This window comes from Pongo abelii, chromosome 16, assembly GCF_028885655.2.
Source record: "Pongo abelii isolate AG06213 chromosome 16, NHGRI_mPonAbe1-v2.0_pri, whole genome shotgun sequence".
In the NCBI taxonomy this organism is placed as follows: Eukaryota; Metazoa; Chordata; class Mammalia; order Primates; family Hominidae; genus Pongo; species Pongo abelii.
The window spans coordinates 33,311,663-33,383,751 of NC_072001.2; the positions used below are offsets into that span (position 1 = coordinate 33,311,663).

Genomic DNA, 72,089 nt, shown 5'->3' on the forward strand with positions numbered 1-72,089 from the left:
ATCACAAGGTCAGGAGTCAGAGACCAGCCTGGCCAACATGGTGAAACCCTGTCTCTACTAAAAATACAAAACTTAGCTGGGCACAGTAGTTGGCACCTGTAATTCCAGCTACTTGGGAGGCTGAGGCAGAAGAATTCCTTGAACCTGGGAAGCGGAGGTTGCAGTGAGCTGAGATCATGCCACTGCCCTCCAGCCTGGGTGACAGAGCAAGACTCCATCTTGAAAAAAGAAAAAAACAGAAAAGAAAGAAATGCGCAAGTCTATATTTGTAGCTAGAGATTTTAACACCTGCCTGTCAGCAACCAAAAGAACTACTATACACAAACTAAGCAAGAATACAGAAGGTCTGAACAAAATGATTTGCCAACAGGATCTAATGAACAAATATAGAATACTCTACCCCAAAACAGTACAATATAATTTTTTCTCAAGCACCCATGAAACATTCAACAGGAGTGACTGTATCCTGGGCCGTAAAACAGATACCAACCAAAAAAATTTTTTTTGAGACAGAGTCCCTCTGTTGTCCAGGCTGAACTGTAACCTCAAACTCCCAGACTCAAGCATTCTTCCCACCTCAGCCTCCCAAATAGTTAGGACTTTAGGTGTGTACCACCATGTCTGGCTAATTTATAAAATTGTTATATAGAGACAGGTCTTGCTATACCATCCAGACTGATCTTGAACTCCTGGCCTTGAGCAGTCCTCCTACCTCTGCCTCCCAAAGTGCTGGGATGACAGGCATGAACCAATGCATCAGAACAACAAATTTTTAAAAATTGAAATAATGCAAAGTGTGTTCTCTGACTATAATTGAAATAGACTAAAAATTACAGTAACATAACAAGAAAATTTCTAAACACTTGGGAATTAAACAACAAACATTTAAGTAATCTATGAATCAAAGGAAGTCTCAAAGGAAGAAATACATAGAACTTAATAAAAATAAAAACACAACATAGAAGATTTATGGACTGCAGATAAAGCAATGTTGAGAAGGAAATTTAAACCACTAAATGCTTACAGTAGAAAACAGAAAAACTTTCAATATAATACTCTGAGATCTTGTTTCAAAAATGTACAGAGAAAAGAGCAAGATAAAACCAAAGCAAGCAGAAGAAAGAAACTAACAAGTGCAGAAATCCATTCATTGAAAACAAAAAAAATCAATAAAACAAAAAACTTGTTCTTAAAAAAATCAATAGAATTGATAAACGTCTAGCAAAACCAATAAATATAAAAAGAATGAAGACACAAATCACCAATAACAGGAATGAAATAGAAAATATCACTATATCATGCACACTTTTTTCAGCTAAATAAATAAATAAGAAAATATTGCTACACATACTTGGCCCATTAAAATGATAATAAGGAAATATTATAAACAACTTCATGTTCACAAATTCAACAACTTAGAAAAGATAGACTAATTCCTTGAAATTCACAAACACCACACTCACTATGATGGAATAGATAATCTGAATAGACCTATAACCATTAAATAAATTGAATTTGTAATTCAAAAACACTCAGAAAATAAATCTCTAGGTCCAACAGTCTTATTGGAGTATCCTACCAAACATTTAAAAATAATTAACACAAATACAGAAATTTTACTCTCTCTCTCTCTCTCTATATATATATATATACATGCATACACATATACATACACACACACACACATACGTGTGTGTGTGTGTGTGTGTATATATATATATATATATATATATATGTTAGAGAGTGAGAATATATATATTTGGTAGAGGTGGAGACTCACTGTGTTGCCCAGGCTGATCTCAAACTCCTGCCCTCAAGTATTCCTTGGCCTTGGCCTCCCAAAGTTCTGGAATTACAGAAATGAGCCACCATGCCAGAATTACCTGATGGCAAAGCTACACAAAGACAATACAAAGATAGAAAATTGTATTAATCCGCTTTCACATGATATAAAGACATACCTGAGACTTTGTAAATTATAAAAAAAAGATGTTTAATTGGCTCACAGTTCTGTGGGCTGTACAGGCTTCTACTTCTGGGGAGGCCTTAGAAAACTTATAATCATGGTGGAAGGTGAAGTGGAAAAAGGCTTATCTTCACATGGCCAGCAGGAGAGACAGCAAGTGAAGGGGAATTGCTACACACTTTCAATCAGATCTCATGATAACTCTATCAAGAGACAGCACTAGGGATATGGTGTTAAACCATTAGAAACCACCCTTATGATTTAATCACCTCCCACCAGGCCCTTCTTTTAACACTGGGGATTACAATTCAACATGAGATTTGGGTAGGGACACAGAGCCAAACAATATCAAAGATGATAGACCAATATCTCTCATGAGCTTAGATGCAAAAATCTTAGAAAATTAACTCCAACAAAGTATAAAAAGAATTATATACCATCACCAAGTGGGATTTAATCCAGAGTTGCAAGCCTGATTCGACATTTGAAATCAATCAATATAATCTACAAAAACCCTACAGCTAACATCATACTTAATGGTGATAAACTGAATGCTTTCCCCCCAAGATTGGGAAGAAGGCATGTAGGCTGTTCTCACCACTCTTATTCAGTATGGTACTGGAAGCTCTAGCTGCTTCAGTAAGGCAACAGGCAAGAAAATGCAATACAATGCATATGTAGGTAAAGGAAGAAATAAAAAACACTCCTATTTGCAAATGACATGATTGTCTATGTAAAATCTCAGGTAATTAAAAAAAAATCCCCAGAACTAAGAAGTGAGTTCAGCTGGTTTTCAGGATACAAGATCAAAACACAAAAAGCAATCCCATTTATATATGCTAACATGTAGAAACCGAAATGAGAAGCACAATACCATTTACAACAAAAGTGAAATACACGGGCATGAATTTAACAAAATACATGCAGAATCTCTAGGCTGAAATTTATAAAATGCTGATGAAATAAATCAAAGGAGCCCTAAGTCAGTAAAGAGACATCATGTTTATGGATTGGAGGACTCAACATAGTAAAGATGATCTATTGATCTATTAGGTTGATCTATTAGGTTGGTGCAAACATAATTGCGGTTTTTACCATTAAAAGTAATGGCAAAACTGCAATTACATTTGCACCAACCAAGTTTAATGCAATTTCTATAAAAATTCCAAAAAATATTTTTTTGTAGACATAGACAAATTTATTCGAAAAGTTATATGAAAAAACACAGGCCTGCCAAATGTGGTGGATCATGCCAGTAATCCTAGTGCTTTGGGAGGCCGAGATGGAGGATCGCTTGAGGCCAGGAGTACAAGACCAGCCTGGGCAACATAGTGAGACCTTGACTCTACAAAATTATATATATATATAAAATTAGTGGTGGTACATGCCTGTAGTCCTAGCAACCCAAAAGGCTGAGGTGGGAGGATTTCTTGAGCCCAGAAGTTTAGTTTGAGGCTGCAGTGAGCTATGATCACATCACTGCCCTACAGCCTGGAAAACAGAGCAAGACCCTGCCTCTTAATACACACACACACACACACACACACACACACACGTATAAAACAACGAATATTACATAGCTAAAGCAATCAAGAGAGTGTGGTATTGTTGGAGGAATAGACACATAGATAAGTGGAAAAGACTAGAGAACCCAGAAGTAGACCTACACAAATATGCCTAGCTGATATTTTTAAAGGTGCAAAAGTAACTCAATGGAAGGAAAGCCTTTTCAACAAATACTGTTGCCTGGGCATAGTGGCTTATGCCTATAATCCCAGTCCTCTGAGAGGCCAGGGCAGGAGGCTCACTTGAGGCCAGGAGTTCCAGACCAGCCTAGGCAATATAGCAAGACTTCATCTCTACAAAAAATAAAAATAAAAATTAGCCAGGCATGTTGGTGCATACCTGTTGTCCTAGCTACTTGGGAGGCTGAGGCAGGAGGATCCCTTGAGCCCAGGAGTTTGAGGTTGCAGTGAGCTATGATTGCACCACTGAACTCCAGCCAGGGTAACAGAGTGAGACTATGTCTGTCAAAATCAAACAAAAATAAAACAAAGAAACACCTTAACCTAAACCTCACAATTTGTTAAAAAATTATCTCAAAATGGATTATGGGCTAGGGCTATGGATAGAGTTACAGATTTTAAACCAAAAACACAATTGACAAAAGGAAAAACTGAAAAATTAGACCTCATGAAAAGAAAAACCTTTTGTTTGACAAAATACACAGTTCAGATAAAAAGGCAATTTATAGACTTGGAGTAAATCTTTGCTAACTATGTATTTGACCCAAAAAATTGTATTTAGAATACATAAAGAAATATTATATTTGACAGTATAAAACAAAACCAAGCAAAAATCCAATTAGATAATGGGCAAAAGACATGAACAGACAATTCACTGAAAGAGAGCAAAGGGATGGCAGATAAGCATATGAAAACATCATTCAACATCAGTAACCATTTGAGAAATGCAAATTAAATCAACTTTGAGATAGCACTATACAGCTAACAGAATATTTAAAATAAAAACTAATGACAAGCAGGATGGCAGTTTAGGAAGCTCCAGGATCCCGCAAGGAAACACTGAATAAATAACAACACCTGCACAAAAATAACTTTGTGAGAACTCTAGAAACCAGTTAAGAAACTGCAGCAACCAACTAAAAAAAATTTTTGAAGGGGTTTATTCTACTTGCGACGCAGATCCAAACATTTGTATGAAGTCCTATGCGAATACTATAGGCATGAAAGATGTACGTTTACCTGCACTTGCACACATCACTGATCATATTGTACACAAGGACAGATTTTAAAATTTTTTTTAAATTTTGGGGTTGAGGAACAGGTACAGGTTTGTTACATCAGTATATTGCATGATGCTCAGGTTTGGGCTTCTAATGATTCCATCACTCAAGTGGTGAACATAGTACTCAACAGGTAGTTTTTCAACCCTTTCCCGTCTCCTTCCCTCTCTCCCCCTTTTGGAATCCCCAGTGTTTGTTGTTCCTATCTTTGTGTCCATGTGTACCCAATGTTTAGTTCCCACTTACAAGTGAGAACATGAGGTATTTGGTTTTCTGCTTCTATGTTAATGTGCTTAGATTACTGGCCTCCAGCTGCACCCGTGTTGCTGCAAAGGGCATAATTTTGTTATTTTTTATGGCTGCATAGTATTCTGTGATGTATATGTACCACATTTTCTTTATTCAATCCACTATTGATGGGTACCTGGATTAATTCCATGTCTTTGCTATTGTGAATAGTACTGTGATAAACATATGAGTGTGGGTGTCTTTTTGGTAGAATGATTTCTTTTCCTTTGGATATATATCTGGGTAATGGGATTGCTGGGTTGAATGGTAATTCTACTTTTAGTTCTTTGGGAAATCTACAAACTGCTTTCCACTGGCACTGAACTGATTTGCATTTCCACCAACAGTGTATAAGCATTCGCTTTTCTCCAATATCTCACCAACATCTGTTATTTTTTGACTTTTTAGTAATAGCCATTCTGACTGGTATGGGATGATACCTCATTGTGATTTTGACTTGCGTCTCTCTCATAATTAGTGATGTTGAGCACCTTTTCCATATGTTTCTCGGATGCTTCTCTGTCTTTTTTTGAAACTGTCTTTCATGTTTTTGCCCACTTTTAAATGGTGTTATTTATTTATTTTTGTTAATTTGTTTAACTTCCTTGCAGATTCTGGATATCAGTCTTTTGTTGGGTACATAGTTTGCAAATACTTTCTCTCATTCTGTAAGTTGTCTATTCACTCTGTTGATAGTTTATTTTGATGTGCAGAAGTTTTTTAGTTTAACTAGGTCCCAATTGTCAATTTTTGTTTTTGTTGTATTTGCTTTTGAGGACTTAGTAATAAAGTCTTTGCCTAGGCCAATGTCTAGAAGGATATTTCCTAGAGTCTCTTCTGGGATATTTATAGTTTAAGGTCTAAGGACATTGTATAATGATAAAAAGATCAATTCTTCAAGAAGATGTAACAATTATGAACATATATGCACCAAATATCAGATCTCCTAAATCTATGAAGGAAATATTGACAGAATTGAAGGGAGAAATAGACAGCTCTACAATAATAGTTGGATATTTTAGTACTAATTTTCACTTATGGATTGCTATGGTTTGGATCTGTGTCCCCACCCAAATTTCATGTTGAATTGCAATTCTCAGTGTTGTGGGTGGGTCCTGGTGGGAAGTGATTGGATCATGAAGGTGACTTCTCATGGTTTAACACCACCACCCTAGTGCTATCTCATGATAGAGTTCTCATGAGATCTGGTTGTTTAAAAGTGTGTAGCACCTCCCCACTCTTTTCTTCCCCCTGTTCCAGCCATGTAAGATGTGCCTGCTTCTTCTTCATCTTCCACCATGATTGAAAGTTTCCTGAGGCCTCCCCAGAAGCTGTCATGCTTTCTGTACAGCCTGCAGAACCATGAGCCAATTAAACCTCTTTCATTTATAAATTACCCAATTCCAGGTATTTCTTTATAGCAATGCAAGAACAGACTAATACATGAATAGAACAACCACATATAAAATCATTGAGAAAACAGAGGACTTGAACAACAGTATAGACCAATTTATCTGACAGATATATATAGAACACTACAACTAACAAGAGCAGAATACACATTTTTCTCAAGTGCACATGGAACATTCTCTAGGGTAGATCATATATTAGGACACAAAACAAGTCTTAATAAATTTTAAAAGTTTGAAATCATACAACTTAACTTTTCTGATCACAATTGAATGAAACTAGAGATCAATAGCAGAAGGAAAACTGAAAAAAACACAAATGTGGAAATTTGTATGTGAGAAATAAATAACATGCTTTAAATAACCAATGGGTCAAAGAAGAAACCACAACTGAAATTAGAAAATATCTTGAGAAAAATAAAAACAAAACACAACGTGTCAAAACTGTGGGTGCAGCAAAAGCCGTGGTAAGAGGAAAAATTATAGCTGTAAATGCTTAGAGTAGAAAAGAAGAAAGATCTCAAATCAACAATCTAACTTATACCTTAAGGAACTAGGAGAGGAAAAACAAACTAAACTCAAAGGTAGCAGAAGGAAGGAAATAATAAAGATTAGTGAAGAGATAAATAGAGAATAGAAAAACAATAGAGAAAAATCAATGAAACTAAAGCTGCTTATTGGAAAAGATCAACAAAATCAGCAAATATTTAGCTGGATTGCATAAGAAAAAAAGAGAGGACTTAAATAACTAAAATCAGAAATGAAAGAGGGTACATTAAAACTGATTTTGCAGAAATAAAAAAGGATTGTAAGAGGATACTATGAATGACTGTCAACAAACTGGATAACCTAGATGAAATGGGTAAATTCCTAGAAACACATGATCTGCAAGACTGATTCATGAAGAAATAGAAAAGCTGAACAAACCTATATCCATCAAGGAGAGTGAATTAATAACAAAAAAGCTCCTAACAAAAAAAGAGCCCTGGACCAGATGTATTCTACCAAGAATTTAAGTAGTGAATTAACACCAATCCTTCACAAATACTCCCCAATAAATTAAAAAGGAAGAAACACACTCTAACTCATTCTAAGTGGTATTAATTTGATACCAAAACCAGACAAAGACACTAAAAGGAAAGAAAACAACAGATCAATATCTCCAATGAATACTAATGCTAAAATCCTTAACAAAATACTAGTCAACAGAATTCAACAGCATATTAAAAGAATTATACATCTTGATCAAGTGGGATTTATTCCTGGAATGCAAAGATAGCTCAATATATAAAAATCAATCAATGTTTTTTATTTTACATCACATTAATAGAATGAAGGAAAATAACCACAAGATTATTGCAATTGATCCAGAAAACATCTCAATTTTTGTTGAATTTGACAAAAGTCAGCACCCTTTCATGAGAAAAACACTCAACAAAGTAGGAATATAAAGGAACTACCTCAACATAATAAAAGCCATATATATATATATATCATGCCTGTAATCCCAGCACTCTGGGAGGCTGAGGCAGGTGGATCACTTGAGGCCAGGAGTTCGAGACCAGCCTGGCCAATATGGCAACACCCTGTCTCTACTAAAAATACAAAAATTAGCCAGACGTGGTAGCACATGCCTGTAATCCCAGCTGCTTGGTAGGATGAAACACGAGACTCACCTGAACCCAGGAGGTGGAGGTTGCAGTGAGTCAAGATCATGCCACTGCACTCCAGCCTGGGTGATAGAGCAAGACTCTGTCTCAAAAAAAATGTAATTAGATTAAATTTTTTAAAAAGACATATATGAAATACTCATAGGCAAACATAATACTCAATGGTGAAAGACTAAAAGCTTTTGCACTAAGATCAGGAACAGGATTTCTATTGAACATAATACTAGAAGTCTTAGCCAGATAAATTAGACAAGAAAAAGAAAAGATGTCCAAATTGGAAAAGAAGAAGTAAAAATATACCTGTTTGGGCTGGGCGCAGTGACTCACACCTGTAATCCCAGCACTTTGGGAGGCCCCAAAGTGGGTGGATCACCTGAGGTCAGGGGCTCAAGACCAGCCTGGCCAACATGGTGAAACCCCATCTCTACTAAAACTACAATGATTAGCTGCGCATGCTGGTGGGCACCTGTAATCCCAGCTACTTGGCAGGCTGAGGCAGAAGAATTGCTTGAACCCGGGAGGTGGAGGTTGCAGTGAGCTGAGATTTTGCCATTGCACTCCAGCCTGGGTGACAAGAATGAAACTCAGTCTAAAATATATATATATTTTGAAGAACTATTTGTATACCAATGCTCTTAGCAGTATTATTCACAATAGCCAAAATGTGGAAGAAACTCAAGTGTCCAAGATGAATGGACAAACAAAATGTGCTATGCCCATACGATGGAATAAAGGAAGAAAATTCTGACTCATGCTACAAGAGGAATGAATCTTGAAGACATGCTATCAGTGAAATTAGCCAGTCACAACAGGGCAACACTGTATGATTCCAATTATATGAGGTACCTAGAGTAGTCAAATCCATAGCAACAGGAAGTAGAATGATGGTTGCCAGGGCTGGGGGCAGGAGGGAATGAGGAGTTGTTGTTTAATGGATACAGAATTTCAGATGTGCAACTTGGAAAGAGTTCTGGAAACTGGCTGCACAATAATGTGAATGTACTTAACATGACTGAGCTGTACATTTATAAATGGCTAAGATGGTAAATTTTATGTTATATATATTTTACCACAATTCAACATTTTAAAAATGCTGGTGAAGATGTATAGAAAAATGGATCACTCATCTATTGCTGCGAGAATATAAAGTGGCACAGCCATTCTGGGATGCGGTTTGGCAGTTACCTATAAAACCAAACATGCAGCTACCATATGACCCAGCAATTGCACTCTTGGGCATTTATCTCGGAGAAATGAAAATTTATTTTTACACACAGCCCTGTGCATGAGCGTTCATAACAGCATTATTTGTAATAGACCCAAAGTAGAAACAGCCCAGATATTCTTCAATAAGTGAAAGGCTAAACAAACTATGGAGCATCCATATTATGGATACTCTCAGTCATGAAAAGAACAAACTATTCACACACACATAGTAACTTGGATGAAATTTCAAGGGAATTATGTTGAGTGAAAAAAGTCAATTCCAAATGGGTACATACTGTCTAAATCCATTTATGTAACATCTTTGAAATGATAAAATTATAAAAATGGAGAGCAGATTAGTGGTTGCCAGGGTTAGGGAAAGGGTGGGAGGAAAGGGAGATGGAGCCGCTATTAAAAGGGATCCTTATGGGGATGGAAATAGCTGTGTCTTGATGGATCTATGTCAATATCTTGGTTGTGATGTTGTACTACAGTTTTGCAAGATGTGATTATTGGGGGAAACTGGTGAAGGGTACATGAAAATCTCTGTATTACTGCTAATATTTGCATTTGAATCTACAATGATCTCAAAATAAAAAAGTTTAATTTTAAAAAAGCAATAATAATCAATTATTATCTCTCCCTGTTTTCTGTGAGCATGGCAGCTACAGGTTGTCTTTGCTCCTGTGTGTTTGGGGTCTTAAGTGAAAAATGCTAAGGCAGGGGTGGGACCAACTGGAGGCCTCTTCAAGACCTATCTATCAGTAAGTTGGTGCTGGCTGCTGGCTGCTGGCTGGGACCCGAACTTGACTGTCAACCAGGACACCCACACATGGCTTCTCTGTGTTGCCTGGACTTCCTCACAGCATGGTGGCTGGCTTCAAGTTCAAGCGTCCCAGTTAAAAAAACCAAGCCAATGGGAAGCAGTGTCATCATTTTTGACTGACCCTCAGGAGTCACCTGGCAAATCCACAGTCACAAAGTCTCCCCCAGACACAGGGGGAGGGAATTCTTACTTCTTCACGGGATTAGGCAACGTTCTAGAAGGATAAATATTGTCATGGCCACTTTTGTAAAGTATCAGCTTCCACAAAGAAGGTCTTCCAAAGCATAGAAGGTCCAGGCCTCAACACTCAGATCCTCCTTGAAATGCACTCTGAGAGACTAATGAGCTGTGATTTGAACCTGAGTCCCTTGGCCTAGGAGCCCCAAAAGGCTGGGGCAGTGTCTGGAGGCAGTCCCCTTCCTCTGCTTCCCTTCCTTCTCTGCATGGCCGGATGATTTGTTGGGCCCAACATGACCCAGTGGAGCCACCATTACCAGCACGTGGTCAGGAGGAGGCTCAGGTGAGGGCCGGTACAGACTAAACTGGAGCCCCAGATGCTGCCATTGCAGACACCTCCAGACTGTGGCCCCGGAACCAAGGGGCCTCAGCACAGGGAACTCAGAGGAAGGGCGTTGGGCAGGTATGAGGCTCCATCCCAGGCCATTTGGAAGTGGGGTAGACCAGGACTTCTTCAGATCAGAGGATTTCCCTCTTCCATCTGCTTTCCCTCAGGAAAAATGGCCTAGGGAAGATTTTTCAGGGGTTGACACATAGTATCCATCCCTCCATCCACCCATCCAACACTCTGGGACCTGCTCGCCAGGATCTGGGGTGATGGGAGGGGGAGACCAGCACAGATCAGTGCAAGGCCAAGCGGACACTTGGAAGCCCCCAGTGTGGCCACCACACTCTAAGTGCCTGTACTCAATACCGAGCTGATCTGAGTCGGAGCTGGAAGGGCAGAGGCAGGAGGGAGACCCTCCGAAGCTGGAAAGGTGGGTGCTGGAGCTCCAAGACTGTGGTGAGGGAAAGACACTGCAACTGAGAGTGGGGCTGGGATGAGGGGATGTGGCTGAGGCCCTCACAAGGCTGTGGGTCCTCACTGAAGTCCCTGGTTGGGGGCTGCAGCCTCAGGGAATGAGGTGGTGGAAACTCCCTCCACTGTCACAGAGAGATGGCCAGGAAGTAAGTCTCCACCTGAGGACTAGAGGAAAGCAACAAAGCCCAGCCTATGCCCCACACTGTACAGTTTTCTATTGCAGCACAGTGAATCACCACAATTTGGTGACATAGGCCAGACAAATTTATTATCTCAGAGTTTCTGTGGGTCAGGAGTCCAAGCACAGCTTAAAAAGACTCTCAGCTGGGCACAGTGGCTCACGCCTGTAATCCCAGCACTTTGGGAGACCAAAGCAAGTGGATCACCTGAGGTCGGGAGTTCGAGACCAGCCTGAACAACATGAAGAAACCCCATCTCTACTAAAAATACAAAATTAGCAGGGTATGGTGGCATGCACCTGTAATTCCAGCTACTTGGGAGGCTGAGGCAGGAGAATCACTTGAACCCAGGAGGTGGAGGTTGTGGTGAGCCAAGATCACACCATTATACTCCAGCCTGGGCAATAAGAGCGAAACTCCATATTAAAAACAAAACAAAACAAAAAGACTCTCTGCTTAGGGTCTCACCAGGCTGTAATCAAGATTCCGTTCATTTATTTGGAGCTCCATGTTCTCTCTAAGCTCATTCAGGTTGCCCAGTTTGCAAGTTGCAAGATTCAGTTCTATCTTGCAGTTCCAAGACTCGGGTCCCCACTTTGTTGCTGGCTGTAGGCCACCCTGGGACTTGTCTCAGCTTCTAGAGACCACGCTTGGTCCTTGCGACATGGACTCTGTGTTCATCTACTCTGGGACTGCTATAAAGAAATACCAGAGGCTGGGTCATTTATAAAGAAAAGGGGTTTAATTGGCTCATGGTACCGCAGGCTGTACAGGAAGCATGATCCTGGCGTCTGCTCGGCTTTGGGGAGGCCTCAGGAAACTTACAATCAGGGCAGAAGGTGAAGGGGAAGCAGACACGTCGTCTTACATGGCTGGAGCAGGAGCAAAAGAGGTGAGAGAGGAGGTGCTATCCACTTTTAAACAACTACATCTGGTGAGGACCCACTATCATGAAGACAGCAACAAAGGGATGGTGTTAAACTATGAGAAACTGCCCCCATGATCCAATCACCTCCCACGAGGCCCCACCTCCAACATTGGGGATTACAATTCCACATGAGATTTGGGTGGGAACACAGATCCAAACCATATCAGACCCACAAGCAGTCTGCAACACGACAGTCTGCCGTCTTCTGGGCCACGTCTCCATGAAGCTTCACCTTCTTTCAAAGGCTCCTCTGGTTGGGCCAGGCCCACCCAGGATAACCTGGATAGTCTCCCTCTTGATTAATTCAATGTCAACTGACTTGTGACAATCACAGGAGTGACATCCTATCATAGTCACTGATTCTGCACACACTAAAGAGGAAGGAATTCTATAGGGAGTTCACACCAGGGGCGGGACTCTTGGGGCCATGCTAGAATCCTGCTTGCCATGTATGGGTTTGGAGTCTGAATTTATACCTGTCGAATTGTGGAAATCTCCATGATTAACATCCATTAGGTCCCAGGCAGGAGATATCTTTGCAGTGCATGACAGAGGCAAATAGAAAAATTCTCACAGAAGGCCGGTCTTGGTGGCTCACTCCTGTAATCCCAGCACTTTGGGAGGCTGAGGTGGGTGGATCACGAGGTCAGGAGATCGAGACCATCCTGGCTAACACGGTGAAACCCTGTCTCTACTAAAAAATACAAAAAAATTAGCTGGGCGTGGTGGTGGGCACCTGTAGTCCCAGCTACTCGGGAGGCTGAGGCAGGAGAATGGTGTGAACCTGGGAGGTGGAGCTCACAGTGAGCCGAGATTGCGCCACTGCACTCCAGCCTGGGTGACAGAGCGAAGACTCCATCTCAAAAAAAAACAGAAAGAAAAATTCTCACAGAAAAAAAAAATATATATATCTATATATCTATATATATCATCACTGAAGATAACATCACAATAAAAAAATTGAACAGACACACGGAAACTCCATTCCCTGCATAAGCAAGTCAGCAGGCAAAATGAATAGGAGCATTGGGATCCATCCCAGGACCTGCAGACTGCTCCTCCTCAACAGGTGTGTGTAATGTGGGTTTCCTACGGTGTACTTGGCTGTTGATCTAGATATTGCTTAAAAGGACAGTGAGATTGCATGAAAACCACCACCTACAAAGATGATGAAAATTTGCATTATGAAATTTTGTATTTCATTAAGTTTTAAGATATTTTGTAATGTTTTCCACACGAATGAAACTTTATCATATGTGACCCATTGCACTATTTGATCATATTATGTACAATTTGTGATTAATTTTCAAACCTAAGTATTGCTTTAAGAATTTGAGTAATGAGGCCGGGCACAGTGGCTCACATCTGTAATCCCAGCACTTTGGGAGGCTGAGGCAGGAGGATCACACTTGAGGCCAGGAGTTCGAGAGCAGCCTGGCCAATATGGTGAAACCCCATTCCTACTAAAAATACAAAAATTAGCCAGCCGGGTGTGGTAGCACACACCTGTAATCCCAGCTACTCAGGAGGCTGGGAGAATCATTTGAACTTGGTAGGCAGAAGTTGCAGTGAACCAGGATCATGCCACTGCACTCCAGGCTGGGCTGGGCTTTTTTTTTTTTTCTGGAAAAAAAAAAAAGAAAAAAAAAAAAAGGAATTCGAGTAATGATTCCAGTTGCTACCACCTCATCAGAGCAAAGTTTCTCCAAATTGAATTTAAATATATTTAAATATGTATATAACAACTATTTTGATGATTCAGGAAAGGTCTAACTTGGCTTTCCTATCATTTGAACATAAATCTATGAAAATCTCATTATCTCAACATAATCAGTGATTTTGCTAAAGCAAAGGCAGAAAAAATAAATTTTACAGAATAAATAAGTTTATGAATTATGACTTTATTATTCATGCAAACAACTCCAACCCATCAACATCACACCCAGACATGAACAATAATTAAATTCAGCCATCTATGATATTTTGCCATGTTTCAATCATATAAAAACTATAACTTTATACATATTAGTTTGATTTATGACCTTTACTTTTTTTTTTTTTTTTTTTTTTGGTAGAGAAGGGGTCTCCTCATGTTGGCCAGACTGGTCTAGAACTCCTGACCTCGAGTGATCCGCCCTCCTCAGCCTCCCAGAGTGGTGGGATTACTTTTTTTTTTTTTTTTTTTTGAGACGGAGTCTCGCTCTGTCACCCAGGCTGGAGTGCAGTGGCGCAATCTCGGCTCACTGCAAGCTCTGCTTCCCAGGTTCACGCCATTCTCCTGCCTCAGCCTCCCGAGTAGCTGGGACTACAGGCGCCCGCCACCACGCCCGGCTAATTTTTTGTATTTTTAGTAGAGACAGGGTTTCGCCGTGTTAGCCAGGATGGTCTCGATTTCCTGACCTCATGATCCGCCCGCCTCGGCCTCCGAAAGTGCTGGGATTACAGGCGTGAGCCTCCGCGCCCGGCCGAGTGGTGGGATTACTACAGGTGTGAGCCACCACACCTGACCATGATTTTTACATGTTTAGACATGTGGTCAGAGGGCCCTGGACACTGTCACTCTAAGAGGGTCGCTGGGAAAAAGGCCAAGCCTGGGGATCACAGCAGAGGACACACATGGAGCAGCTGGGTCTGAGGGAGTGGGCTCCTCTCTGAGGTCACGGTGCCCTTGCAGGGAGGGCCAGGCCAGCAGCAAAGACACACATCTCCAGATTCTGTTGGACCAGGCCTCAATGGCGCCGCCACGTGGCAGCGTGGAGCAATGTCAGGAACGTGCTCTTCCCACACCAAGGAAACTTTGTACCAAGTCCCCAGGGATTTTTTTGATTGATTGATTGATTGATTGATTGATTTCTTGAGAATTCAAGGCAAGAGGGGACTGCCAGGGGAAGATATGGGGCTTTCTATTTTTAAGGCCAGTGAATACCAGAATGATTAATTTCAAAGATAATTTGCATTCTGAGTTTGTGGAGCGACACACCAAAAAGTAGATTGTTTTGTGCACAGCAGCTGGGAGCAGGTGGCATAGAGGTTAAACCAGGGAACCTGGACCAGACCTGTGCTTATGTGCTGGCTCCATTACTGGTTAGTCGTGTGATGCCAGGCAAGTTCTGTGGTCTCTCCAAGCCTGTCTTCCCCCAAGTCAATGGGAGTCGTGGGCAGCTTCAAAGCCCCAGAGATGCTGTGATTGATTGAGACAAACTTTGCTTGGCTCCTGCACTCAGTACGGGCTCTACCAATTTAGCTCTCTTCCCTTCGCCTTCTTCTATCCCTAACCTCCCCCTCCTCCTCCTCCCTCATAGATGGCAATCCTTGAGTGCTTGTTGGGTGAGTTAATGAATTTGGATGCAAGTCACCAAGGGCGATGGACTTGATCGGTTTCTCCAATCATCCTCGAATTGCCTGGATTCCTACCACACTCCGCCTTCCCCTCCTTAGTCAAGTGTGTCGGACTTTTCTGTCTTTGAGTACCCAGCACGCTGTTCCCCAGCTGAGGGCCTCCTGTCTCACTTTGTAGAGAAAACAGAGGAATCGGGCACTTGCCTTCATTCCCCCATCTTGCTGTGAGCCAGCATCCCTTCTCCTCTGCTTCCATGGGGCCAGCCCTGACTTGTCCCTTCAGCTCACCATGTCTAAGAACTTCACTCCTGCAATTACCCTCCTCTCACAGTTCGGTTACCAAGTCATGTTACATATCTCCACTCTTCCTTCCTTCCTTCCTTCCTTTCTTCCTTTCTTTCTTTCTTTCTTTCTTTCTTTCTTTCTTTCTTTCTTTCTTTCTTTCTTTCTTTCTTTCTTTCTTTCTTTCTTCTCTCTTTCTCTTTCTTTCTTTTCTCTCTTTCTTTTCTTTTCTTCTCTCTTTCTCTTTCTTTCTTTTCTCTCTTTCTTTTCTTTTCTTCTTTCTTTCTCTCTTTCCTTCTCTTTCTTTTTCTTTCTTTCTTTTTCCTCCCACCCTCCCTCTCTCCTTCCTTCCTTCCTTCCTTTCTTTCTTTCTCTTTCTTTCCTTCCTTCCTTCTTTCTTTCTGTCAGGCCTCTGAGACCAAGCTAAGCCATCATATCCCTTGTGACCTGCACGTATACATCCAGATGGCCTGAAGCAACTGAAGATCCACAAAAGAAGTGAAAATAGCCTTAACTGATGACATTCCACCATTGTGATTTGTTTCTGCCCCAACCTAATTGATCAATGTACTTTGTAATCTCCCCCACCCTTAAGAAGGTTCTTTGTAATTCTCCCCACCCTTGAGAATGTACTTTGTGAGATCCACCCCTTGCCCACAAAACATTGCTCCTAACTCCACTGCCTATCCCAAAACCTATAAGAACTAATGATAATCCCATCACCCTTTGCTGACTCTCTTTTCGGACTCAGCCCGCCTGCACCCAGGTGAAATAAACAGCCTTGTTGCTCACACAAAGCCTATTTGGTGGTCTCTTCACACGGACACATGAGACTTTCTTTCTTTCTCTTTCTTTCTTTCTTTCTTTCTTTCTTTCTTTCTTTCTTTCTTTCTTTCTTTCTTTCTTTCTTTCTTCCTTCCTTCCTTCCTTCCTTCCTTTCTCTTTCTTTCTTTCCTTCTTTCTCTCTCTTTCCTTCCTTCCTTCCTCTTTCTTTCTTCTTTCTTTTTTTGACAGTCTCACTGTGTCACCCAGGCTGAAGTGCAGTGGCACGATCTCGGCTCACTGCAGTTTCTGCTTCCCTGGTTCAAGCGATTATCCTGCCTCAGACTCCCGAGTAGCTGGGATTACAGGCATGCACCTCCATGCCTGGCTAATTTTTTTTTTTTTTTTGGTATTTTTAGTACAGATGGGGTTTCACTATGTTGGACAGGCTGGTCTTGAACTCCTGATCTCTGGTGATCCACCTGCCTTGGCCTCCCAAAGTGCTGGGATTACAGGCATGAGCCACTGTGCCTGGCCCCCACTCACTCCCAAACTTGCTCCAAGTCTTCAACCTTTCAAACAAAACAGCAGTGGTGCCCAGGCTGTCTGGAAGCCAGGCCATCCTCCCAAGTTGGCCCACTCCTCCACCCCTTCCCGCTCGCCTGCCCTGCCCTGCCCTGCTGCCTTCCTGTCCTTCTTTTTTCCACTGCTTAGAGTGAGCTTCTGAAGTCTCCTGTCCCTAGAAACTGCCCTTTGTCAAGGTCATGAACAAACCCTGGGGCCAAATCAAGGGGTGGAAAATGGAGACAGGCAAGGGAGGCAGATCTCAGGGAAGAGGGAGAGGGAGTGGCCTTGTGGGCGTGCACTGAGCTCAAATTCTAGCCAGGGCCTACCACGAGACCTTGGTTTTCCCACTGGTCTTCTTCCTTTCTTGACCTTTCACAGCCTCATCTCCCACCCATTGACTCCAAACCCGTGTCTGTGACACCCTTGTCTCAACTCCTTGTCCTTGTGTCAGGGACCCAGGAGTCCCCAAACTGGAGACGTTACTGAACTCGTGATGGACTTTCCTAACTGGCTACAAGGAGCCAGTTAGGCTCCTGGTGGGGAGGGTGTCCTGGGGGGGGAAATGATGTGGAGAGAATATCATTAGTTCCCCATGGCCCCTCACTTTCCTGGCAGAGACTCCAAGGACAGGGTGTGGCAGCAACTCTCACCCCCTCCACGTTGTGGCTGGTCCTCAGGGCCAGGGCACCCTGCCCTTGTGACCTCTTCCCACGTGTCAGCTCATCCTGGAACACCGAGAAGCAAAACAGGATCAGGCTTCTTGGAGTTTTCTTTCCAGTAGGGAACTGGTCACTGACCAGCTGTGGACACTGAGCAGAAATTGCCATTCGTTTCTCTTTTAGAGATGGAGAGAGCAAGTGTGTGTGTGTGTGTGTGTGTGTGTGTGTGTGTGTGTGTGTGTTGCAATCAGTGAATCAAAAAGATTCAAAGGGGAGAGAGTAGTGACTCCACTAGAGCTCAGGAAGAGGAGGAAGAGGAGGAGGCGGCGGTGGCCATGGCCCAGCTTGTCAAAGAGCTGGCTGGTGCTCCTGAATCACTGAGGGCCTCCCATCCACCCACGCCATCACCAGCAGGTGGGGACCGTCAGCCACTTTCTGGCAAATCTCAGCAAGTCAGCACAGCAAGTTGAAAGAAGGAGTCAGTACCTCTCCGGGAGAGCCTTCCCTCCAGAGCCTGCTGGGGAAGAAGGAGCCTGGGAACTGACTTCACACAGCGAAGTAGAAACCTCGCGGGGTGGGAGAAGGCCCTGAAGCCCTGGCTCAGGGCTCCACGGGGTGCTTGTCCTGGGCCTCGGCTTCCACGTACAGGAGCTGCTGGCTGTGCCGCCTGACCCATGAGCCGCGGGGATTAGATGACTTGCCCTGGGTCCTATTACTGGGACTTTTCAGAGCCCAGCAGGAGCCCGGGCCTCAGACCTGGCTGCTCTTCTGGGCCCCAAGCACTGCCACTTCTCTCCCGTTCTGACCGCCCCAGGCCCCTTCTCCTTTGGGACCAGTGCTGTTGAGCCTCTGAGAGTCCAGGAAGCGGGCGTGGTGAGGTGCAGGGGTCCTGACTATGGGTCTGACCCTGGATGGTGGCAGGACAGCGTTCCTGGGCCCAATCCCCTTCTCCTGCCTGCCTGCTCTATCCCTGCTCCAGCTTCTGCGCCTCCATCCCCTGCTAACCCCTACTCTTAGCTGTCCTCTCACCCTCTCCACCCTGCCCCAGATCCTCCCTCACACACACAGGTTCTGGGCTGGCAGCTGGTTTGGTTGTCTCCCCCGAGCTCTTGGAACCCCTAGGTGCTGGGTTATCATATTGGACCAAGAACAAAATCCACCCAGCAGTGGGTTGTGAGCACTTTCTGTTTGGCTGCTAAAGCATGAATTTGTTAGAAATAATGGCAGCTGACACCGCAGTACAGCCCCTCAGCCACTCCTCCTGCACGGTGGAACCTTCTGGAAGGCTGGATATGAGCTATGCCTGCCTGTTTTCTTGGTTCCTCCTGCTGCCCCCAAGAGCTGACTGCCTCTGGGGCTCACCCTCGGGTCAGAGCTGATGCCCTGAAGTTTAGGTATTGGCCCTGTCATTCTGGGAGCAGGTGTTTTCTTCCCATGCATCCGTCTGTCCCAGTTGCTCCAGGTCCACAGCCATGAGCAGAGCCATGACAGGGGCCGCTGCTGTCCATGAGAAGCACGGAACTTCTGGCTGGGGATTGCCTCTTCCCTCCCAGGTATTAATTATAATAACTGAAACATTGTGCTTAATGCATGCTGGCCTCTACTTAAGCACTTTACATATATTAATCCATGCAATCATGCTACAAAATGGATGCCACTATCATTCCCATTCTACAGATGAGAAAACAAAGGCTCAGTGCAACTGTCTAACTTGCCAGGGTTACCCATCCATCCAGAGATCAGCAGAACTGGGCCACCCAACTGGCTGTCCCGAGTTTTGTCTTCTATCTGCCTCTCAGGATGGCCATCCATCCACAGGACCATATGGCTTTCAAAGAACCTAGAAAGAGACACCTGTTCCAGGTGGAAAAGGCACTATCTGCCTGTTCATGTGGGCATAAGCAGCCCACCTGTGGGGAATGCTTGGTTCTCCAGCCTTCCACACATCCAGTGCCCACGATATGCCCATATACCATATACTGTAAGGCGCTTGGGGAAAACCTTATTCTTGGGTCCCTGGCAAGGTCCTTGCCTGACTTCTCCTTAGGACGGGTGAGGGGAAGTAGCCTGGAGGGTCTACTTCCTGGCCTGGGGTGGAGATGTCACCTGGACTCTTGGCAATGGGGGTTTCCACCCCCAGGATAAGCTTACTACCTGAGTCCTATAGGTTGCAAGTATGCTTATGATTTTCCTCTCAACCTCACATAACATTATGTAGGCTTTGGAATCCAGAATCTGCTAACAGTTGAAAGAGCCACGTTGCAAGTAACTGTGCGGACTTACCCTGACCTTATGCAACAGATTCTACCATGAATATGGAATAACGTGGAGTCACTCCGCAAATGCACCCTGAAGGCCCACTGGGCATTGGAGAAGCAAAGGTGAACAAGAGAGACGCAAAACCCTGTCCTCGGGTTGCTTGGAGTCTAACAGGGCAGTGAGCACCATGACGGCCACGCTGTGTTGAGGATGCACTCTGGACATTATTCATGAATAGCTTGGTTTATTACTGAGAAAAGTATACAGTGTAGGTTTCCCTTGCCTCCCTGGCTTGTTGTCAAGACAATGAACAGCCGCCGGGCCTCCTTTTCAACAAACAAGCCAGCGCTGTGATGAACTCCGCCTCGCATGCACCTGGGCAAGGCCCTGTCACGAGGTTCTCTCCATCACTGTGTGGCTGGGCAGGACAGAAGGAGGGAGAGAAAGCAGCCATGCCTGGGTTCTCCCAAGCCTTTGACATGCCCGGGTTCTCCCCAGCCTTTGATGTGGCAGAAAACAGCTCTCTGTAAGGCAGACAGCTGCACAGACAGAAAGCAGACTGAGGCTGCACACTGAGAACCCTGTGTTCTGAATGCTGGCGCAGGCCTTAGGGGGATGCAACCCCACCTTCTTCCTGCTCAGGACCCCAAAATATGGGCAGGGCATGGGTGAGAGAAAGGATACTCTTTCATTGCCCACCTCCACCCCTGTTCCCCACCAAACAGATGGAAGATCAGCAGACTCGAGGGATCTGCTGGGCAATGAGCTTTCCTGCCTCAGTGGGTTTTCGTTGGAGTCTGGGGAGTGGAGTATCCCTTGCAGGGATGGAGAGGACTCAGATTCAGGAAGCAGGGACATGGAAATGGCCCTAAGGTGCCATTCAAACCTGAGGCAAAGACCAAGGGGGATGTAGGCTTCCCTGCCTATTGTCTCAGCGTCACCCTAACATAGCGGAGAGGGCACTCATTGTTTGTCTCCAGAAAACCAGACCCCTGTGAGGTCAAGTGGCCCATCCAAGGTCAGTGCCCTGCTTGCTTACTCATGATTCTCTCTGTACTAGTCAGGGTTCTCCAGAGGGACAGGGCTAATGGAATATAGATATATAGATGTAGATCTATAGATATACGAGACAGAATGTATTAGGGGAATTGGCTCACACAATTATGGAGGCTAAGAAGTCCCATGACAGATCATCAACATGCTGGAGACCCTGGGACGCTGGTGGCATGGCTCAGTACAAATCTGAAGACCTGAGAACCTCGGTGGGCTGCTGGTGTAAGTCCTGGAGTCCAAAGTCGGGAAAGCCTTGAGTTTTTATGTCCAAGGGCAGGAGAACAGTGTATTCCAGCTCTAGGAGAGACAGCAACCAATTTATCTTTTCTGTTTGTTCTATTCGGGCCTTCATCCAATTGGATGGCACCCACACACATCGAGGGCAGATCTTCCCCACCCCCATCCACTCAAACTCATGCCAGTCTCCTGCAAACACCCTCACAGGCATGCCCCAAAATAATGCTTAACCAGTTCTCTAGGTATTCTTTAATCCAGCCAAATGGACAGCTGATGTTAACCATCACACGGTGTCCTCTATGTCAAGTTCACTAAGGAGGATAAATCATCCTACAGTATGCATCAGAAAGGTGTTTGGGGAAAACCGGACTTGTTGGAAGGAACTGTGGGCTCATCCAAGGGTTTGCCAGTGTAGCAAGTGAGTTGTGCTCTTCACGCTGCGTTGTTGGTGCTCACTGATCTCCCTCCCACTGCTGCTAACCTGGGATCCTCCAACCCTTGATGACGATGCCACTCAGGGGTCTGCTGGGCCACTCTCCCTGTGATATTCACAAGTGGGGACTTGAACCCCTGGCTGGTGATTTGTGGGGGGCTTGCCGCTGTAGGGTCCTCTTTCCACCCCTCTGAGTGGATGAGAAGGAGCAGGACAGGGAGCTGGCATTGTGTTCCTGGTGGCTCCTTCCAGGTGGGCAGCGGAGAAGGGCTGCCCAGCCAGTCAGGGCAAGTGGGAGCTCAGGGCTGGGTTGATGGCCAAGGCTATGAGGCTCAGAGCAGATGTGGTGAGCCTTCCTGCCTGAGCTCTCGGGCCAGATGGAGTAGGTAGGCAAGGATCTCAGTCACACAAGGCAGTGTCCACCATGACCTCTGCCTCCTGTCAGCCACCCTCCCTCCAAGCCAGGTCTGCTGCTGGTAATCAAAAAAGTAGGGTTTGTTAGAATTTCTGTTTGTGGGGCATAAACTTGTAGCACTACCACAGCAAAAGCATTTGTGTGTGCAGTTGTGCTCTTTATACATTTCATCTTATCACATTATGTTTTAGTGTCTCAGATACATACATCTGGTCCTGATGTCTGATGGCTCCAGTTAAAAGCATGCAAAACTGCCACCAAAGCAGTGAAATGCAGAAAACAGTGACAAATGGATTAAGAGGCATTATCACTTCAAAGTGTGTTTAATTAAGATGAATCTCTGTACAAGAAAACCTGAAAATGCCTGGAAACCTTACAGCTCATATAGAGAAAAAACGTATTAGAAAAGGTCCCGGCCAGGTGCAGTGGCTCATGCCTGTAATCTCAGCACTTAGGGAGGCCGAGGTAGACGGATCACAAGGTCAGGAGATTGAGACCATCCGGGCTAACATGGTGAAACCCCGTCTCTACTAAAAATACAAAAAATTAGCCGGGCGTGGTGGCGGGTGCCTGTAGTTCCAGCTACTCGGGAGGCTGAGGCAGGAGAATGGCATAAACCCGGGAGGTGGAGCTTGCAGTAAGCTGAGATAGTGCCACTGCACTCCAGCCTGGGTGACAGAGTGAGACTCCGTCTCAAAAAAAAAAAAAAAAGAAAAGAAAACGTCCCAAATTTGAGTCTTAAAAATGTACATGATATTACTAATAATTGATTGTGAAGCTGAAAGTTTTCTAAACTTTTAATTAAATTTATTATTTTGATGCTAGACTATCAATTGAACTACGTCCTGGAGGCTGTCACTTGCTTTTGTAAATACAGTTTTACTGGAACACAGCCACGCTCACTCATTTACAAATTGTCTATGGCCACTTTCCTGCTACAAAGGCAGATACGAGTACTTAATACATACGCTTGGTCCCCAAAGCCTGAAATATTTGCTTTGGTCCTTTACAGAAGAAGCTTCTGGCCCCCTGTGCCAGATAAAAGATTACATTACCTTTTATGTGTTGTATAGGAAATATGACCAAAAAACCTGCCATATAAAGGATGACTAAAGAATTTGTAGCCAAAAATGCAGGAAAACACATATTATATAATTATGTCAGGCAGTTAGCTATAAAAAGATGTTATGTTATATTTCTGTACTTTATGATGTTTGTGATGGTTTTCAGCTCTTTAAAATTTGTAAGGGTTTATTATTTTCTCATTCTAAATATTTGCTTTTATACCTAATTTTTTATTTTCAAAATTTTTAATTCTTAAAGGAGTCTTATGACTGTATAATCTTCAGACCTCACAAAACTTGGATCCACACCTAGCCATTGAGACCTAACATAGTACATTTACATTTTAGAGAATAATTCCTGTACTGCATGCAGGAAATTGGTGTATTTCAATTTAACTTGCTTGCAAAGACTTCAGAGTCTTATTATTGCACAAACTACAGTATCTAAGAGAATCAAAGTGAAGCCTTAAACGAGCTGATCAAGTGACAGTATGAATGACAATAAAATCACAACAGGGTGTGGCTGCTCACAGCAAAGCAAGGGGATCCGTGGAACTGTTAAAACTGCCCTAGTTTCTATTATAAAAAGCCCCCTCCCTTTGCCAATTACAAAATGAGCAGCCTGCCCTGCCTTCTCTCATTCCCATTGCAATGGGCATGGCAATGCCAAGGGGGCATCCTCCCTTCACATTTGTGCAAGGCAAGAACCAAATTCCTTTATTCTTGGAGCTCCAGAACTCCAAACAGTGAGGGGCCTATAAGGTACCCCCAGCAGGGTCCCTTCCCGTGGACCTCAAAGGAAGAGCGTGATCCTCTCTGCCAGGATGCCACTGACCGCAAGCCACAGAATGTCTGGTCATCAGTGGTGTCTGTGATAATGACTCTGAGGGATGCCCCTTTGCCAAGGCTCAGAAATGCTCCCACGGGCTGCCGGGCCTGTTCAGCATGTCTGGGGTTTGGGGTTTCTCCCTCATAAATCAAGTGTGAGGGCTGCTCCCACCCTCAGCACTTCACACTGCACAGGGCCCCAGCAGGAGGGAAAGTGTGCTTTTTCCTCACCACCTGGAAAACCTCTCACTGTAACACTCCTCTTCCTGCTCACTGCATCACATGCCCACCCTGAGCCAATCGCAGGAAAGCCCAACACCAAGCCAATCCCGATTCCCCGGGGGTCCCGGGCGCACATCATTAAAGAAAAAAGCAATGGTATGGAAACAGGTAACCCTCAGTGTCACGTTTCGTAGGTTCCAGGTACAAACCATTCCCATGGAAAGACTAAGCCCCTACAAAGGATTTGGCCCAGTCAGCGTAACCCTGGGGAATCTTGAAAATATCTCAAGTTGGTCCATAGGACACTGAGGTCACTGCCCCAGCTCTGGGTGGGTTTCTGAGTGTGGACCTGGATGGCTCCCAAGGCTCTCTGGGGATGCTCAGATAGTATCTCCAGCAGCACCTGCGAGTCAGCGAAGATGAGGGAGCTTCTGGAAGCATATAGACCTAGATGCTAAGATCAAACCCTGGACCACAGAGAACCTACCACAGCAGAGAGTGGCACTGTTTAGATCTTCTGACTTCCACTGTCACCTGCCTTAGAGACAGGTGAATGCCAGGAGAGGTTAGCTGCTGATGCCTGAGAAATTTATCAAAGGAAAAGGTGGGCTTGTCCCAGGAAGCCTAGGGCATGATTCTCGAAACAGCAGGCAGAATTACAGAATCTTGGTGCCAAAGGAACCTTCAGAATTAACTAATCCAGGGTTTGTCAAGTTTTTTTGATGACGAAGAAACAGATTGCACTATGCTATGGTTTGAATGTCCCCTCCAAAACTCATGTTGAAATTTCATTGCCATTGTAACACTATTAAGAGATGGGACCATTGAGGGGTGATTAGGTCATGAGGACTTTGCTCTTATAAATGGATTAAATGCCACAGAAAAGAGGAGTTCAGTCCTCCCTCTCACTCTGGCTCTTTCTTTGCCCTTCCTCTAGGGGGTGATGCAGCAAGAAGGCCCTCACCAGATGTCAGTCCTTTGACCTTGGACTTCCCAGCCTCCAGAATCATGAGCCAATAAATTTTTGTTCATTACAAATTACCCCACCAGGCTGGGTGCAGTGGCTGATGCCTGTAATCCCAGCATTTCTGGAGGCTGAGGCAGGCAGATTACCTGAGGTCAGAAGTTTGAGACCAGCCTGACCAACATGGTGAAACGCTGTCTCTACTAAAAATACAAAATTAGCTGGGCCTGGTGGCAGGTGCCTCTTGTCCCAGCACTCAGGAGGCTGAGGCAGGAGAAGTGCTTGAACCCAGGAGGCGGAGGTTGCAGTTAAGTGAGACTGTACCATTGCACTCCAGCCTGGGCAACAGAGCGAGACTCTGTCTCAATGAATAAATAAATAAATAAATAACCCCACCTGTGATATTATTATGTTATAGCAGCACAAAACACATCAAGTTGCACTGTAAAAGAGTACATACACTGGGCATGGTGGCTCACTCCTATAATCCCAGCACTTTGGGAGGCCGAGGCAGGTGGATCATCTGAGGTCAGGAGTTTGAGACTAGACTGACCAACATGGTGAAACCCCATCTCTACTAAAAATACAAAATTAGCTGGGCCTGGTGGCTCATGCCTCAGGAGGCTGAGGCAGGAGAATCGCTTGAACCTGGGAGGCAGAGGTTGCAGTGAGCCAAGATCATGCCATTGCACTCCAGCCTGGGCGACAGAGCAAAACTCTGTCAAAAAAACAAAACAAAAAAAAGTACATACACAGGTATATAAAACTAAACAGTGGTTACACACAAACAATGCTTACTCTTTTATTCTATTTCATTTACATTTTAAGCACCATTAAAACAATTTCAAACCCATGGTTGGTAGCAACGCACAGTGTGGACACTCCTCTTCTCACCCTGGTGATCCCAACAGACCACTGGGTGTCCGTAAGAAAGAAGTGATCCTGCTGCCTAAGGAAGTGCTCTTGCAATGCAGTTTCAAGTGAGAAAAGGAGGGTACAGAAAAGGGGAGTAGGGAAGCGTGGGGGCCTGGGATAGAAGCCAGGTTCCTCTGATCACACTTTGTCTTATAGATTGGACTTTGAAATCATGTAAATGTCTTACATAACTATAAAACAAAATTAAGCCAAAAGGAAAAAGAAAGCAACTTAAAGGTCAAAAGTAACATGACAGACATAAAGCTATGAATCAACTTGGTAGCTTAACCCACAGAGAAAAATGGTTTCCAGGGCCCTTTAACACAAGGCCTTGTGTAATTGGGTGCTTCATCCCTAGTGAGATGTATCCTAAGTTCAAAAAGAACTGCAAAGACCAAAAAATCTTAAACTGTCTTTAGTAATCACATTGTTGGTACTAATTTTCATATTATTGTCCTGAAATTATTATTCTGTTAGTTCTGAAGCTGTAATTCTCCAAGACATAGAAACAATGACTAATTTAGTCACAAACAACTCTCCTCACCCCTCCAACCCCACCCAGTGCCCAGACTGTGGTCTCTAAATTGCATTTTCCACTAAAAGAAGCCATGCTCTCAGAGAAATGCCTAACTAACTCCCAGTGCAGGGCAAGAAACGGACAACGTGAGCCTTGGAAAGACTCCTTAGAGTGAGTAAAAAGGACTCAAGAGCCAGCTTGAAGAGCCTCATTGGCCAAAGATGGGAGAGTTTGAACATTAAAAAGAATAAAACCTGAAGTATTCAGAAACATTTCAAATGTGAAAACAAAAAACAAAAACCAAATATGGCTTCATCATAATGCTCAAACAAAACAAAAGGAAGCAATCTTAAGTGATCACTTTTGGAGAATGCTGGAAAGTCAAAATATTTTCTGAAAACTGGTATATAACGGGGAAGAATCAGGACTTTTCTTGCCTTTTGTGTATAAACAGTACCCCAGGAGAGCCAAACTGTGGATGAGCTAATCCATGCAGAGGAATGATAGAATTAGAAAATTCCACATTGCATTCCCCACTGAAATATCAGATGAAGGTCATGATTATCAAGGGCTAAAACCCCTCAATAAAAAGCTGATGGGTCGGCCGGGCATGGTGGCTCAAGCCTGTAATCCCAGCACTTTGGGAGGCTGAGGCAGGTAGATCACCTGAGGTCAGGAGTTCGAGATCAGCCTGACCAACATGATGAAACGCTGTCTCTACTAAAAATACAAATATTAACTGGGTATGCTGGCAGGTGCCAGTAATCCCAGCTACTTGGGAGGCTGAGGCAGAAGAATTGCATGAACCTGGAGGAGGAGGTTGCAGTGAGCCGAAAACATGCGATTGCATTCCAGCCTGGGTGACAGAGTGAGACTCCATCCCAAAAAAAAAAAAAAAAAAAGCTGATGGGTCAGGCTGAAAACACCCGAACCCTATAGTATATCCTACCATCACTAAAAGAGATACAATCAGACATTATGTGTGTGCTGGTTGAAATGCCTAACATCATCTATGAAACATTTCCAAAAACCTGCATTGAAATCTGATGAGTCCTCCACATCTAATTACCTAAATATATCAGGAAATGCAGAGATGGAAGAACATGTTAAACAGAAACAGGGGTGCAAACAACATAATCCAGAATGTGAGACATTCTTCAGGAAAAACAACCTAGGTTCTTCAATAAAGTACCATAACATTCGAAAGAGAGAGAGGCCCAGGTGAGGTGGTTCATGACTGTAATCCCAGCACTTTGGGAGGCTGAGGCAGGCAGATCATCTGAGGTCAGGAGTTCAAGACCAGCCTGGCCAACATGACAAAACCCTGTCTCTAATAAAAAAATATAAAAATTAGCCTGACATGGTGGTGCATGCCTGTAGTTCCAGCTACTCAGGAGTCTGAGGCAAGAGCATTGCTTGAACCCAGGAGGTGGAGGTTGCAATGAGCTGAAATCTCACCACTGCACTCCAGCCTCGGCAACAGAGTGAGACTCCGTCTCAAAAACAATAAAATAAAATAAAATAAAATAATAGAGAGAGAGAACAGAGAATCTGTAGATTTAAAGAGACTTAAGAGACATATCCAAATGCAGTGTGTAGGTTTATTTGAACCCTGATTCAAACAACTATAAAAAATAACAAAACAGAAACATTTATGTGTCAATTAGGGAAATGTAAACACCAAGTGGATATCGTCAATATTTAAAGATTTATGGTTAATTTTGTATGCTGTGATAATGGAATTGTGGTTATGTTTTTAAAAAGGGTGTATGGGAGGGAGTTTTTATATTTTAGAAGCATATTCTCTTGATACATTGCTACAGTAATGGCCCCCAGTGGATTCCTCCTCATTTCTATGCCCTTGTGATTCTTCTTCCCACATTAATGCTGGGCTTGGTTATGTGACTTGTTTTGGCTAATAGGACATTAGCAAACACGATGCAGGCAGAGACTTGAAAAGTGCTTGCGCATTCGGGCTTGCCCTCTCTTGGAAAGCTTCCACCATGAAAGCTTGCCGAAGCTAGCCTGCTGGAGAGGCCATGTGGAGAACTGAGGCACCTTAGCCAACTACCCAAACATGTGAGTGAGGCCATCAAAGACTGTCCAGCTCCAACCAAGTAACCAGCTGACTGCATCCAAATGGCAGAGCCCAGACAAAACCAACAGAAGAACCATCCTGCTGATCCCAGCCCAAATTGTTGACCCACAGAATTATGATCTAATAAATGATTGCTATTTCAAGCCACTAGACAAAGGCACTAGATAAGAAATGTAATTCTGTAATGTGTACAAATGAAACTACAGATGTCTGGGGATTTGCTTAAAATAAAGCCAGGGTTAGAGTGAATGGAAACACACGCGAAACAAGATTGATTATTTGCTGATAATTGTTGAAGCTGGTGAGGAATATGTGAGGGCTAATTTTACAACTTTCTCTGCCTTTGGTTTTGTTTGAGAGGGAAAATTTCCATAATAAAAAGATAAAACAGGCTGGGTGTGGTGGCTTATGCCTGTAATCCCAACACTTCAGGAGGCCAAGGCAGGCAGATCACTTGAAGCCAGGAATTCGACACTAGCCTGGCCAACATGGCAAATCCCTGTGTCTAAATCCCTGTGTACTAAAAATACAAAAAATTAGCCAGGCATGATGGTTCACGCCTGTAGTACCAGCTACTTGAGTGGCTGAGGTGGGAGGATTGCTTGAGCCCCGGAGGTTGAGGCTGCAGTGAGCTGTGATCACGCTGCTGTACTCTAGCCTGGGTGACAGAGCAAGATCTTGTAGAAAGAAAGAGAGAGAGAAAGAGAGAGAGAGAGAGAGAGAAGGAGAGAAGGAGAGAGAAAAAGAGAGAGAAAGGGAGGGAGGGAGGGAAGAGAGGGAGGGAGGGAGTAAGGAAGGAGAAGGAAAGAAAGAAAAGAAAGAAAGAGAGGAAAGAAAGAAGAGAAAGAAAGAAAGAAGGAAAGAAAGAAAGACAGAAAGAAAGAAAGAAAAAGAAAGAAAGAAAGAAAGAAAGAAAGAAAGAAAGAAGGAAAGAAAGAAAGAAAGAAAAACGAAACAAAGGAAGGAAGGGAGGGAGAAAGGAAGGAAGGAAGGAAGGGAGGGAGAGAAGGGGAGAGAGGAAGGGAAGAGGAATTACTCTTCTGCCCACTAACAAAGCAATCGAAACCCGAAGAAGGACAGTGAGTTCTGTGATGTAACACAGCCAAGTCACAGCAGAGTTCATTGCTGAACTAGAGCTTCCCCGCTGGCTCCTGGGCCAAGCCCTTTCTATCCTCCCCCATGCTCAGAGGCAGGGAAGTTCAAAAAAAGAAGCAATACGAGTAGGAATAATTTCTTCTGTTGCTTGAGAAAAGCCTGGTAGCAGCCCTAAGACATTAGAATATGATGAGACCTTTGATGACAAATGATGATCATTTGTGGGATATACTGTTTATGTATTGTTTGGGGAAGAAATATTTGTTCCGCCATGTATGTGCATTACTTACATAAAAGGTCAGGCAGGGAATCCCTCCCTCCACACCCTGCCCTGTTTGGCACCAAACGCCTGTTCTGTTTTGAAAGGTTCGTAGATAACCAATCAGGGCTGTGTTATAGTGTGTCAGGACAGCAATACTAAAAAGCCATTTGCAAGTTCAAATATATTAAAGTTGTCTCCCACACATACAAAATGAGCAAAGCTTTCATTATTCATCAAATGAAAAAATTAAGCACTGCAATTATCTGTCTATGGCTCCAGGATAGGCTGTGCATCATTTAATCAGACGTTACTACGTGAAGCCGCAGACTACGTCTGGCCACGAACAGACATAAAAGAAGGGCTAGTTGATGAAAAAAAGAACAAAACCAACTTCCAGGTCTTAATATCCAATGTTGCTTTCCCTGAAAACTTCTGAGCCTTAAAACTCAGCTGGAGTTTACAAGGAGGAAGGGAGATCCCAGAAGGCGATAACTGGGCCCCTGACACAAAGGCCAAATACAACAAAGCTAATGAAATCTTTCTCATAACCAAACTGGCAGGGCCCCCGCCTTGTTTTTCTTGAGAGGATCCATAGGGCTCTGTGTTTATATTTGAAGATTTGTCTGGAGGATTTGTCTGAAATCCTAGAGGCTTAGAGCTAGTGGGCAGAGCTTGGTGAGGCCCATGTGTCCTCAAGGGCAGGAATTGGCACTCCCTGCTTTAGCTCAAATCCAGTCCTAGGCCAGGCATGGTGGCTCATGCCTATAACCCCAGCACTTTGGGAGGCCAAAGCGGTCAGATCACCTGAGATCGGGAGTTCGAGACCAGCCTGACCAACATGGCCCTGTCTCTACTAAAAATACAAAATTAGCCGGGCGTGGTGGCGCACGCCTGAAAACCCAGCTACTCAGGAGGCTGAGGCAGGAGAATCACTTGAACCTGGGAGGTGGAGGTTGCCATGAGCCTAAATCGTGCCATTGCACTCCAGCCTGGGCAACAAGAGAGAAACTCTGTCCAAAAAAAAAACAAATCCAGTCCTGCAGGAAAGTGTAACGTGGATGTGTATGATGGGGACCCTCAGCAGTTCTCCCTTTTTTTGAGGGGTCTCCAAGACCCTTGCCCAATTCCCTGAGGGTACTGAGTTTCTGACGGTCACACTCAAAACAGATTTTTCTGGGCCGAGCGTGGTGGCTCACGCCTGTAATCTCAGCATTTTGGGAGGCCGAGGCGGGTGGATCACGAGGTCAGGAGATGGAGACCATCCTGGCTAACATGGTGAAACCCCCTCTCTACTAAAAATATAAAAAATTAGCCAGGTGTGGTGGCAGGCACCTGTAGTGCCAGCTACTCCAGAGGCTGAGGCAGGAGAATGGCATGAACCCGGGGGGCAGAGCTTGCAGTGAGCCTAGATCGAGCCACTGCACTCCAGCCTGGGCAACAAAGCGAGACTCAGTCTCAAAAAAAAAAAAAAAGTCACACAAATTTTTCTGATTTAATTGCCATTTATTTAATATATAAAAGTTTTCAAAACAAGGGTCCCTGGATGAGGGTGGTAAGAAGGTTGGGGTCCTAGTCCAATGGGTTTAAGGTTCCTTTCACCCTGGAGCACCCAGGCTTGCTTGACCAGGGTGCCCACTGGCTGAGCGCCTGCCTGGAGTGGCCCAGTGGGATCTCCTCCTCCCTCCCAGGCCAGGGAGAGGGATGAAGCCGGGAAAGACGGCCCCCTTCCCCAGGAGAGCAGTGTCTGGTTCTCGGTGCAAGAGCCCCTTCTCTCCCAGGTGCTGGAAAGGGTCGTGTTTTACTGATTTTCCCCTTCTCCCCATTCCCTCCTTCCCCTATCTGTAGGAGGCTTGCAGGTGTCCAGCTGTCCTTCTGCAGTAGACACATGGTGGTCTCAGGAGCTAACATCAGCCCTTCTGCAAGCCAGGGGGACACCAAACACTTGCCTGTCAATCGAGCTCCACTCAGCTGGGTTCAGACAAGCTCAGGGGCCACCCCAGGCTCGGCAGTGCCGACTACAGCCTTGTGCAGTTACTGCTGCACACAAGTGAGGACACACAGGAAGGGTACACACTTGACATAGGCTTCCCATGGAAATACCTTCTCAAACCTGGAGCGGGGTGAGAATGTGGCAGCCCTGGGCCCCTCCTGGGTCAGAAGCTGGCTCAGCCCAGCGTTCAGAGAGGCCAGCCTCCCAGAGCCTGAGAAGAGGCCTGCGCCAGGCGTGGGCACAGAAGGATGCAGATTGTGCAACAGGAGCCAAGGGCTGGAGAGGCATTCTGGCGAGAGACTTGGAAAGCTTCTGGAACAGGGTAAAACATTCATCAGGTGACCCAGGGGATAGGCTCTCCAGGAAGGAGGCCCAGCTCCAGCAGTAGCCAGAGTTCTGGGCATGTTAGGACGGTGGGGTCCTAGCACGCGGGGGGCGGGGGGCGCACAGGACAGGTGTGCGGCAGTGCAGGAAGCCAGCTGGGGCACCCTCACCCTCCGGCCATGCCCTTCTGCTCCTGTGCAGGGGACAGCAGAGGGGAGCTTGGGGACTGACATCCCAAAGGCCTGGTCCCCTCCTTGCTCTCGCAGCCAGTCCTTGCTCTAGGACAGTGACCCATGTCTGCAGCCCGATCCAGCCCACCCACAGAGCCCGGCGTCCCAGAGCTGCTGGGGTGCACGGTGGTCGGAAGGTGAGTGGCTGGGCAGTCCTCCGCAGGGCTGCTGCCAGGTATCAGCCTCGGAGGTTTCCCTGAAACAGAGCCAACGCCCCCCCAGACCTGGGCAGACCGCATGGGCGTAGCGGTCAGGAGACCGTGTACCCCAGAGGTGTCTGAAAAATGCTCCCAGGAGGAGGACGCCAGGCTGCTGAGGCCTGTGGCTGACACCAGGGGGCAGGGCGGGGCGGCGGGGACAGCGTCCGGAGGAGGGAGCCGCCCAGTTCTAGCCCGGGGGGGCGAACGAAGAGCGGGCGTGGTGGGCGCTAGCTCCGGCTCACGGTATTAGGCCTTGGGGACATCGCTCGGTGACACGAGAGCCTCGGGCCCCCGCCGCCCCGCGCCGTGGCCGGGATGGGGAATACAGCCCATGCGTGCGGCGCCCGACGGCCTCTCTCCGCACGCCCGAGCCCCAGTGCAGGCGGAGGCCCGGCCCCTTTGTGCCTGGAGTGTCACGCGCGGGCGCTCCTGCCGCCGCGCCTAGGAGAGGCCTCCGGCACCCCGGGCCCCTTTCCAAGCACAACAGCGGCCCTGCCGCGGCCCCGCGCTGACCCACTTTCCCTCCCGCCTCCTCAGCCCGAGGCCGATAATCCAGCGGCCGCCGCCAAGCAGGTGCGAGCCGTCGGGCGGGGCGCGCGGGAGGCGGAGAGGATGGGCCCCTGAACCACCCCGCGCGCCCCACCTCAGCCTCCCGGGGCGAGCCAGGTTTCCGGGGCGGGGGCCGCGAGGAGGAGGAGGAGGGCAAGGCGGGGTAACGGGAGGGAGAGGACCCGGGGAGGGGAGGGAGAGGGGGAGGGGCAGAAGAAGAGGGGAAGGAGGGCAGAGAGATGAGCGAGAAAGAAAGGAGGGGTGCGGGAAAGGAGGAGGGGAAGGAGCGGTGGGAGGAGGAGGAGGGGTGCGGGAGAGAAGGGCTGAGGGAGAGGCGGAGGGAAACCGCACCCCTGCCTCTTTCCTGGGCCGAGGCCAGCCGGCGAGGAAATGTCGAAATGGGCGAAGTGCACATCCGCCTCCAGGCCTAAGGGGTCTAGGGCTCAGGCCGCACCGACCCCGCCCTTCCCAGCCCTTCCTGCCAGACCTCTGCCTCCGATGGGCGAGCCCTGTTGCTGGGAGGCGGTTCACTATGGAGCCTGGACCCTCCCCACAGTTCAGCCCGCCGGAGGCGTGTGCACTTTCAGATGAGAGCACTTGTTCACCGAATGACCGTGCGTACTTGGGGGGAAATCTGGCCCCAGAACCTCGAGGAGCAGGATGGCTAATGCTGAGTGCCGTGGCCTGGCACTGGGAAGCGCCGGTCCTCAGTCCCTTTCCCTGCTCCTGGGCACCCCAGGCCCCTTGGGGCTTTCTTACACTGCCTGAGGCAGACCTGGAAGAGTCCCCTGTGCCAGGGCAGGGGCTTTGCCTGCTTCGTCCTTGTTCACCCCTGTGCATAGCTACTACGTATTACCTACCCACCTGTCCACAAGTGTCAGTGCCTGATATAGGAAGTTACAGTAATTCACAAATAAATCTATCACAAAGGGACATGGATACTCACATTTCTTTCTTACCGCTACTTCCAAGCAGCCATTGTTAATGGGTACGTGTGTACAGTTCTGGGCACATACCAACATGCACAGATGCGTGTTAACCTGCTTTGTATAGAAGAAACGGGGTCAGGATATCATAAAAAGAATTAACGGGTAATGAGTATTCATCAAATGCCAAGATCTTGGTCTGAGCACTTTGCAAATATTAATTTAATCACCACGAACCTCAGTAAAGTTTATTACTATTACTCGCATTTTTCAGATGAGGAGCCTAAGGCACAGAGAGGTTAAGTAGCCTGCCCAGGATCACACAGCTACTAAGTACGGAAGTCAGAATTTGAGCCTGACTCCAGAGCTCATAAGGTAACAACGAGGCCTCCCACTTTTTTATGCGTATTATTCCATGAATTACTGTTTCCACTAAGAATATGTTCTTTTCTGCAACCAGTGGAAGATTCCTAGAAGAGGAACTGCTGGCTATGTGGCATTGAGATTTTTCTTTTTTTTTTTCTGAGATGGAGTCTAGCTCTGTTGTCCAGGCTGGAGTGCAGTGGCACGATCTCAGCTCACTGCAACCTCTGCCTCCCGGGTTCAAGCAGTTCTCCTGCCTCAGCCTCCCGAATATCTGGGATTACAGGCGCCTGCCACTATGCCCAGCTAATTTTTGTATTTGAAGTAGAGATGGGGTTTCACTGTGTTGGACAGGCTGGTCTTGAACTCCTGACCTCGTGATCCACCCGCCTCGACCTCCCAAAGTTCTGGGATTACAAGCGTGAGCCACCGCGCCCGGCTGTGTGTTTGAGATTTCTAGAGACATTAGTAAAACCCTCCAAAACAGTGGGGACCTTACACCAGCCTGCGGGCTCAAGCTCCATACTGGACCTCCACCTCCCCAGCCCCCACTCCCGCCCCACCAGAAAAGGACTCTCCATCCCCTTCAGGTCATAGAGTAAGGAAAAGGGAAGCTTCAACAGGCCCATATGGCCCTGGTAATGGGCACAGTGACATTTGGGCAGAGAACCCCAGGGCCCTGCATCTGCAGACCTGGGACAGGCAGAGAATGTCCAATGGGGGTGCTAGTGGCATTGCCTGGCCGTGACTCTGTCCAGCTGTGGCATCATGTCCCATGGCCAAAGTGTCCAAGCAAGCCTGCTTCTGCCATTGACCTAGGGAGGCCTCTTGACACCTGCTCATTTTCCAAGCCTGTTCCTCCTGCATCCTCAAGATTCGGAATGCCCTCCAAAATAAGATCTTTTTCTGTAGTTGTTACTATGGGTTAAGAACCCTCCTGTCTGATACATACAACTGATTACAAACTTTTAATTTTTGCCAATCTGATAAGCAAAAAAAAAAAAAGAAAGTAGTTCACAGATTTAGTTGACATTTCCTTTTTAATAGGGAGGTTGGGTAGAGACTTCTTGCTTTGCTCATGCCTGTAATCCCAGCACTTTGGGAGGCTAAGGTAGGAAGATCCCTTGAACTCAGGAATTCAAGCCAACGTGGGCAACACAGCAAGACCTCATCTCTACTAAAGAAAAAAAACAATCCATTTTCCTTTTCTTCCAGCCCAACAGATCTGTGGCTGGGCAGCAGCTGCTGAGCTCAACTACAATTCTAGCCTGCTTTACAGTTAGGCTTGTCCACAGGACCAAGTTCTCAGTGACAGAGTAAGAGCAGGCCTGTGATAGGAGGCCTATCTGGGCCTTTCTGTACCTGGGCCTCCAAGCTGCCTAGAATCTGGCTGTGGCAGTGCCCAAGGGGAGGCGAGCAGCAGGAGAGAAGGGTCCTGGGGTTTTGGGGAACCAGGAGGAGCAGAGCTGCTGCTCAGCTCAGACCCATAATCTGAGAAAGAAAGAGTGATGGCTCATTTTATGTGTTAACTTAAATATCTGGCCACATCACTCAGATATTTGATTAGACACTATTCTAGATGTTTTTATGAAGGTACTGATTAATTAATTGGTTGATTGAGACAGAGTCTCACTCTGTTGCCCAGGCTGGAGTGCAGTGGCACAATCTTGGCTCACTGCAACCTCCGCCTCCCAGGTTCAAGTGATTCTCGTGACTCAGCCTCCCAAGTAGCTGGGATTACAGGCATGTGCCACCATGCCTGGCTAATTTTTGTATTTTTAGTAGAGATGGGGTTTCACCATGTTGGCCAGGCTGGTCTCCTGACCTAAAGTGATCTGCCCACCTCGGCCTCCCAAAGTGCTGGGATTACAGGCCTGAGCTACCACAACCGGTGAAAGTACTTTTTAAGATAAGATTAGCATTTAAATCAGAAGATTTTGAGTAAAGCAGATTATTCTCCACAATGAGGGCAGATCTCATCCCATCAGTTGAAGACCTTAAGAGAAAAGAGACTGACCTGCTCTGAGCAAGGAGGAATTCTGCTGGCCGACTGCTTGTGAAGTCCAACTTGCAATATCGGTCTCCACCCTACCGGCTTACTCTGCAGATTTTGGATTTACCAAGCCTCCACAACCGCAGAAGCCAATTCCTTAAAATAAATCCCTTAAAACAGTTCCCTAAAATAAATTCTTCAAAATTCCTTAAAATAAATGTGTATGCATGTGTGTCTGTGTATATATATATCCTATGTCATGTCTAATATAGATCTATAATATATATTAGATAAATATACACATACTTATCATATATATGTTTGTGTGTGTGTGTTTCTCCTATTGCTTCTGTTCTCTGGAGAACCTAATACAGAAACAGATCTGTTTATTCTTCTAGCCTCTGTATCATCAGGCCTCTTTGTTAGAGCAGATGAGCTTTATTACCCTAACTAATTCAGACGTTGATTCGTTTTCATGCATGTAGATACTTCTCATTTAGCTTCTATTATCTGCCTGTATTTTAAGGTTCTTTGTCTTAAAATGTTATGACTCCAGGAATGTTACATATTAAGTATATTAACTTTTTGACTATTATATATCTTGCAAACATCTTCTTGTAATCAGTCACTTGTCTCTTTATTTTATTTGGAGCGGCTTTCAACCTAGAGCAGTGGTCCCCAAACCCAGGGCTGCAGACTATTCCCTGTCTGTGGTTTGTTAAGAACCAGGCTACATAGCAGAAGATGAGTAGCAGGCGCAGGAGCATGACCGCCTGAGCTCCGCCTCCTGTCAGACCAGCAGCGACATTAGATTCTCATAGGAGCACAAACCCTACTGTGAACTGTGCATATGAGGGATCTAGGTTGCGCACTCCTTATGAGACTCTAATGCCTGATGATCCGAGGTGGAACAGGTTCACCCTGAAACCATCCCCCGCTCAGCCCGGGTCTGTGGAAAAATTGTCGTCCATGAAACTGGTCCCTGGTGCCAAAAAGGCTGAGGACTGCTGACCTAGAAGATATATTAGTTATGACTCTTGGTGCATACTCGTGACAGAAATCCCACTCAACCTAGTATAATGCAGAGGACAGTTCACTGAGCAACTCAAATAATTGCCACCTTTACAATATTGACGCTTCCTACAGGAAACATAATACATCTCTCAATTTATGTCCTTTAATACGATTAAACATTTTTCTTTAGGTAGGTTCTCCAGAATTTTGGTTATGCCTATGCCAAGATTATTTATGATTGTTGTTGGTATTGCAAATGTCCTCTCCTATTGATTATTTAATGGTATCTATGGAAAGTATTGATTTTTGTATATTTGCTCTGTGCCCACTTGCCATCTAACTGGTTCTTATATTTTATTGAACCTTTCAGAGGATATGAATTATGCTGATTTTAATGTCTTCTTCTGATTCCTGCATTATTATCCTCTTTTCTCCAGGGTTCTGTCTACTTCTTCTGCAGGCTGTTGGTTTCCTTCAGATGTCTGGGGATTCTTGATTGTCTGATCCCATTTGTAAATGAACGTCCAGAGAGTGGTTTTCAAAGTGAGATCCATGGACCCCTAAGGGTTCTTAAGACTCTTTCTGGGTGTCTGCAAAGCCAAAACTATTTAATAGGAATAAAAAAGACTTTTGTTTTTCCTAATGGGTGTTCAGGTGCTCACTTCAGCAGCACATATTCAAATGGGTGTTCAGTGGAGTTTTCCAGAGTCTACATGATGTGTGTTATCACTACAGCTTGAAAGAAGGAGGTATGAAAATCCAGCTGTTGGCTGGGCATGGTGGCTCATGCCTGTAATCCCAACACTTTGGGAGGCTGAGGCAGACAGACCACTTGAGGTCAGGAGTTTGAGACCAGCCTGGCCAACATGCTGAAACCCCATCTCTACTAAAAATACACACACACACAAAAAAAATAGCTAGGCGTGGTGGTGCATTCCTGTAATCCCGCAGAGGTTGCAGTGAGCCGAGATTGTGCCACTGCATTGCAGCCTGCGTGACAGAGTGAGACTCTGTCTCAATAAACAAATTTAAAAAATTAAATACATAAAAATTAAATACATAAATACATAAAAATTAAAAAATACAATAACAAAAAAGAAAATCCAGCTATTAAGCCAGACTTTGTTTTGTTTTGTTTTGTTTTGAGACAGTTTCACTCTTGCTGCTCGGGCTGCAATGCAGTGGCACCATCTCAGCTCACTGCAGCCTCTGCTTCCCGGGTTCAAGCGGTTCTCCTGTCTCAGCCTCCTGAGTAGCTGGGATTACAGCCACGCACCACCACGCCTGGCTAATTTTTTGTATTTTTGGTAGAGACGGGGCTTCACCATGTTGGTCAGGCTGGTCTCAAACTCCTGACCTCAGGTGACTCGCCTGCCTCGGCCTCCCAGAGTGCTGGGATTACAGGCGTGAGCCACCATGCCCAGCCCACTGGGGAGATTTTTAAAAATATAAAATGGGCCAGGGGTGGTGGCTCACGCCTGTAAACCCAGTACTTTGGGAGGCCAAGGTGGGCAGATCATCTGAGGTCAGGAGTTTAACACCAGCCTGACCAACATGGTGAAACCCCATCTCTACTAAAAATACAAAATTAGCCGGACATTGTGGCGCATGTCTGTAATCCGAGCTACTCAGTAGGCTGAGGCAGGAGAATCACTTGAATCCAGGATGTGGAGGTTGCAATGAGCCGAGATAGCGCCATTGCACTCCAGCCTGGGTGACAGAATGAAACGCTTCTCAAAAAAATACATATATATAAAATATGTATATATATAATGATATATAATGTAATATATTATATATAATGATATATAATGTAATATATTATATATAATGATATATAATATATAATATAATATATTATATAATAATATGTAATATATAATATAATATATTATATATAATATATAATATATTATATATAATAATATATAATATATTATATAATATATTACATATAATAATATATAATATATTATATCTAATGATATATAATATATTATATACAATAATATATAATATATTATATCTAATAATATATAATATATTATATACAAGAAAATATAATATATTATATATAATAAAATATAATATATTATATATAATAAAATATAATATATTATATATAATATATTATCTATTATATAGAATATATTATATATAATAATGTCTAGAATATATTATATAGAATATATTATATAATAACGTATACAATATATTCTATATAATATATAGAATATATTATATATAATAATATATTCTATATAATATATAGAATATATTATATATAATCATACATATAATATATTCTATATAATATATTTAATATATTATATAATATAATACATATAATATATTATATATAATAATACATATAATATATTATATATAATAATACATATAATCTATTATATATAATAATACATATAATCTATTATATATAATAATATGTATTATATATAATAATACATATAATCTATTATATATAATAATAGATTATATATAATATATATTATATATAATGGTATATATTATATATAATAATATATCATATATTATATCATAATATATGATATATTATATATAATAATATATCATATATTATATCATAATATATGATATATTATATATAATGATATATCATATATTATATCATAATATATGATATATTATATATAATAATATATGACATATTTTATATAATAATATATGATATATTATATAATAATATATAACATATTTTATATAATAATATATAATATATTATATAATAATGTATAATATATTATATATAATAATATATAATGTATAATATATTATATATACTAATATATGATGTATTATATATAATAATATATCATATATTATATATAATAATATATGATATCTTATATATTATAATATATCATATATTATATATAATAATATATGATATATAATAATATATAATATATGATATATAATAATATATAATATATGATATATAATAATATATAATATATGATATATAATAATATATAATATATGATATATAATAATATATAATATATGATATATAATAATATATGATATATGATATATACTAATATATGATATATGATATATAATATATGATATATGATATATAATAATATATGATATATGATATTATATAATATATGATATATAATATATATAATATAATATATAATATCGTATATTATATAATAATATATATTATATCGTATATTATATAATAATATATATCATATCGTATATTATATAATAATATATATCATATATTATATAATAATATATATAATATCATGTATCACGTATAATAATATATAATATCATGTATCACGTATAATAATATATAATATCATGTATCACGTATAATAATATATGTAATATCATGTATCACGTATAATAATATATAATATCATGTATCACGTATAATATATAATATCATGTATCACGTATAATAATATATAATATCATATATCACGTATAATAATATATAATATCATATATCACATATAATATAATATATAATATAATATATCACGTATAATATAATATATAATATAATATATTATATATAATATAATACATAATATAATATATATAATATAATATATAATATAATAGATTATATATAATATAATATATAATATAATATTATATATAATATAATATATAATATAAAATATAATATATTATATTATATATAATATAAAATATAATATAGTATATATAATATAATATAAAATATAATATATTATATATAATATAATACATAATATAATATATTATATATTATAATATATTATATATAATATAATATATAATATAATATATTATATATAATATAATATATAATATAATATATTATATATAATGTAATATACAGTATAATATATTATATATAATGTAATATACAGTATAATATATTATATATAATGTAATATATAATATAATATATTATATATAATGTAATATATAATATAATATATTATATATAATGTAATATATAATATAATATATTATATATAATGTAATATATAATATAATATATTATATATAATGTAATATATGATATATAATATAATATATAATATATATTATATATAATCGTATATATAATATATTATATATAATCGTAAATATATTATCTATAATCGTATATAGAATATATTATATTGTATATAATCGTATATAGAATATATTATATTGTATATAATAGTATACAATATATTATATTGTATATAATAATATACAATATATTATATTGTATATAATAATATAATATATTATATTGTATATAATAATATAATATATTATATTGTATATAATAATATAATATATTATATTGCATATAACAATATATAATATATAATATGTATAAATTATATATCATAATATATAATACATAATATATAATATAATATATCATATAATATATTATATATTATTATATATAATATAATATATTATGTAATATATTACATAATATATAATATATTATGTAATATATTATATAATATATAATAGATTATATAATATATTATATCATAGAAGATAGTATATATTATATCATAGAAGATAGTATATATAATATCATATAATATAGTATATATTATATCATAGAAGATAGTATATATTATATCATATAATATATTATATATTATATGATATAATATATTATATATTATATCATATAATATATCATATAATATATATCATATATTATATGATACATAATATATTACATAGTATATGATATATATTATATATGATATATAATATAGTATATATCTTATATACTATATTATATATGATATATAATATAGTATATATCATATATACTATATTATATATGATATATACTATATTATATATCATATGATATATGATATATAATATAGTATATAATATATGATATAGTATATATGATATATAATATAGTATATAATATATGATATATATGATATATGATATGATATATATCATATATATGATATATATGATATATGATATATATAATATATGATATATGATATATCATCTATGATATGATATCATATATCACATCATATATCATATGTGATATCATATATCATATGATATATCATCTATATCATAGATATATCATCTATGATATCATATATCTTATTATATATTATATTATGTATTATATTATATATTATATATTATATGATATATATTATATATGATATATAAAATATAATATACATTATATATCATATATAATGTATATTATATATATAAAATATATAATAATATATAATATAACATAATATACATTATATGTTACATTATGTATATGTAATATTATATTTTATATATTATAATGTAATATATAATACATAATATAATATGTATAAAATATATATGTATTTTTATATATACAATAGATGTATACATACACACATATATGTATAATGATATACATGTATAATGATGTCACTCTGCTTACTAAATAAACTATTTTTAGAAGAAATGTAGCTATTTGCTTTTTATTTTTTGAGACGGAGTCACCCAGGCTGGAGTGCAGTGGCACGATCTTGGCTCACTGCAACCTCTGCCTTCCGGGTTCAAGCGATTCTCCTTCCTCAGCCTCCCAAGTAGCTGGGATTACAGGCGTATGCCGCCACGCCTGGCTAATTTTTGTATTTTTAGTAGAGACATGGTTTCACCATGTTGGCCAGGCTGGTCTCCAACTCCTGACCTCAAGTGATCTGCCCACCTTGGCCTCCCAAAGTGCTGGGATTACAGGCGTGAGCCACCGCACCCAGCATGTATAAGTGTTATTTATGTTAGCATGCCATTATTATTATTTTAAAATAAATGAATATTTAAATTTTTTTCCACTTGAACTTCTACTACCGTAAATATTGATAGATAAACTCTCATGAATGAAAGCTCGCTGAGACCCTCAGCCATTTCTAAGAAGGTGAAGGGTTCCTGAGTGCAGTGTGTTTGCGATCTGTCAGCCTCAACCAATCATTCTTGCCGTGCAGAGTAGTTCTTGCACACAATTAAACCACCACTGTCTGGCAACCCTGGCACCACTGGGCACTTGTGGTCATGGAGACAGGCCAGGACATTGCAAAGGCAGAGTGCCTTCCTGGGCCTCTGATCTGGGCCGCTCTCCCTGTCAGTGTGGCTGACGGTGCCTGGCAGTCACCTGGGTGGGCCCCTGCTTCTCTCTTTGGGCCAGTGTTGGCTCTGGAGGCTCCCGGTGCATCTTTGCCTTCAGTCTGAATGCTGCACTCAGACTTTACCCTGGGGACAGGCAGGACACTGCCTCAGCCACCTGGGTAGCCCTTTGTGTGCTTACCGCATCCAAGCTCCATGACTCATTCCTTCTCCACTGCCCCCACCCTACCCCATTTCCAGACTTGAGATGGTCTCCCACCTGCAGGCCATTGGCTCTATTGCATTTCACCACAAATCTGATCTCCTCTGCTTTATATCTTCCAGAAATTCTCCAATGTTCTAGTCTGTTGGTGGCATTTTTCCTGGTTTTCAAGGACATCTAAGTGTTTTTATATTTATCCTACTACATCAGAGGGTGGGGGAGATAGGTAGGAGAGGTGCAGTTGAGCCTTGAACAATGTGAGGGTTGGAAAGCCAACCCCTCACGCAGTCAGAAACCCTTGTATAACTTCAGGCTCCCTCCAAACTTAACTAATAAATAGCCTACTGTTAACTGGAAGCCTTACTGGTAACATTAAAAAGTCAGTTAACACGTACTTTGTATGTGTATTTATACTGTATTCTTAGAATAAGGTAGGGAAAATAAAATGTCATTAAGAATATCATAAGAGAAAGTATTTACTAAGTGGAAGTGGATTATCATAGAAGTCTTCATCCTCGTTGTCTTCACGTTGAGTGGCTGAGGAGGAGGGGCTGGTCTTGCTGCCTCAGGGTGACAGAGAGGAAGACATGGAGGAGGTGGGAAGGGAGGCAGGAGAGGCAGGGACACTTGGTGTAACTGATTGAAAAACATCCCTGTGGATGGACCTGTACAGTCTGAACCTGCGTTGTTCAAGGGTCCGCTGTGCTTGAAAGTGTTTAGTCAGCAGTCCTGAACGAAATGTAAACAATGGTTGAATGAAGGAGCAAGGGAGCCTAAGGGTGGGAGAGGCGGGTGTCGGCAAAGACCTTCCTCCAAGACAGGGTTGTTGCGAAGGGCAAATGGTGACTGATGATCCACAAGAAGGCGTACCTGTGTGACAGCACCTGTAAGCCAGGTGGGATCAGTGCGGCCTGTGGTCTGCTGTTGTCATGTGGAGCTCAGCAAACGGTGGAAGTCCTAGGGGGACAACATACACAGCTTAGCAGCAGCTGCCCCTCTCTTCGGGCCTAATTTAGCCAATGGGAGTTTAATTTAGCCACGGGGGCGTAATTGCTAGAAGAAAAGAGAATAAAAAACCTGATGCCCTCACCGCCTTCCAATCCCGATTCTTCAGGAAAAGCCTGGCTCTCCGACATCTCCAGAGCGCCTGGCCAAGCGTGAGAAGGCGGGGTGTAGCGGGGATGTGTGTGGGGGGGGGGGGAGGGGGGTGGCAGGATGCTCCCCAGAGGCGGAGAGCGTCGCGTGGGGGGTGCTGCAGGCGGCCTGGGAGTTTGGGGGCGCCGCCCTTCCTCCTGCCTTCGGCCCAACCAGTGGATACTGTCGAGTCTGTTGTGGTCCCCTTCTTAGGAAAAGCACAGAGAGCCCTTTAAAAATGTTGACCTGACAGCAGCAGGGGGCCCAGGGTGACCACGGAGCAAATCAGGGAAAGGAAACTTAGGTCGCCACACATTTGATTTAAAAGAAAATAACTTCCCTCCTGAAGCAGGGGCTGGGGTAGGTGCCCTGGCACAGGCACAAAACCAGAGCCAACCCTTGCCGCTGCTCCTGAACGTCCGGCCACACCCTCCGGATATGGGAAAGGCTTTCTTCTCTATTTCAAATGACCCTGTTTCGCCTTTTTTAGATGCAAATGTTTATTTGGTCTGACTTTGAAATACCTCGGAGCAGCTGAAATAATTGAAGGCAGCCCTGTAAAAAGCAGCACTTCCCGATTTTCTCACAGGCAAACCCTCTGCTGGGGCCGCCAAGGGCCCCCATGAGACACCTGAGGGGCAGCACAGCCCCTGCTTCCCTGGGCCGTGCTGGCCGTGCCACAGCTGGTCACCCGCACGAGGACCTCGAGATTGCCCTGCAGACTGGCACTTCTCCGGGGAAGTGATGGCAGCTGCCATGGAGCCAGCATTTGTCGGGGACCTGGCACGTAGGCCACCGGCTCTAGGAGAGGGATGAGGAGCTGTGGGGCTCACGTTTCAGGGTTTAGCTTGTGTAACTTGACTTGTTCCCCCAAATCCTACAAGTACAGAGAATATGCAGAAATCTGTGAGAGAAACAACCTTCCGCAGCTCGTTGTTGTGGGGATTAAATTAGTAAGATGCCTAGAAAATATGATTCAGGAGGAGTGTGGGTGCGTGTGACTTGGTGGTGGGTGGGCTCCACTCACCACCTTCCCTCCACACTTGTCCGAGGCATTTGAACCAGAGCAACTCTATTTCGAATAGCGGCCGGTAAAATAAGGCTAAGACCTACTGGGCTGCATTCCCAGATGGTTAAGGCATTCTAAGTCACAGGATGAGATATGAGGTCGGCACAAAATACAGATCATAAAGACCTTGCTGATGAAACAGGTTGCAGTAAAAAAGCTGGCTAAAACCCAAAATGGCAACAAGATGTGTCCTCTGGTGGTCCTCACTGCTACACTCCCACCAGCACCATGACAGTTTACAAATACCATGGGAACATCAGGAAGTTACCCTGTATGGTCTGAAAAGGGGAAGCATGAATAATCCACCTCCTGTTTAGCATATCATCAAGAAATAACCATAAAAATGGGCAACCCACAGCCCTTGGGGCTGTTCTGTCTATGGAGCAGCCGTTCTTTTACCCCTTTACTTTCCTAATAAACTTACTTTCACTTTATTCTGCGGACTCGCCCTGAATTCTTTCTTGCCCAAAATCCAAGAACCACCTCTTGGGATCTGGATCGGGATCCCTTTCCTGTAACACACCCACTGAGAAATGCTTGCTGATTTGATGGTTTACAGTGTCAGGGGCTGCCGTAGTGTCACCTCATTTTATAGATGAGAAAACAGCATCAGAGTTTTTTGTTGTTGTTGTTTTTTGAGATGGAGTCTCACTCTTTCCCCCAGGCTGGAGTGCAGTGGCATGATCTTGGCTCACTGTAACCTCTGCCTTCTGGTTTCAAGCGATTCTCCTGCCTCAGCCTCCCAGAGTAGCTGGGATTACAGGTGCCCACCACGCCCGGCTAATTTTTGTATTTTTGGTAGAGACGTGGTTTCACCATGTTGGCCAGGCTGGTCTCGAACTCCTGACCTCGTGATCCGTGGGCCTCCGCCTCCCAAACTGCTGGGATTACAGGCGTGAGCATCAGAGTTTTTAAATCAGAACTGGAGCCTGAGCCTGACAGGTGCCAGAACCTGGCCTTCCCTGAAGAGCTGGCACGCCCCAAAAGTTCGCCAGCTCTCCCTCTTCTGGTGTGAGGTGTGGGTGGTTTCGTTCTTGCGCCTGCCCTGTGGTTGGCCGACGGGTGTGCAGGGGGACCTCTATTTTGCTCGGTTTTGCCTGGGACCGTGTGCCCTGTGTGCTGCGGTCTCAGCAGTGGATCTCGGTAGACACAGCTAGACTTGGTCCTCAGTGGCCTGCTGTGCCCTGCCCGGGATCTTTTTGCACTTGCCCTTCCTCCTGGCAGTTGCCTTCCCTCCCTCAGTCGTGGCTGGCTCTCACTCTTGGCCGGGGCTCAGGCCGGATTCTCTACTAGACTCAGCAAGGCAGCTGCAATGTGCCATGACGCGGGCTCCCCCAGGTGTGCCCATTATCCCATCCTGCGCCATGACAGCTCCTGACACAAAGTCGCAGCTCACATATGAACGGTGGTGGTGTCCAGGGGTAGATGGAGAAACGGGCTGGCAAGACCACGCGGCACAAACCTAGAGCGGCCTTGCCTTCACTTCACACAGTGCGGTTGGCCTTTCCTCTGCCAGCGTGAGCAGCTGGAAGCCGGCCGGAGCCCTGTTCCCAGCTCTAAGAACACTGTGCTTGTAATAGGAGGGAGTGGTGGGTCCGGAGCTGGTTCCTTCCAGTGGGTTTGTCGGCTCGCTAATTTTAAGAATGGAGCCACTGGCCTTCCTGGTGTTACAGCTCTCAAAAATGGCAAGGACCCAAAGGGTGAACAGCAGCAAGAGTTACTGTGAAGAGCAAAATAACAAAGCTTCCACAGTATGGAAGAACACCAGAGCAAGTTGCCGCTGCTGGCTGGACTGGGGGAGGTGGTGCGGGGAGGAGGCAGCTTTTATTCCCTTATTTGTCCCCGCCCATGTCCTGTTCCTGTCCTATCAGAATGCCCTTTTCTCAATCCTCCCTGCGATTGGTTACTTTTAGAATCCTGCTGATTGGTCCATTTTACAGAGTGCTGATTGGTGTATTTTACAAATCTCTTGCTAGCTACAGAGCACTGATTGGTGAGTTTTTACAGGTCACTGATTGGTGCATTTTACAATCTCCGTACTAGCTACAGAGCGCTGATTGGTGCGTTTTACAAGCCTAGCTACGGAGTGCTGATTGGTTCGTTTTACAATCCTCTTGTAAGACAGAAAAGTTCTCCAACTCCCCACTGGACCCAGGAAGTCCCGCTGGCTTCCCCTTTCAGTGGGGCTGTGTTTAGGAGACAATTCCACTCAGGCATAGTGGCCTGACCATGGGGTGCAAAGCTGGGGACCAGACAGCCTTCCAGGTGGTGACTTTTACTATAATGGGGATGTGGCTTTATGGAGCTATGCTGGCCCACTCCCTCCAGAAGGAGCCTGATGGATCAAAGATGGAAACCAAAAAAATACCGGAAGAAAATGATTAAAAACAAAAAACAAACAAAACAAAACTGTTGGTGGGTCGCGGTGGCTTAAGCCTGTAATCCCAGCACTTTGGGTGGCCAAGGCAGTCAGATCATTTGAGGTCAGAAGATTGAGATCACCCCAACCAACATGATGAAATTCTGACTCTACTAAAAATACAAAAGTCAACTGGGCATGATGGCGTGCTTGTAGTCCCAGCTACTCAGGAGGCTGAGGCAGGAGGATCGCTTGAACCCAGAAGGTGGAGGCTGCAGTGAGCCAAGATTGTGCTACTGCAGTCCAGCCTGGGTGACAGAACAAGACTCTGTCTCAAACACACACACACACACCCCTGTAATCTTGGAAACGGGTGAACTTTTTAATGATCTTGCAAACCCTGTGGCCATAAACAACATAATTGATTTATTCTACCAGATAAGAAAAAAATATATCTGCATGGCAGAAAACATCCTGCTTAAAGTTTAAAAAAAAAAAAAGATAAACAGAAAAAAAATTATGGCATATTTGTAAGAAGGAATTTACCCTGCAGTCATGAAAAAGAATAAGGTATACTTATGTCTATGTGAAAACAGAATCATATGCACAATAATATATGCAACTTATGTCACAGGCAAAGGGCCACTATAAATCAAAGAAAGAAATCCAACAACTGAATTGGAAAATGGGCAACGGGAAGAAATCCTTCCCAGAAAAGAAAAATGCCTCTAAACATTCAAAAATATGCTGACTGTCATTACAATAAGAGAAACGCAAACTGAAATATCAATGAAATCCTACTTTCCGCTATCAGATCGGCAAGTTCCAAATTTTGACAATTGCCTTTCGAGTGAGCTGAAGGGACATGCTCCATGGGGGAATGTAGTCACATTTACCAGAACTGCACACATATGTGCTCTGGCCCAGCAAGCCCACTTCAGAGTCTTGTCAAGACATGTAATACAGAGGTTCATCAAAGCATTGTAGTGATTGGAAAAGGATAGAGACAACTTAAGCACTATCAAGATTAATTACATCACATCCCTAGGTCTGCATTACAATGCAGTCATTAAAAAAGAGGGAGGTGGCCATGTGTGGTGGCTCTCGCGGTGTAATCCCAGCACTTTGGGAGGCTGAGGCGGGCTGATCACCTGAGGTCAGGAGTTCGAGACCAGCCTGACCAACATGGTGAAACCCCATCTGTGCTAAAAATACAAAAACTAGCCAGGTGTGGTGGCGGGCACCTGTAATCCTGGCTACTTGGGAGGCTGAGGCAGGAGAATCACTGGAACCCGGAAGGCGGAGTTTACAGTGAGCCAAGATCACGCCCCTGCACTCCAGCCTGGATAACTCCAAGTGAAACTTCAGAGTGAAACTCTGTCTAAAAAAAAAGAGGAGGTATATTTAGGTCTATGAAATGCAGCAATCTTCAGAGTATATTGTTTCATGAAAAAGAGGAAGCTAGAGGGTATGTGTATAGATTTATCTCATTTGTTCGAATACGTGTGTGTGTATGTGTGCACAGAAACTCCTGGTAGGATGCATAAAACATGGACATTAGCGTGTTTTCTCTGGGTTTCCTCTGGTGCTATGAACTGAATGCTTGTGTACTCCTCCCACCAAATTCATATGTAGAAATTTTCAGCCCCAGTGTGATGGTATTAGGAGGTGGGACCCTTGGGAGTTTAGGTCAAGAGGATGGAGACCCCAAGCTCTTTTCCTCTTTCCCTGCCATGTGGCCATCTGCAACCTGAAGAGAGCCCTCCCCAGGACCTGACGATACTGGCACCTTGATCTGGGACTTCCAGCCTCCAGAACTATGAGAAATAAATGCCTGCTATTTATAAGCCACCCAGTCTGTGGTCCTTTGTCATAGCGGCCTGAACTGACTGAGACCGCCAGGTAAGAGGCCTGGGGTCTGGGGTGGTAGCATTCCTATTGTCTCCTTTATTCTGTTTGAATGTTTGACTCCAAGCATAAAGGACATTTTTAGTTCTTTTGTTTATTGGGTTTTTTTTTTTTGAGATGGAGTCTCACTCTGTCACCCACGCTAGGGTGCAATGGTACAATCTCCACTGCAACCTCTGCCTCCTGGGTTCAAGCAATTTTCCTGCCTCAGCCTCCCGAGTAGCCAGGATTACAGGTGCCTGCCACCATGCTCAGCTAATTTTTGAATTTTTTGTGGAGATGGGGTTTCACCATGTTGGCCAGGCTGGTTTTGAACTCCTGACCTCAGGTGATCCACCCACCTTGGCGTCACAAAGTGCTGGGATTACAGGCGTGAGCCACCACCCCTGGCCATTTTAAGTTTTTTAAAACAGTCAAAGCCGTGCCTTGGGGAGGCTGCAGTCTGGCTCTGTCCCACCCTTGCCTGCTGCTAGTTGGAAGTGGGGCCAGCCCAGCTGCTCCCTGGGTCAGGGTCTACAAGGCCAGCCCTGGAAAGGCAGATCCACAACATAGCCAGTGCAGCACCAGGAAGGGTGCCCTGGGCTGAGGTCTGCATGGGGCAGCAGAGGCAGAGCCTGCCAGACCTGCAGACATTTCTGAAGTTGATTATGTTCTTATTTGTCCCTAAGATGAGCACTTACCTAGGCATAGGTGATGCCCTCTGGTGGGGCGGGGGTGGTGGTGTCCCAAATCTGATGCTGGAGCAGCAGGGGACACCCTGTGGGTAGAGACCAACAGGCAGGCTCTGTGCTGTGGGCTGGCTGGTGCACCCAGGAGACCTCAGCTCACACCCTCCTGGGAAGGACTGCCGGCCACTTCATAGGTGGAGCACAGAGATGCTGGCTCCACCATCTGTGTGGGTGGCACTCTGTAGTCACCAGCCTGGCTGTCTGCCTCCTTGTTCCAGGCATGGTCTCAATGGCCTCAGGCCCTCCATCCTGAGCCTGATTAAGAAGCAAAGCACCCTGCAGTAGGGGACACTCTCTTCTTAGGAGGAGGCGGCAATTCTCACTAATAAGTGCTTTTCTTCTACCACATCATGTACATTAAGTGGTTTTTTTTGTTTTGTTTTGCTTTTTTGTTTTTTGTTTTTGTTTTGTTTTGTTTTCTTGGATACGGAGTCTTGCTTGTTGCCCAGGCTGGAGTGCAGTGGCGCAATCTTTGCTCACTGGACCCTCCGTCTCCCAGGTTCAAGCGATTCTCCTGCCCCAGCCTCCTGAGTAGCTGGAACTGCAGGTGTGCACCACCACACCCAGCTAAGTTTTGTATCTTTAGTAGAGACAGACAGGGTTTCACCATGTTGGCCAGGCTGGTCTCGAACTCCTGACCTCAAGTGATCCGCCTGCCTCGCCCTCCTAAGTGTATATTTTTCTTTTTCTTTTCTTTTTTTATTTATTTATTTTTTTTTTTGAGACAGAGTCTCGCTCTGTCACCAGGCTGGAGTGCAGTGGTGCCATCTCGGCTCACTGCAACCTCTGCCTCCCAGGTTCAAGCGATTCTCCTGCCTCAGCCTCATGAGTAGCTGGGATTACACATGTGTGCCACCAAACTCAGCTAATTTTTGTATTTTTAGTAGAGACGGGGTTTCACCATGTTGGCCAGGATGGTCTAGATCTCTTGACCTTGTGATCCGCCCACCTCGGCCTCCCAAAGTGCTGGGATTACAGGTATGAGCCACCGCGCCTGGCCGTGTATATTTTTCTAAATAGACACCTGACCATGCTTAGGTCATCCATCGAAATTCCCTAGCACTTGCTGGCTTCCCTGAATTCAACTGAATTGTGCGTGCCCACTGCTGCTGCATAACCTATGGCGGGCACAGCCATGGGATAAAGCAGGCAGTGTGCACACATTCCCCTGCACAGTCTGTGGCCTGGCCAAGCCCCTGGGCATTTGAGGCTCTGGGCAAGGCTTCGTGTCCCGACAGTTTTGGGTAGGGGCAGGAGGTGGGTAAGCCCGGATCCCAGCAGCAGGCATGGCTCCCTGGGTTTTCATGTCATCTGTGCCCCCTTCCACCAGGATCCTGCAGCAGCTGAAGGGAGACCCCTCTGCTTTTAAGGGTTAAACCCCCAGTGGCACAGAGCAACTTACCTGCCCTTGCATAGTGAACACTCCCATCTTTATCACGTCGGTAATTCTTGCTAAAAGCAGATGTAATTTTGAAGATGGGTAAAAGTAATTTGAAAAGTTGGTGGGCAGATGGAAGAGAGCCTGCTCATCCTTCTTTCAAACTGTCATCAGCTGCACAGGTCTCAGCTGCCATCTCATACTATTATTATTGCTATTTTGCATGTGTGCACACCTCTTTCTGTGGGTGTGGAGGGAGGGGACTGAGCAAAGCCTCAGGGAGGCCACATACATTCTCAGCGCCACGCTTGGCTGGTGACTGGTCATGCACCATTGGCAGGGCCTGGAGCACGTGCAGGGAACAGAGTTCCCAGCTCTGCATACTCAGCATGTGTGTTTCATACTGTCACCTGGCTGGCTCCTCTTTCTGGGTCTGTGTGAGCGGAACAGAACACACACTGGGGACAGAGCTTGCCCAAGGGGCTGCCCAGGTTATTTCCATCTTGGTGATGATGACGCCACCCTGAGCTCATTTCTTCTTCACAGTAGTCCCAGGAGATGGGAACCACCGTTATCCCCATTTTCTTGTTAGGTAGACTGAGATGTGAGTGAGGGGAACAGATGGGACGAAGCTAGGACCCAGGGACAGGTGAAGGCAAGGAGGGATGATGCTGCTAATAACCAAGGCCATTCATTTGGTCCAACCCAGAAGCCTGGGCAAGTGGAGACAGCTGGCACTACAGAGGCCATGGGGCAGGGGCAGTGGAGGCCAAACCAGAGGGCTTGATCAGCATTCTGTCTGGGAAGCCATTGAGATCCCAGGTTCCTTCCACAGCATGCCTCAGACAAGCCTGGAAGTTTGTTCTTTGGGGAAATTGTAGAAAGGTGGCTCTAGGCTCAGGGACTGAAGGACAGCAGAAGGCAGGGGTGGGGTTCTGGACTAAAAAGGGGTCGAGGTATAAGAAGAAAGACTTCACCTACACTGAGGAGATCCCCAAGACCCCCTCCCGACACTACTCCCAGGAAGTTGGCAGCATGACCTACAAGTACCAGGCAGGACACATGTCCCTAGAGAGGAGACCTAAACATGTTTGCAGGTGAAGATTGCCCAACAAAGAATCTGCTGTAACCACCAGTCTAAAATCATCCCCTGCCAGCAAGAAGTCTTCAGTGAGCTCTTCAGGGCTGTGCCCTTGGAGATGAACTGACTGCCAGCGGTCACTGAACACAGGAGTGAAGCAACCAACATGGAGCACAACCAGCAACACATAGGGAAGAGGCACTCAGAGGAAGCAGAGGGAAGGGGCAGAGCAAAGCTCAACATGAAGCCCCTGTCAGTCACATTCTTGGGAGCTGACAGAGGAGATTGCATCCAGGAAACAAGATTGGCATTCTAGGCTGGGTGCGGTGGCTAACGCCTGTAATCCCAACACTTTGGGAGGCTGAGGCCGGCAGATCGCCTGAGGTCAGGAGTTTGAGACCAGCCTGGCCCACATGGTGAAACCCTGTCTCTACTTAAAATACAAAAATTAGCTGGGCTTGGTGGCGCATGCCTGTAGTCCAGCTACTCGGGAGGCTGAGACAGGAGAATCACTTGAACCCGGGAGGTGGAGGTTGCAGTGAGCTGAGATCACGCCACTGCACTCCAAACTGGGCAACAGAGCAAGACCACACACACACACACACAAAGATTGGCATTCTAGGAGGAAGGGATCATCAAAGCACAAGAAAGAGGACATTTAATAAATAGGATAGAAGGTGGAGTCAAGAAAATTGCTAGAAAAAAGACAAAAAGATAGACAATAAGACACCAAAGACAACTAGCATGTCAATCAGATGATTTGGGGTTCCACTAATTAGAGTTACAAAAGGTGAGACCAGATACAAGGGGGAGACATTTTGAAATAAATAATACAAGAAAATTACCAAGTGAAGGATGGGAGCCTCTGAATGGAAAGAGCCTGTTAAGGGCCACCATTTTAGAATTCTGCACCACGGTGTGTCAGCATACAATCTGAAAGCATTCAGGATGAAGAGAATGCGTCACAAGCTGGAGGTTGCAGGGGAGAAGAACAATACACACAAAGATTTAAGGATGAAATGACATTAGACTTCACGATGGCAGCACTGGAAGATAGGTGACAATAGAATAATGCCTTTGAAACTTTCATGGAAAATCATTTTCCACCTAAATTTCTATATCTTTCCAAATTATTTTTCAAATATAAAATAGTATAACTGCATTTCTAGGCATACAACATCTTTAAAACCTTTGCCTTCTGTGTATCCTTCCTCAGGAGATACTGGAGGATGCGTCCCACCCAAACAAGCAAGTAAACCAAGAGACTGGAGGACCTGGGGTGCAGGAAGCAGGACCTAGCCCAATGGGGAGGCCAAGAGAGGCCCCAAGGTGACAGTTTGTAACAACAGAACAGGAAGTCAGAGGGCCCTGGGAAGAAGGCCTCCAGGGAAGGGGGAACTGCCAGCCTATGGGATGTGTTAGAGTTTGAAGCAGCTGTTGGTAGGTGTTTGGCAGAAATATGGAAGTATTTGGGGGAGAGTTAGCCTTAAGGACATTGACAACTAAGTGAATTATAAAAGGAAGCATTTTCCTCTGGTGCAGGCGGCAGGAGTGGATAATGAGAAAGGAACAAGTTCATTGCACACTATTGGGCTCTGCAATTAACACAATTTGATAGTCCTAGTAATTTAAACACTGTTTATTAACCCAAAATTATGATCTAAAGATATATTGGGATGATGGGTGGGGGAGGAAAGTGGGAATACAGTGGATAGCAAGTGTCGAATCACCACTATTATGGTAGAAAGTCAACAAATAATGTCAAAATATAATAAATAAAAATAGCCATATTTCCTTATGTTTTCAGAAGCAGATTTAAAGAAGGAAAGTGGTGGCCCCTGGACTCTGGAATGAGAGAGCCAGGGAGAGAATGCTGCATAACTGTTTGGACTGTATACTACATGTGTGCATCACTTTTCTAAAAATACAAAATTAATGAGGAAAGGAAGAGGCAGCCCTGCCAGTCGCTGGCTGCCATTGTGAGCTCTTTGGAGAATGGGATGCGGGTGCAGGAGTGAGGGCAGTCAGCATCAGGGGGGCCAGGAGACTCTGGGGAGTTTGAGTCTTTAAGAAATGGAAGACGTTTCCATCCAGTGGGCAACTAGAGGCAGACATCCTGGGTGTGAGAAGCCAGCGGGGCTTTTCTCTCTTCTGCAGGAACTCCTGCCAAGCTGTGGCAGTTGCATTTGTTGGCGGGAAATGGCCCACAGAAGAATCCAGCCCCCAGTGCTGAGGTGCATGGCAGAGACTGTGGTGGGACTAGGAGAGTGATGGTCTCTAGGCAGCTTGGAGAAAGTAGGTGATAGCATGGCTCCTTTGTGGTGGGATTGGAAGGATGGAGGGGAAAGGAGGTTGGGTGAGGGCCTCTGCCTCTCAGGAAACAAGGCTGAGTCAATGTGGCGGGAGCAAGGTCAAAGTTCCATCTCATGCCAGCAGACAGAGCCATGAGTCCCCCGAGTTCAAGGACCAGGTGAGATCCTGGTTCTCATGGCCCCTCCGTTTCCTCCGTTGTGCTGGCCCCTGTCAGTGGCCCTTGCTGAGGAAGGGGCAGAGGGGTGGTCTGCAAGGGAGGGAGGAAGTGGGAATCAGAGAGGTGGGAGGCAGAGAAGGGGCTTGACTGCTGGAGGAAGCTTAGGGGGAGGCTGAGCCCCTAGCCCCAATTCAGCAGAGCCAGGAGGCAGAGATGTGGGTGGGTGGGTGGTGTATTAGTTTTCTATTGCTGCATAACAAGTGGCCCCAGAACTTAACAGCTTAAAACAACACACATGTATATATCACATAGTTTCTGAGGGTCAGAGATTTGGGAGCAGCTTAGCTCATTATTCTGAGTGTCGAGGACACGTGTGAGATTATAGTTGAGCTGTTGACTGAGGCAGTGGTCTCTGAAGACTGGACTGGTGTGGAGGAACTGCTTTCATGCTTACTTATGTGACTGTGGGCTGGAGGCCTCTGTTCCTCTCCACATGGGCATCTCCAAATGGCTGCTCAGGAGGTGGCTTCTCCTGGAGCAGGTGATCATACAGAGATAGAAACAGAGAGACAGAGAAACACAGACAGAGAACATAACCAAGAGAGAAGCCATGGTGCCTTTCATAACCCAGCCTTGAAGTGGCATGTCATCACTTCTGCTGTATTCTCTGGGTCCTAGATGCAGTGTGGGAGGATTCCACACGAGGCTGTGAAGGCTGGGAAGCGAGATCACTGGGGGTCATGCTGGGGGTCATCTTGAAAGCTGACTGAGCGCAGCTCATCAATGGAGCACCTACTATGTGAGAGACTCTGAGCTTCAGGCTGTGGCTGTGATAAAGTCTTGAAGAAACACCTGCTCCCAAGGGACTTAGACTCTCAGTGGAATTCCAGTTCTTCTGTCTGTATCCGTCACTCCAATCAATCTATATCTATATCTATATCTATATCTATATCTATATCTATATCTGTATCTGTATCTATATCTATATATTACTTTTTAAAATTGTTATCTATTTATTTTATTTTTGAGACAGGGTCTCACTCTGTCACCCAGGCTGGAGTGCAGTGGTGCCGTCACAGCTCATTGCACCCTTGACCTCCTGGGCTCAAGTGATCCTCCCACCTTAGCCTCCTGAGTAGCTGGGACTACAGGAGCGTGCCACCATGCCTGGCTAATTTTTGTATTTTTGGTAAAGATGGGGTTTCACCATGTTGCCCGGGCCGGTCTCGAACTCCCAAGATCAAGCAATCGGCCCACTTCGGCCTCTCTAAGTGGGATGAGATTATAGGTGTGAGCCACCGCACATGGCCTTCAATTCTAATTTTAGGAATAGAATAGTTGGCTCCTATCTGCTTCCCCTTTTCAGTCTTATCACACTTACATGTTCCTTATTAGTCTCGTGCTATCTCTTTGCTGTAAGTTGGGCGTATTTTATTTATTCCGTTCGTCAGATGGGAAAACTGAAGTTACAGAGATAGGCCAAGTATCGGCCAAAGGCTTTCAGTGGTGATGAGCCCAAGGGTGGGAGGTCCGGGAAGAGAGCTAGAGGCTGCAGCTTCCTCAGACGCCCACCTCCAGGGGTGGCTTTCCCATTCCTTCTTACGTTTCACAGATGTCTCTGTTCTAGGCACTGGGGACATGTCATGAACAAAAAATCTCCAGCCCCTTCCCTGTGGGGCTTATGGCCCAGGAGCGGGACAGGCGTCGGTCCAAGTATTTCACAGATAAGTACATAATTACAAATGGAAAACACCGATTTGAAAGCAAGTGCAGGATGAAATGAGATTGCAGGGAGCCTGACTTGGCTCAGGGCCCGGGAAGCACCTCTGAGGAGGAGGTCATTCCCGCCTGACACTCGGATCAGAGAACAAAGAGGCCCCAAACCTTTCAGTTATCTTCAGGCTAATATTAGCATGAGAGACATGTGAATAATTTACTCTTTCTCGACAAATGTTGTTAATACTTAAGGGTAAAAAGGAAAAGATTGAGCCCTAAATTAAAAAATGAAGACAACCTTCAATGATGTATTTCTGCATCAGGCAAGGTGTCTTCTTATGGGAACAGCAGAATCACCCAGAAACAAGGGTCTAATTATAGCAGTGCCATCTGCGGCACTAAAATAAGAATGATTATCAACACTATCTTTCAGGTTTTTCACTAAGTCAGAACAATTTGCTAAAAATAATCTGTACTGTATCCGCAACGCCCCCAAACAATGTGTGTTTTCCCGTCACCGTGGCTGCCAGCTCCCCACGGGCCGGGCCAGGGGGCCGAGGGGGCTGTTCAGCCCTGCTGGCAGCCTTTTCTCCTGTTGGTTGGCTTTCATTGTGAGCATTGTCACTGGAGCAGTGGGAGATGGGTGGAGGGAAAGTTAAGGCTGGATTCCAGCCAACTCGGGAGGTCCACGCAGACACCAGCTTGATTGAAGAAGGCTGGGTGCATTTCCCAAGAGCCTCCTGGTGGTTTCAGGGCCCGTGGCCAGATCATCAGTTCCTGGAATCCTGCTTGGTCCAGAGGGAATGAGTCATACCCCCAACCCCCAGCATAAGGGATGAAAATACAGAAGCCAGACACGAGTTCCCTTGTGCTCCATGTGGAGGTTTCCTTCCAGATTAGAATACTTAAGTCCCCAATCCAGAGCCCCCCTTCCTGAAGTCAGAATTGCTGTGGAGTCTGCAGGGTCACAAAGAGGCCCAGTAAGCATAGGGACTGAGCTCAAAAAGGCGGGTGGAGCGATGATGACATTTCATCCTGGTCATAGGGCCGCTGTTGCCTATATGGAATATTTGTGTGAAAAAAAAAAAAAGAAAAAAAAAAAGAGACCTAACCTAATCTAGTGCAGGGCATGCACTAGGTTTCAGAACCCACTTGCCTCCTGACTCAAAGGAGTCTTTGAGTAGTGTGCAAGCTGTACAACTGTTCATGGCGCCCTGTGGTTGCCATAGTCATGAGAACTCATGTATGCCCTACAGCACCAAGGGCCTCTTCCCCAAGCAAGAAGAGCCCCTGCCTCAGACTCAGCAACTCTTTTCCCTGAGCAGAGCAGGATGGACGCATTCAATACTGCCCTTCAGATTTCCTTAGGGTAGGGGCAATAGTGAATTCATGTTCATTTACTAATCAACTAATCAACTAATTACCAAGTTCTTAGGGTAATGATTTTCGAGTCCCAGGAATGTTTCCAGGAGGAGCTCAAGGCTGATAGGGGTAGGGGAAGTAGACTGAGCAAAGAGAGTTCTGGACCCTCACCCCTGCTTCACCCGGGAGAGCTCGTTTTTCCTTTCTGCCTTACTTGTTGGACTGCTAAGTAAGAGTTACTTTGGAAGAAAAGATGCAACAGAAAAACTGCCCTTAAAGGGCTGCATCCAAAAATGTTCATCATGAGATAGGGACTAAATCATGTGTCCAGATGTGTTCAGAGAAAAGTAACAGGAAATACGAGGTGACATCATCTGGACCCTAGTCTGGGAAAAGGAGCTGGGTAATTCAGACAAACCTGCCTGCTGGAAACAACTGGAAGTGTTAGAACATATTTAAAATATTCTTTAAAAATTTTGTATTTTATTTATCTTTTGGCATATAATAATTTGAAATATTTTGGGGATACATAGTGATGTTTTAATACATGTATGGTGATCAAATCAGGGTAATTAGCATATCCATCATCTCAAACATTTATTATTTCTTTGTCTTGGGAACATTCAATATCTTCCTTCTAGCTACTTGAAACTATATATTGTTGTTAATGATAGTCATCTTACAGTGCTAGAGACCATTAGAATTTATTCCTCCTATCCAGATGTTGTTTTTTTTTTCCAGACTGTGTCTCACTCTGTGGCCCAGGCTGGTGTGCAGTGGCATAATCTCAGCTCACTGCAACCTCTGCCTCCCAGGTTCAAGCAATTCTCCTGTCTCAGCCTCCCATGTAGCTGGGACTACAGGTGTACGCCGCCATGCTGGCTAATTTTTGTATTTTAAGTAGAGAGGAGGTTTCACCATATTGGCCAGGCTGGTCTCAAACTCCTGACCTCGAGTGATCTGCCCACCTTGGCCTCCTAAAGTGCTGGGATTACAGGCGTGAGCCACTGAGCCCAGCCCAGATGTAGTTTTTAATCCTTTAACAAATCTCTTCCCAGCCCCTCCTTCCCCTACCCTTCCCAGCCTCCAGTGTGCTCTGTTCCACTCTTTACTTCTATGCAATCAACTTTTTTAAGCTTCCACATATGAGTGAGAGTGTGTGGTGTTTAACTTCCTGTGCCTGGCTTATTTCACTTAACAACTTGTTCCATCCATGTTGCCATGAATGACAGGATTTGCTTCTTTTTTATGGCTGAATAGTATTCTATTGTGTGTATATATCACATTTTCCTCATCCATTCATCTGTTGTTGAACAGATAGGTTGATTTCATACCTTGGCTGTCATGAATAGTGCTGCAATAAATATGGGGGTGCAGATGTACCTTCAATATTCTTGTTTCCTTTCCTTTGGGTAAATGCCCAGTAGTGGAATTGCTGGATGTATGGTAATGCTGTTTGTAGTTTCTGAGGAACCTCCGTACTGTTCTCTATAGTGGCTGTACTAGTTTACATTCCCATGAATAGTGTATAAGAGTTTCCTTTTCTCCATAGCCTCACCAGCGTTTGCTATAAAAATACTATCTTAAAAGTGCCAAAGAACCAGCAAGATAATGAAGAACTGCCAGGCCAGCTTCTGGGGAAAGCATGCATTAAGAGGGATAAGAACACTGGGGCCTTTGAAGCCCCTTTGGCCTTAAGGGACAGAGTTGAGGCTCAGGGGCCACCCAAGGTGGGGAGTCAGGGTGGAGGCCCTTCCCACACTGAAGGCCAACACCCTTGGGGTAAGGGTGAAGCAGCAGGCAGCCACCTCAGGGAGTAGTTGGGGCACCTGCACCAGGTACTTCAATCAAAGGTGACTGAAGACAGGGAAATGGGAGGCAGGTTTCACAGGGCTGAATTTTCTATCCAGGGAAAAGTTTTTTCAAGAATAGGCACAGTACAAATACTGAGGGAGTTCATCACCAGCTGACTCTTCCTGAAGGGATTTTTAAAATGTAAAATGATTTTTAAAATGTAATTTTTGAAATTTTTTACTTTATTTTTGTAGAGATGGAGTCTTTCTTTTTTGGTTGTTTTGTTTTTTGTTGGGTTTTTTTTTTGTTTTTGTTTTTGTTTTTTTGAGATAGGGTCTTACTTTGTCACCCAGGCTACAGTGCAGTGGTGCAATCTCGGCTCACTGCAGACTCAGCCTCCCAGGCTCACGGGATTCTCCTGCCTCAGCACCCCCAATTAGCTGGGACTACAAGTATGTGCCATCACACCCAGATAATTTTTGTACTTTTTTTTTCTTTCTTTTTTTGAGGTGGAGTTTTGCTTTTGTTGCCCAGGCTGGAATACAATGGTGTGATCTCAGCTCACTGCAACCTCTGCCTCCCAGGTTCAAGCGATTCTCCTGCCTCAGCCTCCCAAGTAGCTGGGATTATGGGCATGCGCCACCATGCCCGGCAAATTTTGTATTTTTAGTAGAGATGGGGTTTCTCCATTTTGGTCAGGCTGGTGTCGAACTCCCGACCTAAGGTGATCTGCCCGTCTTGGCCTCCTAAAGTGCTGGGATTATAGGCATGAGCCACTGTGCCCAGCAATTTTTGTACTTTTTGTAGAGACAGGGTCTTACCGTGTTGCCTAGGCTGGTCTCGAACTCCTGAGCTCAAGTGATCTGCCCACCTTGGCCTACCAAAGTTCTGGGATTACAAGTGTGAGCTACTGTGCCTGGCCTGAGAGATAGAGTCTATGTTGCCCAGGCTGGTCTTGAACTGCTGGCCTCAAGCAATCCTCTTGTTTCCACCTCCCAAAGTGCTGGGATTACAGGTGGGAGCCACTGCGCCTGGCCCCATCATTTTTGATTTACTCTCTGTCTTGGCTGACAGGGGAAATTCAGGGGCTTCCACTTGGCCTTCCACAATAGGCTCTACAGGTCAAAGAAGCAATTTGTGGGTTCTGCCAACTGCCAAGTAAGTCTGTACTAATTAAACTAATCCAGGACATAACCACTGGTTGTTCCATGGGCCCAGTGGACACACTGTGAGATGGATTTGGGTCATTTGTTTCCTGATTCCCATAGGTCCCCGTCCTAACAGGAGGGGCATAATGGCACTTCAGATATGAGTATTGTCTCAGACCATAGCCAACTGCCCTCAAAAACCTGCTTATTTTTTCCAGAGTGTGGTGGTTACTCAAGTAGAATGCCATGGGTCTTTATGGAGAAAGACTGGAGGCCTCGCTACTATATACACTCACCATAGTGTTACAGGGTTCTTTCTAAAAGAAACCAGGCCCTGCTTTAGTCAATGTCAGTGGGTTCTTGGTCCAAAAACAGGTTCAAGACTGGAAAATGGACAAAGGACCACGACTTTCTGTGAACTCATCTTGGTTTTTTCTTTTTATAACATAAAATTCATCATTTTAGAGTCTGTAATTCAGTGGTGTTTAGTCTATTTCTCTTTGTATGGATTTGCCAGATACTGGACATTTCATACAAATGGAATCCTACGATGTGTGTCCTTCTGTGCCTGGCTTCTTTCACTTGGCATGATGTTGAGAACAGCTTCATCTGGGTTGTAGCATGTGTCAGGCAACATCCCATTTATGGCTGATTGATATTCCATGGTATGAATATGGGACATTTTGTTTGCCCATTCATCCACTGTTGGACATTTGAGTGTGAATCCATTCTTAACCCTTTTATTTATGTATATTGAGCAGTAATCTGGATAGTTGCCCATCTACTCTGCCCCTAGGGACACCCTGTCCTATTGGCCATCTTCAGTCCATGTATCTCTGAAAATTAGAACACTTACCCCCTTTCTCTTTGTTCTGACCTTGTGGCTCATTCTATTACAGTAATTATACCCACCTTGAAGAAGCAAGTGCTGCAGTGAAGTGCTGCCGCCTGGTCCTTGCTAGTTAAGATTCTAGCATCCCTCCTGCTCCTGGAGAGCCCTGCTTCGTGGTAGCATCTCCGACCACCAGACCTGGCTTGTTGAGGATGGCTACCACTGAGCTTTTTAGCAATACTGGTGCTACCCTCACCAGCAAACTCCTTGTCACCATGGTAAGTGTCCTCCAGCCCTTCTAAGGAACACTGGCAGATGGTGGGGTTTCCAGTCTCCCAGAGCAGATCGATTCTTCTAGCTGCATCTCTGAACCTTTTGGTCCCTGATCCCTTCCTCCACAGTCAGCCTCGAAAGTTCAAGCGTGACTTCTCTGTTGCTTTTCTCTTTAGCAAGTGGGCCACTGCCTTTGCCCAAGCTTCCAGAGTCATTCCAAAAGCATACTGGAATCATCCTAGGGCCCTTCCCTAGATGTTAAATTTTGTGCTAGGGTCGAATGCCCTCCTATCAACAAAGCTCTCTTCTCTGGCTCACTCTTCTGTTGCCCTTCACCCAGCCCCTTCAGGACCAAGTCTGTGCTGGTGAGCATTAGCCAGATCCTGTAGCTCTTTCTATGTGTATCCCTCTCCTTCATGGGCAGGCCCAGCACAAGCCAGGGGCCAGCTAGGACCCTGACACTTGGGATGGTGATCTGTGGATTTGAGAACCTTGAGCCCCCAGGTTCCCTTGCAACCCTCTGGGGCTCCCTAGGGTTTTGTCTCACTTGCTGGAAGATCAAGTCTTATTCACCATTTGAAGACAATGCAAAGGCCTCAAAGGTAGCCTTTTAAGACCATGCTGGCTCCCTCAGGGACTAGCCCCAGCTCCCCTCCTGAGCACCAGACCAATAGCTAGAGCTGGAGGCAGGCGTCACAAACCAACTGGGCTGGCTTAGCAGAAAGGACCTTTCTTAGGAGGGTATTGGGCAGCCAGGCTGCAGAACCAAGCTGGGATCAGGACCAGGAACCCAAGGAGGTTTGGAGCAGACACCACATTCAAGGCCACATCACTGGAAGGCGCCAGGTAGGATGCTGTTGCTGTTAATTTCTGAGGCAGCACACTCCCCTTTCTGTGTACAGATTCTAACCATCTCTTCATGACCGCATCTCTCATCATGAGTCTAAGCCCTGTGCAGGAGCATCCTGGAGCCTGAGCCTAAGCCCAGGTCACTGGCCCATGCCCTGCTAGGGTGGGTGGGCGGGCAGGTGAAGACGATGCTCTTGGTACTTGGGCTTCAGAAGTCACCTCCCACCCAATTCCCACCATGGCAAGTTCCCTTCCGATGCAGAAAGAGATGAGGGTCTTGGTCAAGTTGAAAAGTTTTCTTTGTATCTTTTACCTGTCACTGGGTGAGAGGCACGTGGGTGGGGATGCTAGGCTATTCCTTCAGCTTTGCCATCAGACCACACGCATCTCTGCAATGTGGGATTTTCCTGAGGACTTTTCTATTCAGTGAGAGCATTCCAGACTTCATCTACAGGACTGAAGACCTGCTGGAATGTGGGAATTGTGCCATGGGGTACAGAAGGATGGGGAAAGATGCCAAAACCTCCTCAGCCTCCTTGGAATCACCACATGGGTTGGGGGCAGTGGCTTCTCACCATGTTTGAGCTTGAGGTTGGTCCTGCCCGATGGCCATGGTGTTGGCTTGGAATGTGGAGCAGATGCAGGCCATCCCCAGGGACTTCCTGCAGCAGGGGGTCCAAGAATGTGCCATGTGGGGCTTCCAGATTCAACCTCTTTGCTTTGGGTGACAGATGAAGTCAGCCAGGCATTGGCATGTGGGAAGTGGCCTGGGACTAGAGCTCTGTACTGGGTCGATAGACATGTCTCTTCAGGTCAATAAAATGAAGCACAGCCTCAATAAAATAACCCAAAAAGGTGCTGAGTTACTGTACAGTCCATGCTCAATTGAGAAGAGGAGCCTGGCCCACAGCAGCCTCTTCGTGCCCCCTCATTGCTGGATACTGCTCAGCTGATTGTGCTGGGGAGGGATCATGTCCCCAAAACATACGGACTTGCTCCAGACAATAGGATCACCCTAACTGATCATTTTGCTCTGAGCTCTCTGGCATCCCTGGCAACAATGGAAACCCGATGAGTTATGTAGCTGGGATAATCAGGCGACAAACTTTGCTGGTGCATTCATTAGTTTACTAGAGCTTCCATAACAAAATACCACAGACTAGGGGGAGCTTAAACAACAGAAATGTATTTTCTCACAGTTCTGGAGGCTGGAGTCTGTGAACAAGATGCTGGCAGGTTTCTAGTGGTTTCTAGTGAGGTCTCTCTCCTTGGCTTGCAGATGGTCATCTTCTGCCTGTGTCTGCACATGGTGTTTCTCTACACATCCTAACCTCTTTTTCTTCTACAGACACCAGTCAGATTGAATTAAGGCCCTACTCCAATAATCTCATTTTAACTTAACTACCTCTTTAAAGGCCCCATCTCCAAATACATTCAAATTCTGAGATACTGTGGGTTACGACTTCAACATATGAATTTGGAGGGAATGCAGTTTGGCCCCTAACAGCATGAAATTTACTTGCACCCTGACAAGGAACATTGATGGGCAGTTGGTCCTGTGTCTCCTCCTGGCTCTGCCCATCTGTGGACTGCAGCACGCTGCTCACGGGCCCTTGTTGGATGATGATTCCTGCTTCAGCAGCATCCTTCTCCTTTCCGTACAACCTCACTGCCTAGTCACAGCTGAACGCAGCGTGGAGAGTTTATTCTCAGTAGAGTGTGAGGGGCTTATAGTTCCTGACGTGCTCTTCCTTCCTGAATGATACGCTTTGGAAAGAGTGAGGGAGCAAAGTAGAGAATGTGGTTTTTGGACAAGAGCTAGGTCAGACTAAGGAGGGAAAGACTGTCTTCCAGTCGCCGGTGCCCTCCAAGCCCTTGGGGGACTGCTTGTATCACCAAAACCTGGAAACTGAGTCAGGGTCCTACTACAGCGCCGACTGCCTGTGGTCCTTTAATTGTTCTGAACGTCGTTTCCCTCACCAGTAAAGCAAATACTGCCTTCGTATCTACCCTCTGTGTTCTCATTGATGTGTGTGATGTTTCACGTGACAGATCAGTGCTTGTCACACGGATGTCGCAATACCCTGACTGGCCGGGGATCACCGATGAGGGCTTCCATGACTACTTGCCTTCTGCTCCCTCATCTCGGGGTGGCCTCTGAAGGCCCCTGCTCAGGTTGGGGGCTGCGTCCCCTGCAGTTCAGCGAAGGCACCTCTGTGCTGCTGAGCGCTCAAGACATCATGAACCAGGCTTTGTAGGGAAAGTGTCGGCAGGATGGTGGCGCAGTCCTGGATCTTGGAGGAATGATAGATGCTTTCCGTGAAATCCCCTCATTTTATAGCTGAGAACCCTGCACTTTGGAGAACCCCAGAGCTGCTTTCTGTGAAGCATGGAGAAAATAAGAATGTGAACACAGGCCCCTGGACTCCCTCCAGAGCCTCGGTTTCCCTCCCCAATTCACTGAGAAAGAAACTATGAGGTTGGCCGGGTGTGGTGGCACATGCCTGTAATTCCAGCACTTTGGGAGGCTGAGGTCGTCAGATTACCTGAGGTCAGGAGTTTGAGACCAGCCTGGGCAACATGGCGAAACCTTGTCTCTACTAAAAATACAAACAATTAGCCGGGCGTGGTGGCGGGAGCCTGTAATCTGAGCTACTCGGAAGGCTGAGGCAGGAGAATTACTTGAACCCAGGAGGCGGAGGCTGCAGTGGGCCGAGATCGTGCCGTTGCACTCCAGCATGGACAACAGAGTGAGACTCTGTCCCCCAAAAAAAAAAAAAAAAAAAAGAGGTCGGCTTTTCTAGATCTTTGTAAATGATAAATACAAATTTTAAACACATAGCTGCATTTAACAGTTGAAACAAGCCATTCTGAGGTTGAGAACACAGCCTGCCCAGGTCCAGTTGTACTTGATGTGGCCTCATGCCGGGGTCTGCTCTGAATAGTGGCCTTCGTGGAGTTGCCTTGTCTGTGTCAGGTGTCCCCTTGGGCCTTTCCATAGCCAAGGGGACCGATGGCGGCACCAGTGGGCTGACAGAGGAAAACTGGGAAGCCCGATGGCTGCACACGTCCCACGGACACCCACTTGTCTAATGGCAATGCTTTGGGCTGACTAAAGCAGCAGCCGAGAGGGAAACTGAGAGGCGGGAGGAGAAGCAGAGCAAGGCAGAGGCGGGAGACCGAGTCCTCCAGGAGGCAGGGCCAGCCCAGCATGGGAATTGGGGGGCTGGGGGAGGAAGGGCAGAGCCCAGCCCAGGCCTGGCACACAGCAGAAGCCATGCTGTCAACTCCAGGCTGGTGTGGACAGGCTCAGCCTCTCTCTGGGGTCTCTCTCTGAGCCTCTGAGCAGGTGGGCCCTGCAGAGGCCCTCAGAGGCCATTGGGGCCCATGAACATTCTCCAGGGCCAGAGAAGACCCATACAGACAGCAGAATCAGGATTGCCCTCCTTCCACCAGAAGCTCAGTGCTCTGCAGGGCCAGAGGACCGTTATTGTGGTAGGTTGGTGGTGATGGTGACGATGATGACACTCAAATCCATGGGCTAGGGGGAGACTGTCACCTCACATACCCCCGACACCCATCTGCCAGCCCACACTTGAGATACGATGACAAAAGCTTCGCACTTGGGCTCTACAGCCTTTTGCTCCCGCTAAGGGACAACTCTCCCTGGGATGGGGACTTATCTCATTGGGCTGGGCTCAGGGAGTTTCCTGGAGGTGTGTTTTGCTGGGGAAGATGGGAAAGAGCAGGTCCCTGGGGTAAAATAAGGAGAGAGGGGCTGCAGAAAGCGTTCTGTGCCCCAACAGCCTCCGCCCCTCCCTGCAGCCAGCGAGGGCGGGTGGGAGGCTGTCTGCCGCCAGAGCGTGGCCTGTGCCTCTCTGGAGGGCCTCCTGCCTGTGCCTCTAACACTGCACTGTTCACCATGCCTGGGCCTGGGCACACTCAGAGGGTGTGCCCAGCAGAAAGCTTCAAGAACACTTTACCTGCCCCAGGCCATTCCATCCAGGTCGACCTTTAGAGGCCAGGCAGACACAGGCTGCCCCTGGGCCACTCTCGGGTAGCCCCTGCAGATTTTGAATTAAGCATTTGAGGATTTCACATAGCAGAAACCAGTTTTTTATCCTGCCAGGAAAAACTTGATGATCTGGCATTCCCACAGGCTGCCATTGGTGGGAGGGGTGGGCTCAGGTCCAGGTTTGGCCCCTACAGCTGGCCTCACTCACCCACCACACCCCTGCAGGCCTCTGAGTAAGTGCCCTCCACTGCGGCTCCATGCAGAGAAGTGTATTTTTTATGTATTTTTATTTTTATTTTTTTGAGACAGAGTCTCGCTCTGTTGCCCAGGCTGGAGTGCAGTTACACCTCTCGGCTCACTGCAAGCTCCACCTCCCAGGTTCAAGCAATTCTCCTCCCTCAGCCTCCAGAGTAGCTGGGATTACAGGTGCGTGCCACCATGCCTGGTTAATTTTTGTATTTTTAGTAGAGATGGGGTTTTGTCATGTTGGCCAGGCTGGTCTTGAACTCCTGACCTCAAGTGATCCGAGAAGTGTATTTTTTAAATAAAGGAGTTGAAGGGAAGCTATATGCTCCTTTTTCATCCCTCATGTTCATTCCTAAGGGCTGCATCACAATGGTGATGCTAGGACTCATCTAATAATGACAACGTCAGACCCTAGGTAGTACTTACCCTGTGCTGGGCATCACTCTGTCTCAGGAAACTGAGGCTCGGCGAACTTGAGATCCCTCACCTGAGCCCTGCAGCTGGTGAGTGGTGGAGCTGGGACTCACACCCATGCAGAAGAACACCAGAGCCTGAACCCTCCACATTCAGGCAGATTATTTTTCCAAGCATTCTCCTCCAGTCAGTCACTTCATGAGCATAAGGACAGGGTCCTCTGCCTGGGAACCCGGGGTGCCTGACGGTTCCCACGGCTCACAGCCTGCCCCTCTGTGTAGGCTTTGGGCTGTGGTCCCCCTGTGATCTGAGGCCGGTCACCTCTGCATCTCCGGGTTTCTGCCTGATTCCAGTCCCTGCCAGGGCAGAGGTGGTCCCCATGTTGAGGGGCAGGGAGGGAGACAGCCTGGAGCCTGTGCTTTCTGCTGTCTCCATGTGCAGCCTGTGTGAAAGCCAGCAGCCTCATGGTCCAGTCACGGCACAGTGTGACAGTCACAGACAGAGAGGCAGAAAAGACACACAGAACAGACAGCTATCTTTGTTTAGGCTGCTTCCTTTCCAGCCCTGATTACTGCAGGACGACTGTTGGATCTAACATAACAGAGTGGTCTCCACACTTGGACACAGGAAGGGGAACATCACACACCAGGGCCTGTCGTGGGGTTGGGGGAGTGGGGAAGGATAGCATTAGGAGATATACCTAATGTAAATGACGAGTTAATGGGTGCAGCACACCAACATGGCACATGTATACATATGTAACGAACCTACATGTTGTGCACATGTACCCTAGAACTTAAAGTATAATAAAAAAGAATTAAAAAAAACAACAACAACAGAGTGGTCTTCTTCTCTGCACATTCCAGTGGCAAGACAGAGTTTAGGGGATGCCGAGAGGCCAGCACCATCCACGACTCACACCTATTTTCATGTAAAGACTGGTGTGCTGAGTACCGCCTAGATGTGAGCTGTGCTGTCCAGCATGAAGGTGAGACTCTCTAACCCTCAGCACCACTCCATGCCCAAGACTGGAGTCACTGACCCAGCCTGGGGCCAATGGCAGAGGGGCTGCCTGTATCCACACTTGACTTCTGGGGTCCTGAGAGAGAGGAGTGTCCCAACCTCTTATTGACCCCTTGGGGCAGAGTTTGGGCCCCAAGGTGACAGACAACCTCAAATCCTAGGCTCACTTCAGGTCTTGAGATGTGGGCTTCTCTCCATTCTGTTTTAGAAACAAAAAAAGCAAAAATGCATGATTTCAAGGCGGAGAGGAAGTCTTTGGCTGTTCCATGTTCTTTTCCCTTGTCTCAGGCATGCAGCCTTGCCTGGGAAGGGACCTGCAGACCTTGGAGGACTTGCTCAGTGCAATGGACAAGCAGCCCTTCTGTCAAACACTCCCCACAGGAAGGTAAAATCAGGTCCCGTGGGTTACCAGAGGGTCGAGCCTCTCCAGTGGGGACTTGCCCAAGGAGCTGTGAGTGCACATCCTTGCAGGCAGTTTCTTGCATATTTCCGGTTTCCAGCAGCACCCTGCATTACAGAGCCTACTTCAGAGTAAGCCCCTAGACCCAGAGCTGGCTCCCAGAGGAATGGGATCACTAGAACTTATTAGAGTCCCTAATAGAACATCCTGCCATTGACATGCCACTCGCCTTCCAGAAAAACTTGAAGATCCTCAGAGATAGGTGCCCAGAAAAATCATGGGTTAACATTGATTTTGGACTTCACAAAAGTTTAATTCTGAGCCTGGAGCACCCAGTCCTGAGCTGAGCATTCTCCTCAAAGCTGGGACTCCAGTCTCCGTGTGCTCCATGTGCACTCTGAAAGGTGGCTTCCAGAGTGTTCCAAGCCACCAGGGTTTGAGCAGGGCCATATGACCACATTTGTTTGCATGTATCTCCAAGCAGTGAGAGATCATAGTGAAGGGTGCCTTTGGCTTCAGTCTGGGGATAATGCTTTTAATCCTAGGAGCAGCTGAATTCTTCCCCCAGATCAAAAATTTTGGTCATGTCCCCAGAAGGCAGCCCAGCTGGGGAAAATGATGAAGGCGGAGGCTGGCTTCCTGTGGGGTCACAAGAACCTGCAGGTGATGGGGGGAAGGTCTCCTCCAGCATGCTCTTCCATTGGTTGCATTACATGCAAAATGCCTTCTCAACACCCCTTGTCTTCTCCAGCAAATAGATGTCTCTGGGCTGGCTCAGTTTAGACTCAGTCAAGACCAGTTCTCTACACATACTTGCCTCAAGTTATTTCTCCACAACCCTGGCATGTAGGTAATGATACAGATGAGGAAACTGAGGCTCAGAGACATGAAGTGGTAGGGGCAGGGGTTTGATTCCAAAGCTCACGCCGTTGACTCAATTGCTATCTGCCTCCCTGCTGTGTTCAGCAACTGGCCCTGTGACAGATATAGTAGCATCATCTCCAAACTGCACGAGAGAGACTGAGCCCAGGGAGTTAGCTAATCAATTAGGATCACAGGGCTTATTAGTGATGGATCAGGACCCACAAGCTGTTAGCTGGCCCCGTGTTTGGTCCCCCATCCCCACTGTGATGGTTTTAAAATAATCCACAAATGCTTTGCTATTCCTCCCATCAAATCTCCTCTCCATGAGTGTGGGCTGTACTTAGTGACTCACTTCTAATGAATAGTATGTAGGGAAATGATAGCGCGGAAAAAATAGTTACTTACGTTTGGGGATTGTTCTCTCGCACAGCGTGTGTCTATCTGCAAATAACTCGGAGCTCCTGGAGGACAGTAATCTCGTCATAGTCATTTCTTTTATTCCCAGTACCTTGTACTCTGCCTAGCACATAATAGCTGCTTGGTAATTATTTTAATACACAAATGAATGAAAGAAATAATGCAAAATGTTGTCATTGTCATTTCTCCAAAGATATTTATGGGTTCAGATACACCAGCGACTTAGAAATGTTGTTAAAGCTTAGATTTCACCAAGAGAAATCATTAGCAACCCTCTACCATGGTAGGGTCAAAGCTGGGGGCTTACAAAATACAATGTTCAATGTGAATCCTCTAGCTTTTCCACCTAAATCTGTGAAGAGTCCAGATGC

The 72,089-nt window shown here is 45.0% G+C and overlaps 1 protein-coding gene and 1 non-coding gene across 5 annotated transcripts; one reads left to right on the forward strand and one right to left on the reverse strand.

Moving 5' to 3' along the window:
• The first annotated feature begins 33,218 nt into the window (after positions 1 to 33,218).
• Positions 33,219 to 46,875, forward strand: LOC129050439 (uncharacterized). Of its 4 annotated transcripts, none has more exons than XR_008514073.1 (3): positions 33,219 to 33,605; positions 34,782 to 34,882; positions 36,844 to 38,840. XR_008514073.1 is itself a non-coding variant. In XM_054532486.1 (2 exons), the coding sequence occupies exons 1-2, from the start codon at positions 33,348 to 33,350 to the stop codon at positions 45,908 to 45,910; spliced, it is 306 nt and encodes a 101-aa protein (XP_054388461.1). In that variant the 5' UTR covers positions 33,219 to 33,347; the 3' UTR covers positions 45,911 to 46,875. The 4 variants fall into 4 exon arrangements, 1 of the variants encoding a protein (XP_054388461.1); XR_008514074.1 differs by having other exon boundaries at positions 38,315 to 38,840; XR_008514072.1 differs by having other exon boundaries at positions 34,782 to 38,840.
• LINC03034 (long intergenic non-protein coding RNA 3034) lies at positions 44,634 to 52,994 on the reverse strand. The gene is made up of 4 exons (XR_008514075.1): positions 52,839 to 52,994; positions 51,389 to 51,465; positions 45,329 to 45,580; positions 44,634 to 45,195 (listed from the first exon to the last, which is right to left on the reverse strand). It is a non-coding gene; the product is annotated as a long intergenic non-protein coding RNA 3034 (transcript).
• Positions 52,995 to 72,089: the final 19,095 nt, after the last annotated feature.

Bases quoted from the DNA above. Each gene is read 5' to 3' on its own strand.
- LOC129050439 (XM_054532486.1), top strand. From the start codon at position 33,348: ATGGGGAATACAGCCCATGCGTGCGGCGCCCGACGGCCTCTCTCCGCA. The intron at 33,606-45,862 runs GTGCGAGCCGTC...CGCCTTTTTTAG, and splicing joins CAGCGGCCGCCGCCAAGCAG to ATGCAAATGTTTATTTGGTC.